The sequence below is a fragment of the Delphinapterus leucas genome, chromosome 13, assembly GCF_059928025.1.
Source record: "Delphinapterus leucas isolate spDelLeu-1000000601 "Yukka" chromosome 13, BTC_Dleu_Yukka2, whole genome shotgun sequence".
Classification (NCBI taxonomy): Eukaryota; Metazoa; Chordata; class Mammalia; order Artiodactyla; family Monodontidae; genus Delphinapterus; species Delphinapterus leucas.
The window spans coordinates 18,600,601-18,672,689 of NC_143141.1; positions in this window are offsets into that span (position 1 = coordinate 18,600,601).

Below are 72,089 nucleotides of genomic sequence, written 5' to 3' on the forward strand. Positions count from 1 at the left end.
TTCTAATCAGACAAAGCCACATTTGAATCCCCTATTATTTACTAGATGTTTGAGCAAGTAGCATAACATATATAAATCTTAATTGTTTTAAACAAATGTAAACAATTGTTGGTAATTTGTAAAATGAAGATAAAATTTTATTGTAAGGCTTAAGCTATATGTGCAGTACTAGATATATAATAGATCAACAAATATGAAGTTAATTCTTTATATCTTTCATGTAATAATTTGGTGAATATATACTTTATTTCCTTGGTTGACCATTTTATTAATGATTCCATTAATCACGTCTGTTCCAAACAGACATGTTTTGGTATTCCAGAGAACATAGCTGTTGTTTTGGTTGTTGTTGTATACTTATTTTGAAATTTTGAATTTGTGGTTATATATACCAGCCTTTCTGTGAGCTGGATACAAGCTAAACTATATGTTCTTTCAGATAAAATTTACAATGAGAAGACCAAGAACATGTAATTTAACAAGACATTGTGAAATTTAAGTTTTCCATTGAAAGGACCTGAGAATTTGACTTTACTATTTATTTATTCTGTGACTTTGAGCATGCTGCTCGCCTTTAGAGATTATTACCTTATTTGTAAAATAAGAGGGGATGGACTAAATGATCTTGAAATTTCAACCAGTTCTTTTATTCTTTGATTTCAGTGAACTACCCTAATAAAATTCTCTGGGTTTTGTTTTGTTTTGTTTTGTTTTTGCGGTATGCGGACCTCTCACTGTTGTGGCCTCTCCCGTTGCGGAGCACAGGTTCCAGACACGCAGGCTCAGCGGCCATGGTTCACAGGCCCAGCCGCTCCGCGGCATGTGGGATCTTCCTGGACGGGGGCACGAACCTGAGTCCCCTGCATTGGCAGGTGGACCCTCAACCACTGTGCCACCAGGGAAGCCCAAATTCTCTGGGTTTTTATATTTTATTTGATTAAATCTAAATGTGTGAATTGTTTCTGCATTGTTTAGAATGAATTTTTCTATTAGGTTAAACCGTACTGAAGCAGCTCTCTTTTTTTGTACATTTATTATTTCAAGACAGCGAAAACATGGAAACAGCACATTCCATTTGTTTACAACATATTTGAATGAGAAATGTAAAGAGAAGAGTGTGCTAATAGAGCCTATCATATTCACATAACTCTTTCTTCTTTGTACTAATAAGAATATCACAATGTCATAATCAGCCTCTGTACAAATATTGCTTTCTTCCCAGGGGGCTATGTAAAGTAATTTATCAGTAACAATGATCTTCTTTTGTAATTATCTATTATTTTTTAAAAAAGTCATTCATCTCATTAAAAAATTCTAAATAACACAAAGGAAATTTTAAACTTTGACTCTATGAAAATTAATGAAAACTAATCCAACATATTCCATAAGGTTTTATTTTCTTTGAAATCAACAAATATTAATTTTATATGTGACATTCTCATTATTACACTGCTTATAATTTTCTCACTGTAGTCTAATTTAGAAATGGTGAGCAATGAGGTACTAATCTAAGTAAACAATGATATTAGTGTCCTCAGTAGATATTATCTCTTCACATTCTTTTGATCTAATAATACTGATGTCACATAAGAGCTTCAGGTCATTTGCTTCAAGCTAATGTTAATATCTAGTGAATTCCCTTTACCAAAATATTGTGTTGATTAACTGGAATAAATAATGTAAAAGCACTTTTTCAACTATACAGTACTATTTAAGATATTAAAGTGAGTTGAAACTAATTTAAATAAACTCTAATATCAGTTTTAGTGATTGAAGAGAAGCTCAGAGGACAAAAAGCTATGAGGTCTTCAAGTAATGGTGAAAAATGATGCATGGATAATTTTGCACAATTTGGATAATTTGGGGACCTTTGAGACGAAGTTTGCTCAGTCTAATTTATTCAGCCAAGATCTTTCTCCCAGCCTTCTCCAGAGACTTATGACCTTTTATGAAGGTAATTGTGTATTAGGGAAAAATAAATAGAACTTTTGGGAACTATTGGACACAGGTCTGAACTGTCACTATCTCAGGAGACTCAAAATGTCACTAGGGTCCACAAGTCAGAATAGAAGCTTATGGAGGCCAGGTGATCAATCAAGTTTTAGCTTAGATCCCTGTCAAAATGGGCCCACTGGATTCCCAATCCCATACTGTGGTTATTTCCCCAGTTCCAAAATGCATGATTAGAATAGATATTCTCAACAGCTGGCAGAATCCTCACATTAGTTAACTGATCTGTGCAGTGAAGGCTAAAAGGATGGAAAAAGTCAAGCGGAAACCACTAGAAATGCATTTACCTAGGAAAATAGTAAACCAAATGCAATAGAAAGTTCTTCAAGTGATTGCAAAATTAGTAGTATCACCATCAAGGACTTGAGTGATGCAGGGGTGGTGATTCCTACCATGCCCCCATGCAACTCACCTATTTGTCCTGTGCAGAAGACAGTTGGATTTTGGATAATGACAGTGGATTATCACAAGTTTAACGAGGTGGTAACTCCAATCACAGTTGCTATACCAGATGTGGTTTTAATGCTTCGGCAAATTAACACATGCCTTAGAACCTGACATGCAGCCACTGATCTGGAAAACTACTTTCTTCTATACCTGTCAGTAAGGTACAACAGAAGCAGTTAGTTTTCATCTGGCAAGACCAGAATGACACCTTCACTGTCTTACCTTAGGGGTATATCAACTCTCCAGCTCTATGTCATAATTTAGTCAGCAGGGATCTTTTGTATTTCCCTTACACAAGATTTCACACTGGTCCATTACATTGATGATATGCTGATTGGACCTAGTAAGCAAGAAACAGCAAACTATGTTGATGTTTTAAAGACATTTAAGTATCAGAGGATGGGAAATAAATCTGACAAAAATTCAGTAGCCTTTTACCTCAGTGAAGTTTCTAGGGTTCTGGTGTGGGATAAGTCAAGATATCTCTTCTAAGGTGAAGGATAAATTGTTGCATATGGCCCCTCCTACAACCAAAAAAGAGACACAATGTCTGTTGGACCCCTTTGGATTTTGGAGGTAACATATTCCTCATTTGAGTGTGTTATTCCAGCCCATAGGGAGTTCCCTATGGTCAGTTGACAAAGGAAGAGAAAACTTGAGTCCAGTTTGTAGATATTCCTATAGATGCAGGCACCACCACAAAGTGGATAGGTGCAGCACTATAGTCCATTTCTGGGACATCCCTGAAGGACAGTAGTGAAGGAAATCCTATCAATGGACAGAACTTCAATGAGTGTACCTGGTTTTTCATTTTTCTTGGGGGGAGAAATGACCAGATGTGTGATCATATACAAACTCATGGACTGTGTGTGATCAATAGTTTGGCTGGTTAGTCAGGGACTTGGAAGGAACATGATTGGGAAATTGGTGACAAGGAAGTTTTGTGAAGAGCTATAAGAATTGACCCCTCTAACTAGGAAAATAACATGAGAATATTTGTATTTCATGTGAATACCCATCAAAGTGTGACCTTAGCAGAGGAGTATTTTAATTATCAATTGCATAGGTTGACCCATTCTGTGAGTACAAGTCAGCCTCTTTTCCTGGTCACCACTGTCCTCGGTGAATGGGATTATAAACAAAGTGCCCATGGTGGCAGGAATGTAGGTTGTGGCAGGAAGGCAGGTTTTGCCTGGGCTGGACAACATGCATTTCAACTCACCAAGGCTGACCTGGTAATAGCTGCTGCTTAAGGTACAGTCTGCCAGCAATAGAGATCAACACTGCATCCTCAGTATCACCACTCCTCAGGGTGATCACCCAGCTACCTGGGGGCAGGTAGACTACATTGAATTGCTTCCATTATGGAAGGAGCAGAATTTTGTTCTTATGAATAGACATTTACTCTGCATAAAAAGTACCGTCCCTCCAGGCCAAAATGTCCATCCATGGATTTCCACAATGCCTTATCTACCATCATGATATTCCACAGGGCATTGCTTCTGATCAAGAAACTCACTTCACAGCAAAGGCAGGACAGCAATAGTCACATTCTCATGGTATCCACTGGTCTTATCAAGTTCCCCATCATCCTGAAGCAGCTGGCTTGACAGAATGGTGGAATGGCCTTTTGAATACTCAATTAAATTGCCAGCTGGGTGACACTGACTCAGTGTCTAATATATGATGCAATTTGTCCCATAGCCAGGATTTACAGGTCCAGGTATCAAGAGGTAAAAATGAGAGTGGTGACATTCACTATTATCCCTAGTGAACCATTAGTGAAAGCTTATCTTCCTGTCCCCATGACTTTATTCTCTGATGGCCTAGCCCATCTTAATTCCAAAGGAAGGGATGCTTCCATCAGAAGGCACAACAGTGAATTCACTGAACTGAAAGTTAAGACTGTCACCCGGAACTTAGGGCTCCTAACGTCTCTGAATTAACAAATAAGAGAGTTACTATGCTGGTTGGGGTGAGTGATCCTGACTACCAAGGAGAAATCCAACTACTATTTCACAGTGGAATTAAGGAAGAGGATGTCTATAATAAAGAGATCCCTTAAAGCATCTCAGTATTGTCCTTTGATTGAAGTCAATGATAAACTACTTAACAACCAAGTGCAGGCAGAACTACTAGTGGCCTAGACCCTTCATAAATAAAGGATTGGATAACCCCACAACATAAAGAACCACAAACAACTGAGATTCTTGATGAAATCAAAGGGAATATAGAAAGGATAGTGAAAAAAAGTAGTTATAAATACCAGCTATACCTCATGACCAGTAGAATTGCAGACTGTAATCATCACCATCATATGTGTTTCCTCCTTATTTTATTATATGTTTGTGTATAAATGTGTGTGTGTAGAATATCTTTGTTCTCTTCCTTCTCTTATCCCTTATCAAGTAACATAAGAAGTATTGATTTTGTATCATGACATTTAAGTTATTGGATATCAAAGAGAAGAGCAAAGACCACTCAAGGACTTTGTATCCTCTTCTGTGGAAAATATTGGTAGGTTTTTGGTTGTACACAGAATAGTTTTATCATGTTAGGTAGAAGTATGTCCTTGTTTTATTTTGTTATTGTTTTTAGTTGTAGATCAAGTATGGTTTAAGGAGATGTGTATGAGTGCTCACATGGCTGGGTCACATGGTACCCAGATATTTGGTCAAACTCTATTCTGGATGTTTCTGTGAGGGTGTTTTGGATGAGATTAACATTTAAATTGGTTGCATTTGAGTAAAGCAGATGCCCTCCATAATGTGGATGGGCCTCACACAATCAACTGAAACCCTGAATAGAACAAAAAGACCCCCTTCTCTCCCCTCACCCAAGCAGGAGGGAATTCTCCAGCACACTGCTTTCAACTTCATCTACAACACTGGCTCTTCCTAGTACTACAGTAGACAGCCTTCAGAGAGAGGACATTAATGTCAAGAGAAGGAAGTTTGTCCTCATTCTTACAGTCAAAATTCTGAGTGCCCTTTTAGCTGAGACTTTACTTCAAAGTGAGAAATTAATGAAGAGATTTTCCTTGCCCTGAAATGTCAGAGACTGAAGACAAGAGGAAAGGCCCAAAGAGAAGTATTCCATGTGGGAAATAAGACTCCAGATTGATTGAGCCTGTTATCACCCTGAATGGGGATCTAGACATCAAAATGTAAATTGCGTTCTCAAGACAAGAAGGTAACTCTTGCTTTGATTTATCTTTGGGATACTAACTAGAAATAAAGGATTAGGGGACATATTTTTTCTCTGCCCTGCACCCTTCTTACCCCTGGAAAGTTGCCCTTTCTCATGGCATGTGGTGGCACTGCCAATCATGTGGCCTCATCTGTTTCCTGGCAATAGGCATCGGTATGGAATACAAAGGGGCTATTTAGAGTCCTTCCATTATACTGAATAATCATTCACTAACTCACAAATAAAAGGAAAAGGGCTTGGGTTGCCAGAGATCATCTTCCCTTCTGTATGGTGGACTAAGCCATCATTAAAAGTGATGTGAGTAAACAAGAGTAAATTGCAAGACCAAGCAGAGTCAAGATACTAAAGGGGCCAGGAAGAATCTCTATGGCATTTTTTGGGACCCTGGATCCATAATGCATATTAGCATCATTTAAACTTGTCTTAAGGTAGGTCATTCATTCTACCTTCAGCAAATAAAATATATCAAGTAATATACAATAACATGTAGTATATAGCCAGGGATTGCTCACAGTGATGCTAGTGCATTAGAGAAAATATGGGAAATGTCCCTACCGATATTAGGCTCACATTCTAACAGAGTGAGGAAACTAAGAGATAAGCTCGAGCTTCTGAGTTGAGTTTCTAATACACCAAATGAAAAATCTTTGTGAATACCATAATCTTCATGCCTTAATTCAAGTAAGGGATATATCGGCAAGGGGTCAGGGAGCCAGAGGGTCAGTTAAGGATTCCCTAGATATTTAGATAGAATGTTTATGGTCACACTGTGAAGTGGTATTCATGTCATTGGCAAGTAGATTTTATTTCAGCAGTCAGATATATTCCAGGAAAAATAGGGTTTTATATAAATCAAGTAGTTGTTCAGCTGTACTATTTTACCAGATATAAAATTTCTGTTCAGAATGCCCCATCTTCATTTTGGATGGATTATATATCATTATAGCTTAGATGTAATTATCTTAGCCTCTCAGCCCTTCACTGCAGCTCTTTTATTTATCTGTGTGTAAATAAACAGTAACAGTGAAGGAAATCATTACATGATGAATCCCAGGTGAGACCTTTGTAAAGTGAAGACTCATTTTATAATGCAATTTACCACCTCTTTATTTACTTATTTTGTAAAATAGGACTTTAATATATGACATTTTCCTAAAAAATAAAATCAGGAGGGATCACTTATAAGTTGTCAAGTAATACTGACCTGAGTCATAATGCTATAATACTAGCAATACATAATATGAGAAATTATTCTCCTGAGTTACAGAATGTAAAGGAGATTTAAAAATCAAAACCTGTTAATACCCAGAGGATGTTTTATATGGAGTTCAGCCTTTGAATTCTTAGTAGCAAAATTATGATAATTAATATTTGGTCATGAGTTAAGCTAACATTAATAGGAGCACAGATTTTTTTTTTCTTTTTCTGAGTGAATGAAAACTTTTAATTCTTTCTAAGTAAGAATAAAAGACTTAAGGACCTTTTATCTCTGAGGGTGTTTCCAGAGGTATTAGAAACACACAAATAATAAAGTCTCTTTATTGTCATAGTCATGCATGACATTTTGCCTGCTTTATTCTTTCTTTATTTTTAACGGGAGAAATACCTTTATTCTTCTGTTTCCAGAAACTACAACTGGAGACAAAGACTGCAAAGTGAATGTCCTGACTTTGCTGGCAGTTTAATTGGATTAGAAGTGTCTTTGATACTGAGAAGATTTTGTGTTTAATCATTAGGCAGGATCCACTGTAGGTGAGACTGTGGACAAGGTCAAGGACTTCTTCAGCAACCATACTCTGGCCCTGCCTAGTGTTCAGGGCTCACAGACTCCTTTCCTGCAATTCAGTGTTCAGGTTTGGGATCTGAGGTCAGAGTTATGTAAGGACTTAATGTGAATGAACCGGCATTCGGTATCAAGATTTTCTTACTCAGTGTGAGTGATTCTCCAATGTACCTTATGGTCTGACAGTCTTATGAGGTAACCCTCTAGTATTTGAAGCTATATTCATTTTCCAATGACTGTCCCATTCCAGACATAAAGTCTATTTTTAGCCTTTGCAAACTCAAAATTTGTCCTGTTCTTCCACAGCCAACTTCATGTCTACTTCTTAACATCTCTTTTCCATATTTCTCCAGGGTACAAGTGATCCACTTCCATTAGCTTACATTCATAGGACATGCTCTATGATCTAGACTCTACTCTTCCATCCCTCAACACACCCAATTCAGCCCCATTTAAAAGGATGGATAAATTACTATGTTTACTGATAATAGCTCACTTCCTTTCCTATCCTATTAGTACTATTTATATGTTAAAGAGGTTGAACTGGAAAAGCTTGTATTCATGTTTCCTTTGATTTAAACCAGAGATTTTGTTTTTCTTTTCACTCTGAGTTTTATGAATCATCTTCTTAGTTGAGATCAATTTAAGACAGGAATTCAAGTTTATCTACTATATAACGAAGCCTATTTTTGGGGGATTAGGAATTTTGGCATCCCTCAGATCCATTCATATGAGTCAACTCTTAAATATTTTCTTTTTAAAAAAGAGAGTAGTTTAAGTATCTTAAAAAAAAAACTTGAAAAAAAGGCCAATTCTTGCTTTAATTAGGAAGCTGTTAATTGATAATGAAACATTAATATTATTTTGGTAAAATGTTAGTGAAATGTTAGCCTTAGAGTGTGAGACAATTTAAAAAGTCACTCTGCTGATAAATTCACCCTTTCCTTTTTAATGGACATCCTTTCTTTTCCATCTTATCTTTTGGAAAATTCTCTGTGTTAGAATCTGATAAAGGAGTCTGGAATTCTGGTTTTGATACTTTCTTGTGCTCTCATTTCTTAATTGGTCCACAACCTTTCTAAGCTTCAGGGCCCTTTAATTTTTGTTGCTTTGTGTTTGCTTCTTTCTTTTTGTTTGATTAATTATACTTGCCAAATGAGAAGAAAATAAGGTATCATTCTGGTTTCAAATATAGTGTCCAGTTTTATATTTAACAGATAAATGTCCTAAATAAATGCTGTTTCCTACTTTCTTAACTTGCATAGCCTTTAAAAAAAAATTACTGCCTTACATCCCTTACTGTACCTTTCTTTCTCTTCTATTTTCTCACACTTATTCTTTCAAATTATTATTATGTTATATCTTTACCATCACTCCCTTTCCCATTGTCAATATCCTTCCTTCCTCTCTTTTTCTTTCCATCTATCTTAGAGGAAGAGCTAACATTTCTGCCTGCAGTGAACTTTCTAGCTCTAAGCTAGTACTAAGAACAGGGCTGGAAACGCTGCCACTAATGAAAAGCAACATGTCAGACCTCCCTGGTTAAATGGGAGAAAGCACAGGTATGATCATCTTAAACTTGCTTCATAAATAACTTAAACTCCTCTTCATGTAGAGAAACTAAGGTGCTTGCTTTTGTAACAATAAATTGAGATAGTGATCAAGTCTGAAAGACTGAGGAAAAGACCAATATTTGGAGAAATGCAATTTAGAAGATTAATAGAAATGTTAACAGAAACTTTTGAGATACTGGCTGGCTTTCAACAGGACAGTGAAAGAAACTTTTCAGCTGCAGAGAGAATTGAGGAAGCCCAGAAGCCCACAGGTATCAGGCTGGTTCATTGACACTCTTAGGAAGGCATCAACTGATATTGAAAAGAAGCAAAAAGGTTTAAAATTACTTGAAGATCAGACTAACAGGAAGGAACTAAACTAAATTTAAGCGCAAAAAATAGCAAAGTGCTTTGGAACAGATGAGTCTGGTTATTTGCAAGGTTTGACTCTTATGTTTCCTTAAAGGCAGGAGTGGGATGGGGCTAGAAAAAGCCTCTCCTCTCTGCTCCAGGTGCCAGGTGCAGGATGGATATTTTAGGTGGTGACTCTTCCCTAGTGTGCAATAATATGATTCATATAAACATAACTTAGAGATATGGCAGGATTGCTTCTAGAGCACTGCAATAATGTGAATATCACAATAAAGTGATTCACCCAAAGGTTTTGGTTTCCCGGTCTATATAAAAGTTATGTTTACACTATACTATAGCTTATTAAGTATGCAACAGCATTATGTTTAAAAAAATGTTCATATCTTAATTTAAAAATACTTTATTACCAAAAAATGCTAACTGAGCCTCCAGTGAGTTATAATTTTTTGCAATAGTAACAGCACAGATCACTGATCACAGATCACCATAACAGATATAATAATAATGAAAAAAGTTTAAAATATTGCAAGAATTACCAAAACGTGAGATAGCAACACAGATGTGAGCAAATGCTGTTGGAAAAATGGTGTCAATAGATTTGCTCAACACAGGGTTTCCGCAAACCTTCAATTTGTTAAAAAAAAAAAAAAAATCACAATATCTGTGAAGCACAATAAAAAGCAAAGCACAATAAAAGGAGGTATGCTTGTATATGACTAGGTCTCTTGATGATGCTGTTGGTTTGATGCTTTTGATCCTGCCTCAAAATATTCTCCTGATTGGCTTTCCATTGTATGTTTTCCTCTTCATTGCTCTCCAGATCTCCACTGGGCCAATGACAAATGGTCAAGCTGGAGAATAATGGAGCCATTGCCTGCAAATGACTCATGTTACTATTAAAATGAGTGTCTTTATGGGAATAATCCTCTTGTGTTTTCTTACCTACCAATTTAGTAGAAAGCAGTAGTTTTCAGTTTCTGTTTAATCAACACTTTTCTTCATTTTAAACCCATGTAATACGGTATACACATCAAAAAGGAATTCAAGGAACATTGCAGAATGGTGGCCTTCTCAACTCCACTTTCCGTCTTTCCCAAAATGGCTTCTATGTAGCATCAGTCCAATCTCTGAGGGTCTGTATATTGTCCATATATACATATCTTATAAAGACTTAGGGATATTGGCTACCTCTGACCTAAATTTGGTCATTTTTCTGTAGATTATTTTTAAAATACTAGCATAGGAGCTTAGGCAAAGTGGGAATGCACAATATAGAACTATTACGTGATCTTAACAGACCACGAGATCTGATTAGAGGCTGAGAAAGATGAAAGTAAAAAATGCAAAAGAAGATAAAATTGATAAGGCCTGTAAACATTCTGTTCGTTTGACCTTTCATGCATGTAGGAACAGAATGATGATGGCCAAATATGTGTGATTCATTGAGAGAGCACAGAAGACTTTTGCTGTTAATAAAGATAAGTCATAATGAGTCAATTAGAGATCATTTATTTTTCTATCAACGTCCTCTCTTTTGCCTTTCTAGCAAAACAAAAACAGTCAAAGAACAGGTCTAAGGTGAGAAAACAGCATGTTGATTTTGAAGAAATAGTCAACAAGTAGAACAGACAGAAGAAAGGCAGACTGAATTTCTATCAGCTTTCTTCTTAAGCCACTCCAAATAAACACACTATCTGAGTAAAATTAGCATGCTTCCCTGAACAGAAAGCTTTAAGAAAAACCTTCCACAGTTCGTTCCTCTTCATCTGCTACTCAGACTGTCATCTCTCTTTACATAAATATCTTCTGTCTGTTTATTCAACAAATGATCTTGGGTGCTATGGTAAGCCAGGCATTGCACTAGGTACCAAGCAGGATTTTCAAGTAAACAATTCAATTTGGCCACTTGTCAGTTTTTTCAGGGGTCTAGAATTATTATCTTATCCCAAAACTGATGGGAAATAATTTGTGTCATTTCTGTGGGAAAATGTAAATTTCTACCTCTCACTGGTTGCCTTATCTAAGAGAACAAAGAAGGTATATATTCTATGCAATCTAGTACCAGTTTGTCAGAATCAAATACGAGAAAGATGGTAGAAGAAGAGGACAGAAAGTATTTTTACCTTTTGCTTTAATGTGTCTTTCTATTCTTCCTCCATAGCTCCTCAGAGGTTAAAAGGAAAGAAATAAAACTCTCATCACTCATCTGTTTCTGCTCAAGCAACCCTGAGGGCTACATCCTGTTTTGCTGTGCGTGAATAATAGTCTGGTGCTGAGGGCAACTGGCTTGTGTTTTATTTTATTGTCCTGCTGTAAAACAATTTTGGTCTCCAACTGAACATTTCACTTCTTCTTTATTAAATTTCACTATTGTTCTTTCACCTCAGGTAGTTAGAGTAGTAGCACTTACATTTTTGGAGAGCACATTTTCTCCAATGTAAATGCTTATCATATAGAACCTGGTGCTTTTCAGTACAAGGAATCCAGGCAAGATAAGATGGAAATGGGTACTTAGACCTTGGAAGGGCAGAGTGCAGGCACTTGTACAATAGAGAGGGAGGAAGGAGGGTAGGAGGGTGAACTGAAATAATGCAGGGCAGATCAATGTGATGCCTAATCAATGTGGCAAAAGGGTCAAACCTTCATGGTTGTGATGTGATTGATAATGGTCTTCATATCTGTGAACATGAATGTGAACTCTGCTGAGGCTACAGGCAAAGGACAAAAGCTACCAGTATAGTCGATTTAAGGCCGAGTTCAAGTGTCACCTTTTCTATCAAGTCCTCTCTGACTCCATCAGCCCTCACTGCTTTCTCTTCAATGAGCTTATATATTGCTTCTTTCACTGCTACACAATTTAACATTTAACCATTTTTTTTATTATTTGTTCTTTTTTTCAACACTTTTGTATATGTAATGCTGTTGGTTTACATGATCATACCTTACTACTTAAGTAGCCTGCAAGGCTTTAGGGGCAACAGTTGTGTCCTCAAAGAGATAACCTGATGTGGCATTTAATATAACCATACTAATTGTATAAGGTAAACACAACAATTATAATATTTAAACACAGAATCTGCATTTTCACAGGTTTATATAATTTGCCTGTGTCAATATTAAAATTTAAACACAGATCTATAAACCCCTACAACTCACATTTACTCTATTGTAAAGAAGCACTAGAATTCTACTCAAAAAATCATAATGCTAGTCTGAACACGATTCCCTTCCAATTGCCCACTGTGGACTTTCGCTGCCTTTTTCTAAGCCTCAGTTTCATCATCTATAACATGAATATAATAGCGCTTGTGAAACTTCTTAATATGGTTGAAATTTCAACAAAATCCTAACAAATACAGAGATGTCTAAATTAAAATGTAATATTCAAATTAAAGAATGATGTCTATATCTTCTTTCATATCCCCTCAGTGCCAAACACAGTGCTGATATATGAAAGCCATTCAACTCTTTTTTTTTTTTTTGAGGTACGCGGGCCTCTCACTGTTGTGGCCTCTCCTGCTGTGGAACACAGGCACACTGACGCGCAGGCTCAGCGGCCATGGCTCACGGGCCCAGCCGCTTCGCGGCATGTGGGATCCTCCCAGACCGGGGCACGAACCCGTGTCCCCTACATCAGCAGGCACACTCTCAACCACTGTGCCATCAGAGAAACCTTCAACTCTTTTCAAATGCCGTAGTTTTTAAAATGATGATGAAATGAGGAAAATAAAATTCTGGGAGCAGTTCTATAAAAAATGTAATCAATTCTAGTAGGCTTTTATGTTGTTTTTAAAATTTAATTTCAGGTGTGTGTGTGTGTTTATTGTATTGAGCAAGATTAGGGTGTGGGGAGAAGAGAAATGGTTTAGTGTCTGGAAATATTCATATTAGCAGAGACTTTACACAGAAAACAAATTAGTTCTGCAAAATTCAGTTGTTAATACATCAGGGAAAAAATTCAAATGAAGTTATTGATTTGGTGTATTCAAGTGGTAATTGGGCCCCAGAAGATAGTTGCTAAACCCAATATTTTTGTTTAAAAAAATTCTGGAACATTGCCTAACCCCTCTTTCCCATGTAACTTCTCCATTACCTAAGGCAAAATAATTTAAATTCAGTTTGTTGGAATCCGATGTTTATTTTGAAATTCTAATTATGAGAGGCTTTTAAATTGGTAGCCCCCACTAAACCATGCCTTCTTATACTCAGGTACTTATGTAATTCTTTCCTACATTTACTCTGGGCTTGGCCACATAGTTTGCTTTGATGGTTGGGACATTAACAAGGCAATGAAAGAAGAGGCTTGAAGAGTAATTGCACATCGGGGCTTGTCATCTTAGAACCCCCTCTCCTGGAAGCCAGCCACCATTCTGTAAAGAAACTCAGACAAAATTACTAAATAATGAGAGATGACACAGAATGAGGGAGACCTTGAAGGCTGAGAGACCATCTTGGAAATTCCAGCACCAATCGAGGTCACATTTGAATAAAGCTGCTTGAGTGACTTCAGAGAAAAATGTGGAGCAGAACCACCCACAGATTTATAATAATGTTACTTAAAGCCACTATGTTTTGCTTACTGTGTTTTGCTTTGACAGATAGTTAAAACACTCATGAAGATTCAAACAGTGTAGATAGAACACAAATTTCATCCTCCACTGTCCTTTAATTGGCTGTCTTCCTCTCAATTATATTAGGATGAATGTAATCAGAAAGCTGAGCTTTAAGTTTCTCTTGAGTTCACTACAGTACCCTCTACCATCTAAAACTCAAGACTATTGTTTAGGAAGATTGATGCTTCTTCTTTATATGCTCTCATAAGGAGACAGTGGAGAAAACTTTGATTTTGCTTAAACCCTGTTTTTCTTCAGCCTCTCAAGAACTATCACACCAGAATTTGCAAATAAGCACAAAGATATTTTTGAGGAATTGGGACTGCATAAAATGTGGAATAACAACTCTGGAAAAATCTTGTGAAATGAGAGTCCAAAGTAATATCTCTGAAGGACTTTACCTTGCCTCAGCATTCTCTCTCATGTAGGGTACCCATTTCCTAGCTTAATATTTATGGCCCATTCCTCAAGAGCCTCAAAACTCTTCTTCAAGTGTCTCTGACTTTCATTCACATTTGAATAATATCCGTTTCTATTTCAAACAGGACTCTTGCTCTCTGAGTCTCTTCTCCTCCTCCTTCTGTCCCTTTCTCTAAATGTTCTCATGTCTCAATTACTCTCTCTAGATGGCACTTCAGGTCTTTGGCAAGATGGTCAATTTTCTTTATTACTTCACAAGTTTCAAAGAATCATGTTGGGGACCTAGAGTAGGAGAATAGAGAGAAAATGTAGAATGACAGTTCTCAAGGGCTCCTCTGTAATATTCTCATTACGTTAAGTTGCAGGCAAGTTTCTTTTTTGTTAAAAATATTGAATCAAAGATGTGAAACTTATTCCAGGGTTAGACATTTATTCTGGAGGTTGTTACAATCTAAACTTATATCAACAGGGAACATATTACCTTACCTGACTCATATTCACTATTACCCCTCTGGAGTTAGTGAGCACCATTGTTCTGCACAGTAGACTTAAATGAACTACATGACACATCATAGACTCCTTTCTACATTACCTCAAGTGAATATCTGAATTGACCATTTTAGTGTTAAAAAAAGCTGTGTATTTTTATTTCACTATTTCTTAAGGATATGGGGGACAGCAAAAAAAGGAAAAATGGGAAAAGATAAATGGCCAATTCTTAAGTTACAGAAATATTTACTTTTTAAAGTAAATGAAAAAATTAAAATAGTCAATTAAACAAAAGCAGTTATTTATGGAGGAGTGGCTCATTTTGTCCCAATTTTTCATTTATTTGAAGACTGTACTGTTGGCCAAGCTTTCCATTAATGTAAAAAAATAAAATCTATCTTGAAAATTTTTCTCTTCATAGCTGATGAAATGTTTTTAACCTAAAGCATATATTGAATGGAGAATCTAGAATGTTTAAATTACTTAAGTAACAAATATTAATTTTATAATGCAATAAATTACACTGGCACTTTCCTCTGACCTTCTCTATCCTTAAGACTCGGGAATTAGGGGAACTCACATGGCAGAATTATCACTTAGAAACACATCATTAGCTAATAGATACTAATAAACTTTTTATTTTAAAGTAGTTTTAGAATAATTTCAAAGATAATACATAAAATTCTCATATACCGCATACCACACTCTTATTATTAGCATCTTAAATAGTATATATGTCACAGTTAATGACCAACGACTGATACATTCTTGTTAAACAAGTCCATACTTCATCTGGATTTTCTTAGTTTATCCCTATTGTCTTTTTTTTTTCTTTTTCTTTTTAACTTCAGGATCCTATCCAGGATATTGCATTATATTTAATCATCATGCCTCCTCAAGCTTCTCTAGACTATGATGGTTTCTTAGACTTCCCTTGTTTTTCGATGACCTTGAGAATTTTGAGGAATTCTGTTCCAGTATTCTATACAATGTCACTTAATTGAGATTTGTCTGATGTTTTTCTTATGGCTAAACTGTGGAATATGTTTTTGGGAGAAAGATCTCAGTGGTGAAGTGCCATTCTTATTGCATCATATCAAGGATACATAATCAGTAAGACTTATTACTGTTGATGTTAATCTTGATCACCTGACTTAAGATTGTATTTCTCCAGTTTCTATACCATAAAATTACTCTTATTCCCCCTTTCTTCCACACTGTATTCTTTGGAAGAAAGTCAGTGTGCCCAGCCCACAGTTAAAGAATGGGGACTTATGCTCCACCACTTTGAAAGGTAAAGTATCTAAAAAAAATATTCGGAGTTCTGCAAGAGATATTTACCTATATTCCCCCATTTATTATTTATTAAATGTGTTATTTATGCCATTATATACTTACAGATATTTGTTTTATACTTTAGGTTAAAATCCAATACAACTTTACATTTTTTGCTCAAATTATCCCTGTGTTTGCCAGTGGAGCTCTTTTGGTTGTCCCTCATATCCATTTGACATACAAACATCATTGTGTCTCTTCTGTTTGGTTTATTAGCTTGATTGTTTGTTTTTAGCACTTTCTTGTTTTTTGGCATTACAAGATGCTTTAGGCTCTTATATATTTATTTCCCAAGTCCTAGAATAAGCTATTTCTCTAAGGAATCCTGTTTTCTATTGGGGAATAGTATTTAAAACCAATAAAATGTGGTATGTATTTACAGTGGAATACTACTCAGCCATTAAAAAAGAATGAAATTTTGCCATTTGCATCACCATGGATGGACTTGGAGGGCATTATGCTAAGTGAAATAAGTCAGACCAAGAAAGACAAATACTGTATGATATCACTTAGACGTGGAATCTAAAAAAATACAACAAAGTAGTGAATATAACAAAAAAGAGGCAGACTCACAGATATAGAGAACAGACTAGTGGTTACCAGTGTAGGGGGAGTGGAACAGTAGAGCAATGGGGGAGCAGGAGGTAGAAACTATTGGGCATAAAACAGTTTCAAGGATGTGTTGTACAACATGGGGAATAGAGCCAATATTTGTAATAACTGCAAATGGAAAGTAACCTTTAAAAATTGTATACAATTTTTTTAAAAAATTAAAAACCAAATATCATGACACTAGATGTGCTCATTGCTACTGGAGCATCATTGCTTCTAGGCACTCCCAGCTAACAGATCAAGGAGATATTTATGTGTAATATTACCAAGGTACTAACACACATATATATTTCTATTTGTAACCATCTTCACATCTATTAAATTAAAAATGAATGCATACTGAAGTCTCCTACTCTAATCCATTACTATATGGATCACTCTATCCTGCTTCTCTGTAGCCTTCCATTCCATAAGTGTGGTAACTGACTTCTACCACTTGATATTCACTTGCTTAATTGCTCAATTCCAATACACAGGTGTAATAGTTTCAGAATTGTCCACCTGTTAGTCCCACGGAGCAGAGAAGAACAACCTTTTTAACTAGAGGGCAGTGCTTTGTACAATTCTGTTTGTCTTTTGTCTTTCAGAACCCACTCATTTCCAAAGTTACTTAAGTCATCACATTATCACATTGTCCCCTTCACATTGTCACACACATTTGCAGTAATATTTAGATTATTTTTCACATTCTGCATTTCGTGGTGGGACTGCCGACCTGTAAAATATTTTTAGTTTGTGTTGTAAACTTCTACTGGTTTTGACTGATTTCCTCACTTTATGTCTCTGTCACATTTTGGTAATTCTCACAATATTTCAAACTTTTTCATTATTATTAAATTGTTATGGTGATCTGTGATCAGTGATCTTTGATGGTATTATTTTAATTTTTGGGGGGCTCCACAAATCACACCCATGCAAGATAGCGAATATAATGGATAAATGCTATGTGTGTTCTTACTGCTCCACCAACCAGCTGTTCTCCCATCTCTCTCCATCTCCTCAGACTTCCCTAGTCCCTGAGAAACAACAATATTGTAATTAGGTCAATTAATAACCCTACAATGGTCTCTAAATGTTCAAATAAAAGGAACAGTTGCATGTCTCTTGCTTTAAAGCAAAAGCTAGAAATGATTAATCTCAGTGAGGAAGGCATGTTGAAAGCCAAGATAAGATAGGCTGAATGCAAGGTCTTTTGCACCAGTTAATCAAGTTATGAATACAAAGGAAAAGTAATACTCCAGTGAACACATGAATGATAAGAAAGAAAAACAGCCTTATTGCTGTTATGGAGAAAACTGATATGGAGTAAATTTTAGTCTGGATAGAAGATCAAACCAGCCACAGCATTCCCTTAAGTCAAAGCTTGATCCGGAGCAAGGCCCTAAATCCCTTCAATTATTTGAAGGCTGAGAGAGGTGAGGAAGCTGCAGAAGAAAAGTTTGAAGCTAGTAGAGGTTGGTTCATGAGGTTTCAGGAAGGAATCCATCTCCATAACATAAAAGTGCAAGGTGAAGCAGCAAGTAATGATGTAGAAACTGTAGCAAATTATCCAGAAGATCTAGCGAAGATAATTATTGAAGGTGGCTACACCAAATATATTTTCACTGCAGACAAAGTAGCTTTCTATTGGAATAAGATGTCATCTAGAACTTTCATAGCTAGAGAGGAGAAATCAATGCCTGGCTTCAAAGCTTCAAAAGGCAGACACTCGTGTTAGGGCCTAATGCAGTTGGTGACTTTAAGTTGAAGCCAATTCTCATTTACCATTCCAAAAATCCTAGGTCCATTAACAGTTATGCTAAATCTACTCTGCCTGTGCTCTATAAATGGAACAACAAAGCCTGGATGACAGCACATCTCTTTACAGCATTGTTTACTAAACATTTTAAGCCCACTGTTGAGGCCTACTGTTCAGGAGAAAAAAACAAAAAAAGATTCCTTTCAAAATATCACTGCTTAGTGACAATGCACCTGTTAACCCAAGAGCTCTGAAGATGTACAATGAGATTGATGTTGTCTTCATGCCTGTTAATACAACATCCACTTTGTAGCCCATGGACCAAAGAGTAATTTGGACTTTCAAGTGCTGTTATTTAAGAAATACATTTCTAAGACTATAGCTGCCATAGATAGTGATTCCTCTGACGGATCTGTGAAAAGTCAATTGAAAATCTTCTGGAAAAGATTCACCATTCCAGATGTCATGAAGAACATTTATGATTCATGAGAAGAGATCACAATATAAACATTAATAGTAGTTTAGAAGAAGTTGATTCCAACCCTAATGATGACTTTGAGGTGTTCAAGACTTCAGTGGAGGAAGTAATTAATATGTGGTGGAAATAGCAAGAGAATTAGAATTAGAAGTGGGGTCTGAAGATGTGACTGAATCCCTGCAATTTCATGATAAAATTTTTAAATAAAGAGGAGTTACTTCTTACGGATGAGCAATTAAACTGATTTTTTGAGACGGAACCTACTTCTGGTGAAGACGCTATGAAGATTGCTGAAATGTCAACACAGATTTTAGAATATTGCTTAGTTGATACAGCAGTGGTAGGGTTTGAAAGATTTGACTCTAACTGAAAGATATTCTACTGTGGGTAAAATGTTATCAAACATTATTGCATGCTCATTCATGAAAGAAAGAGTCAATTGACGGTGCAAACTCTGTTGTTGTCTTATTTAAAGAAATTGCCACATCTGCCCCAGCAACCTAATCAACATGGAGGCAAGAGCCTCCACCAGCAAAAAGATTACAACTTGCTGAAGCCTCAGATTATGGTTAACATTTTTAGCAAAAACATATTATATTTTAAATTAAGATATGTTATTTTTTTAGACAAAATACTATTAAACACTGAGTAGATTACAGTATAGAGTAAACGTAACTTTTATATGAACAGGAAAACTGAAAAAAAATTGTGTGACTCAATTTACTAAGATATTTGCTTTACTATGTTGGTCTGGAACCAAACCCACAATATCTGAGGTATGCTTGTAAGTCCCCTGTGATATACTTATCCAACCCTCCACCTCCTCCAACCTCTGCCAAACCTGTTAGCCACTGATTTATTTACTCTATGATTTTGCCTTTTCCAGAATGTCATATGGTTGGAAACATATGGAGGTTTTCATACTGGATTCTTTCACTTAGCAATATGCGTTTAAGTTCCTCCATATCTTTTTGTGGCTTACTAGCTCACATCTTTTTATTACTGAGTAATACTTCATTGTAAGAATATACTACAGCTTGTGTCCATTCACCCATTGAAGGACATCTTGGTTGCTTTCAGCTATAGCAAGTATGAATGAAGTCACTACAGACATTAATGCACAGGTTTTTGTATGGGCATAACTTTTTAATTCAATTAGGTAAACACCTAGGAGCCTGACAGGTGAATTATATGATAAAACTACATTTAGCTTTGTAAGCAATTGCCAAACAATCTTCCAAAGTCACTGTACCATTTTGCATCCCAACAATAAATGAATAAATCCTTTAGCTCCACATCCATTTCAGCATTCAATAATTGTCAGTGTTTTAAATTTTAGTCATTTTGATAGGTGTGTAGTGGTATCTCATTGTTGTTTTAGTTTCCAATTACCCAGTGGCAAAAGGTGTTGATAATATATTCATATGATTATTTGCCATTCATCTGTTTTACCATTTTCAATTGCCCTGTTCATTTTTCATTCTTGAATTTTAATTTTAAGTGTTGTTTTTAAGAATCAAGTATTGTATATTTTGGATACAAGTTCCTTATCAGACATATGTTTTTTGTTTCTTTTTAATTGTCTTATTGGTATCTTTCATAGAGTAGTTTTTAATTTTAATAACATCCAAGTTATCTTTTTTTTTCTTTTATGAGTCATGCTAGTGGTGTTTTACTTAAAATTTCATCACAAAATCCAATTTCATGTCAATTTTACCACAAGTGTTTTCAATGTCTTATAGATTTGCATTATACTGTTAATTTCTATATTCCATTTTAATCTAATGTCTGTGTAAGATATAAATTCTGTATATAGGTTCATATTTTGCATATGGAGGTCCAATTTTGCCAACACAAATTTGTGGACAAGACTATGCTTACTCCATTAATTTGTCTTCTTCTCTGTCAAAGATCTGTTCACTGTATTTGTGTGAGTCAATTTGTGAGCTCTCTCACCAACACTCCATTGCCTCGAATATTGTAGTTTTATAATGTCTTCAGATTGGTTACTGTGCATCATCCAACTTTGTTTCACTTATTCAGTATTGGGTTAGCTATAATAGGTCTTTCTCCAAAAATTTTAGAATCAATTTGTCAATATTTACAGATAGCTTTCTGGGATTTTGACTGGGGTTGCATTGAATCTATAAATCAAGTTGGGAATAATTGTTACCTTAGCAATATTGGGTCTTCCAATTCATGAACATGTACTATCTCTTCATTTATTTAAAAGATAAAAAGCTATTTTTTCCAATCTAAAATAGTAACCGTTGAGTTATTTGGTGACTACATTAAATTGGTATTGCTGAACACATTGTTTAAATTACTCTGCTTTGAAAGAACATGTTTCTTCTTACTTTAAAAGAGCAATTTCTAGATACATGTTCATTGTAAAATGATTGGAGGACCATTGTGTCTCTCATACTTGGGAGATGGAGAATTACTAGTCTTTGATACTCTATTAGGCTGCTTCAATACATATGTAAACAAATTCAGAAACTATTTAAAATGCATTCATTCATATTCACTTCATTTATTGTGGTTGGTAGTAGGAGCTGAGAAATGTTTGAAGTGTTACTATTTAAAATCTAAAACTTGATAATCAAAGATGTGTGAAAAGGGCTTCCCTGGTGGCGCAGTAGTTGAGAGTCCGCCTGCCGATGCAGGGGACGCGGGTTCGTGTCCCGGTCCGGGAGGACCCCATATGCTGCGGAGCGGCTGGGCCCGTGAGCCATGGCCGCTGAGCCTGCGCGTCCAGAGCCTGTGCTCCGCAACGGAAGAGGCCACAGCAGTGAGAGGCCCGCATACCACAAAAAAAAAAAAAAGATCTGTGAAAAAAGCAGACAATATGTGAAAACAAATTACTTGGTTAATATCATCATCATAGTCAAAGCTATCTGTAAAGTCAACTCAACTCAAAGGATGCGATCATGCTGAATTCTGAGCAGTAGACAGTACCAATAATGGGTGTTTGATTGATTTGGGGCTTCAATCTATTGCTTTTGGCAGAGTTGAAAAAGCTAAATCTAAGCTTATCCTTAGAAATGTAAATGCAGTCTCTTCCTTTTTATTGTAACTGACACATTAGAACAGATTATTTTTCCCTAAGACGATACCATTAAAATTATACCTTTGCATTTCTTACAGACAGTAAAGATTCCTAACATTAATTAATTTCTCCACCATCTTATAGCAGATCTTAGTGTCCCTAAAACATTAATTTAGAGTCTCCACAAAAAAACTTATATACAGGAAAAGTATTTATAACAAGAAAACTTGGTTAGAATGGTTATCAGTAGCAAAGATAATATTTTAAGTTCCAATCAAAATTAAGTTCAAGGTGGGGTGTAATATAATGACATAGTACTGCCATGATTAATGTTTCTCCTGTGTCTTGCCAAATTATTTTTCCCACTTCTGTTAGTTGAAATTAGATACTGAATAATGCAGAAATTTTTTCCCTAGAGAAAATACTGGGAGAAATGTATGAGTTATGACAACTAGAAACAAGTGATAAAGATTTGAAAATTGCTAAAATCAATTAGATCTAAATAGTTAAAATTTTTTCCGCAAGAAAACACTGGGGAATTAAGTTCATTCCTTGAATTTTAAAGTAGAAACTCAAGTTTCCAAAGGGGGGGAAAAAAAAACTATACTGTTGAAACCTGATATCTTCTTAGAATACTATAGTCTTAGATTAGAGAACGAGTTAATAAGAGAGAGAGTTTGAGATCCAAAGTTCATATTTATTTTTAATTTTCATATTTAAATTAAAAATACTCCATATATATTAAAATAAAACTTAAAGTATTTATTTGAGAGTCCCAAAATAGTCCTCAAAGAACTGCATTGAGTCTAATAGAAAAGATACTTTATTTTCTCTTGTATCGACTCTGCTTCTATTTGATCTCCAGAGAAATATGTTTGATGAGTTTGTTATACCTTTATACACTGATATGTTTATTTTACTATACTGGTAAGAATAGGATAAATTCTATATTACTTTGTGTCATGAGAACATAATGATATATGTGTTAATTTTTCTATAATTTGGGGTGGATAATGGCAGAATTAAGGGATTCCACTCAAGAGTAACTCAATTTTCTCAAGGATGCAAAAGGCAAATCCTTGGTTAAAGGTGAAAGTGAATTTAAGATCTAAGGGGAAAAAAAGACGTTTTGAAGAGTTGCTTGGGGAAAAATAATTAAAAACAAGAATTAGCATAACTAAGGATGAATGAAAAAGATTGGCCTAGAGCTTAGATTACAGGCAAGCATTTTTAGTTTGAATTACAAAATCCCTAATAAACATTCTTAAATATTTTCTTTGCAACAGATGAGTTTCCCAGAGGCTACTGAGGAACCAGGATCATAATGCAGACTCAGTGCTCTTTGTAAATGGTTGTCCATTCCTTTATTTACCCAGAGTAAAAACAACAGTAAACAAAAAATAATAATATAGGAAAGAAAGAAAAAGAGACAAAAACTCTTTTATTTTCTTTTTATTGTTCTTGGTTCCAAGATATGTCATATGACAAGTCTGAAGGGCTGTTTGAATCTTACAAGCAGAAGAGAAATTAAGTAAGAGATGATCTGCTCAGAATGTCAATGTGGAAAATAATCAATGAAGTTGTTCCATATTTGGATATTTGAAAGATTAACTCAAAGTTTAATCTCTCAGTTGTGTATGATCTGAAGCACGAAGAGATCTCAGAAAGCTGATGTCTGTTCTCAAACCACAGGTCACTTGACCAGGTTGAGAAACCTATCATATCACCTCTGTCTTTGTGGTCTCCCCACCCATTTTCTTTTATACTAGATTCCCTCTTTTACAAAATATTTTTAAACTTAGTATTAGTGTTGTCTCCTACTACTGAAGGAGCCTGTATTTCAGTCCTAACTTACACAACAAATACAGTTTTCATATACAAAATAACATTTTACAAAATGATACCTCTTCAGTACCCTTAGACAAAAAGTAGAGTTATTATCAAGGGTTATTAGAAGAAATCACTGCTTGTAACAAATTACAACTTGATTTCCAAATATCTCTACATCAAAGTTTAATACAATAAACATACTTTTATTATTTTAATGAAAATTATTATTTATGTAAGGAATAGGGCTGGAAAACTAGTAATTGCATTTTCTTTACTTAAATTCGTAAAGGAAATATAAGAAGAGGGTTAGAATCTCCAGTGCTCATGGAGGCAGTTGAAATGGGAAAGAATTAAATTCAGATTATATGAGGCAAAAATCCGAGTGAGGAAGAAGCTGATAGTGAACGTAAAAATTGTCTTAAGCAGCACAGCTAATGTTGAAAAGAAAAATCATCTTTCATGACTTGAATATTAGTAGAGGTGAGTGCACAGAAAGTTGTGCCTAGGAAATTCAATATTATTCAGTATTATTGTTGAATAAATATTCAACAAATATTTATTAAATGTCTGCTTTATGGTGCCAGGGATACAGTGGAAAACAAAGAGCCCCTGCATTCATTGTGGTTAATTCTATCAGACTAAATAGTTAATAAACAATAAACAAATAAATGCAAAAAGTGTTAAGTGATCATATATTCTGTGAAAATAAGTAAATACAGTCTTGGCTAGACAATGGTAGATTCTGTATTAGAAAGAGTGGTCTGAGACTTCCCTAAGAGGGTAAATGACTGATGCAAGCTGGGAAGTTATGCAAAGGTCTGAGGAAGAAGATTCCAGAAAAAATGAAACACTGTATACAAGGCCCGTAACACAGGAGATGCTTGGTGTGCTTGAGGAATACCACAAAAACCAAATGGCTGGAATGAAGTGAGCAATGGGAAAAGAGGTAGTATATGAAATGAGAGAGGTTGCCAGGGCCAAATTAATGTAAATGTGGCAATAATTTTGGATTTTTTTAAAGATACATGGAAAAATTGCCGGGACTTTAGAGAATAAGTGATATGAAATTTGGCATAGATTTAATGATATCATTCTGTTCAGTGTGTGTAGAAAACTATACTGTTGAGTACAAGGGTAGAATCAGGGAGACCTCTCAGGTGCTAGATAATAAAAGGTTTGCAAGACAGATAGTTTAAGATAGAGATACATTAGGAATGTTTTAAAGAAAAAAAACAACAGAATTTGCTAATATGTATCAATAGATGAGGAATATGAGATAAAGAGATATGTCTATAATATCTCAAAGGTTTTTAGCCTTGGCAATAGGGATGATAGAGTTACCATCTAGTGGGTTAACAAGAAATAAGAAAAGGGAAAAGAAGACTTGAGAAGAAGATGAGGGTTTAAATTTCAGCGTAGTGGCTTTGATTTGTTGACATCTAGACTTTCACATGCAGATGTCAGATAGGAAAATTCATATACCTGGCATCCAAATACAAATGCCATTTAAACTCATAGTTCTGGATGCAATCATTAAGAGAGATAAGATGAGAGTTTCACTGAATGAGTCTGAAGGTTCTCCAAATTTAGATATTGGGAAGGTTCAGCAACCAATGTTTGGTAAAGTAGGGGAAAGAGAGTGGGAGGAAAGGAAGTGTTTCAAGAGAGAGGGCATGATTAGCCATGTCAAATGTAACAAGTTGAGTAAAGTGAGGCCAGAAAAAGTAACACTGGTTGTAGCAACATGAGGGTCATTGCTGTCTCAATGGGTTAATAGCTGTTTTATTAAGGTTGAGAAAATAAAATATGACTGTGGTAAATTCAGGAGAAAATGGGAGGAGGGGGAAACGAAAACAGCATTTTTTTTTACAAAGAGAAACAGGGAAACCAGGTGGTTTCTTCAGAGGGGATTTGATGTCCCAAAAGATTTGATGAGTTTTTAGTATGGGAGATATTATCGCATCGGGGTACAATGATGATGATGGTGATAATCCAGCTAAGCTGGACATGCTGATAATGTAGGGTTGAAACGGGTCCATTGCAGGGGTCACAACTTTGAATAGATGGGATTCAGAGTATAAGTAGAGAAGCTTGCCTAAGAAAGCTGTATGGATCGTTTCACCACCATAGCAGGAGAGAAGGTCAAGTAAGGCAGGGTTCCAGCTAAAACGGTAGATGTGGCTTTGGGGGTGCATAGAAGTTATTTTTGGTTTGCGACTGCTTGTTCAGTGAAACGAGAAGTACGGATATCAATAAAGAGTGAGAATTTGGAGAGTAGACTTGATAGTTTGAGAAGAGTGGAAATTTTTGCTTCTGATACAGGAAAAAAAAACTAGGGAGAAGGAGTAGCTTTCTGGGCAGCAATAAAGCTCATTTGAAATTAATACTTAAAAACTTAAAATGATGTTTGCTATGGCTATTTTTTCTTTTTTTCCAACTGCATTTAGAGGAAGTGGTTCTGGAGTTGTGTAAATAAAAGAAGATGTCTTTCTGGGTTAAATCTATTTACAGTTAAAAAATTCAAATATAAATGTGTTTGGGATATATGAGGATTCCTGAAATACTGTGCTGAAGGTCACTGAAGTATAAAAGCCATTCACATGGACCTTATTACTATTTGCTGCCAAGGGAGCTGACAGAGAAAACATCTAGAAGAAAACTGAAAGGCCCTTGTAAAATATCTTAAAAAACAAAGGGAAATGACTTGAAGTTAGATGATGTTGAAAGAAAAGAGAAGTGAGCAGTTTAACGAGCTGATGTTATGTTCAAAAGGAAAAGCGACATTAAAGTATGGCACTGGAGTATTTTTTCTGAAGGAGTAGTGTTACCGACTCCAAGCTCGCTCTGCTCGCCACCCGACAGGCCAATGAATCGGAGACGAGGTGTCGAGGCAAGGAATACAGCTTTATTCGGAAAGCCGACAGACCAGGAAGATGGCAGAGTAGTTTCTCTGAAAAACCATCTTATGGGGGTCTGGATGCCGGTTTCTTTTACAGAATCCGAGAGGGAGAGGCGATGAGGAAGTAAAGTAAAAGGGCCATCAGTCTTGCAAAACGTCTCCAGTAATGACCATCCTTGGTTGAGGGGATGTGTTAATTTCTTCTTTCTTGCAGCAATTCACAGGTGGGCAGGGTCAGGTTGCCTCCCTGAGAGCTGAACAGGAGAGGGGCTGGGTTCCCTGAGACAGGCCATTATGTATGATTATAATAACAAAAACAATGAAAAGCAAAGGTTAAAGTCAAAGAAACAGATCCAATATGGAGTCTGATTTAGCTCTTCCTTGTTACATTAGTAGCGTGAATGTTACTATCTCTCCCTTCCCTACTATATCAGAATCCATAGGAGCAAGAAAGTGTTTAGATTTATAGAGTCATGTAGAAAAAGAGAGTGACTAGGGAAAAGGTGTGAAAATGGTCAGTTGTTCATAAGTGAAGCTATTTTTGGAAATCACTTTTAAAAGTGTTACAGAGAATGGTAGGAATTAAACTGAGAACATTTGTTTACTCACTGGGCAAAATGTTCTCATAGAGTAAATAAGAAGTGGTGGGAAAGTAAGCAGAAACAATCGCTTTGAAGAGCAATTTTGTATTAGTTAATAGAGTTAAACATGTGCATTCACCGAGATCCATCAATCCAACTTCACAGACTGCGCTCCTGAGAAACCCTCATATATGTGGAAGAAGAAAAGGCCGTGAGATGCTCAGAATCTTCAGGTTGACAGAAAAATGAAAACAACCTAAATGGGAATTATAAATGGTCTGAATAAATAAAGATGTTATAGTATTATAGTTGATAGCAGGTAAAGAAAATAAACTATATTTACACACATCAACATGAATGAATCTAAAATCTCAGGTGGATTAAGACACCAGTTGCAGGAAGGCACACACACAATGATAGTAACCTAGGTAAATTATAAACAGACACAAAATGATATCCAATTTCAAGATTGTTTATGTAGACACATGTGTTTTGAAAATATAACTGCTAAATAGAAAGCATACATAGCAACTTCAAGATGATGGTTATTTCTGAATAAAGAATGAGTACGGGACCAGAACATGGTTCAATGCTTTAATTATATCTCTTAGAATACATTTTATTTCTTAGAATGAAAGAAAGAGAGAAAAAATATAGAAAAAAAGAAACAGAAGAATAGGCTGAATAAAGAGCCTGACATTTGCTACATAATACTGGGAGGGAGCCTTACCCAGGCTCTTTTAAGCTGATGAAGAGTTGTCCAGCTTGAAGAGATTAGACTTGGATAAATCCTTCATGTCTGGCATTGATTTCTTATTTCCACTAGCCTTGCTCCATTTGCTGTGTGCACCAACACGTTGAAAAAAATTTATATTGTTTTAAAATAATTTAATTTTGCCTTTATTTGAGAAGTATTTTGCCTGAAAGTGTCAAGATATTCTCACTCTAATGACAGCTACAATAAAAAGAAAAATAAAATAAAATAAAAGCTAGCACCAATTGGGGAATTTAATGCGATGAAGTTAGTTAATCTGTGCATTCAGTAGAGAGCCAGTGCTAAACTCTGGATTTTTTTTTTTTTTTTTTTTTTTTTATTTAACCTTCCCTATAGGCCTATAACCTCACATACTTTTCTGCATAAGACAAGCACATGATTTGGAGATGGCAGCTTCTTAATTAACTGCCATGGGAATGTTTAGGTGTGAAATTAGTCACCAGAGGGAGCCCATATTATTCCTCAAAAGCAATCTCAAAAGACTAAGGACAAAATGAAAACACATGTAGAGACTGGGGCATAGAAGTTCAAGGAGAGTACAGAATGTTCTTTTACAGTTTCTTAAACTGCAGTTTCCTCTCAATTTCAAGCTTCAGAATCAACTAACTTTGATAGATGCAAAGGCTTTTTTATAGCAAAGGCACAGGAAGAAACAAAATACCTTTTTTTCCCCTCAGTGGCCATTTATCCATTAACCTTCACGTTTACTTAACACGAAAACTACTTTTGTATATTCTCATTCAATTTACCCATGAATAAGACATTTTATTAAGTTTCTGGGCAGATTAACTGTGATCATTTCCAAACAATGCAAGTGTCAATAATTTGCTGGATTCTTTTCAAAATGAAATCAAGATTGCCCATGTATTTAGCAAATCAACTTGTCTACATTTTGGTCTTTTAATCAAGTATTAAAGAAAGCAGAGTTTGAAAGCAGAAAAAACTCCTCACTCCAAAGTACTTCCTATTGTGAAATTTCATAATTTTATGATTCTATGAGATGGAATCTATGAAAAGATTGTTAATCAATCAATTCAAGCTCGCTGAGCAGTGTAGCACTTTTTTTAGAGAAACTCGGAACAAAATTCAAGCAGGCATTTTGGTACTCTACAATTGAATCATTTGTATGCTTGAGTAGACTGAGATGGAACAAAATGCCGTATGCAATATACTGTATGATCTCTATTGGCTTTGTTTACCCAGATATTAAACTCAAAGAACTAGAGCAAGATCATGGATTATTCAGATTTTTTAAAATGTTAAACTCTCATATATCTATCATTGAAAATATGACTGAAACTCTACTGGAACCTGTATAACTTTTCAGTCTGTAACGATGACTTAAGTTGACTGACTTGCCTTTGCATGTTGAATTCTGCAAATACTGTCTTATTATTGAAGTACAGTTGACTAACACACAATGTCATATTAGTTTCAGGTGTACAGTACAGTGATTCAGTTATATCTATATCTATATATCTCACTCTCTATATATATCTTCTTTTTCAAATTCTTTTCCCTTATAGGTTATTACAAAATATTGGGTATAGTTCCCTGTGCTATACAGCAGGTCCTTGTTAGTTATCTATTTTACATACAGTAGTGTGTATATGTTAATCTCATCCTCCAAATTTATCCCTCCTGCCCTTCCCCATTGGAAACCATAAGTTTGTTTTCTATGTCTGTGGGTCTATTTCTGTTTTATAAACAAGTTCATTTGTATCTTTTTTATTTTTTTCAGATTCCACATATAAGCAATATCATATGATATCTGTCTCTCTCTGTCTGGCTTACTTTACTTAGTATGATAATCTCTAGGTCCATCTACATTGCTGCAAATGGAATCATTTCATTCTCTTTTTATGGTTGAGTAATATTCCAGTGTATGTGTGTATGTGTGTGTGTATGTGTGTATTACATCTTCTTTATGCATCCATTTATCGATGGACATGGAAATTTAGGTGGCTCCCTTGTCTTAACTATTGTAGATAGTGCTACAATGAACATTGGGGTGCATGTATCTGTTCAAAGGAAAGATTTCTCCCAATATATGCCCAGGAGTGAGATTGCAGGATCATATGGTAACTCTATTTTTAGTTTTTTAAGGAACCTCCATACTGTTCTCCATAGTGGCTGCACCCATTTACATTCCCACCAATAGTCTAAGAGGGTTCACTTTTCTCCATATCCTTTCAAGCATTTGTTATTTGTAGACTTTTTGATGGTGGCCATTCTGACTGAGTGAGGTGACAACTCCGTCCTAAAATTCTCAGGCAAATGGAGTGAAGCCTGCAGCTACTGTGCAAACACTCAACTTTTGAATCCTAAATGTTCATTTATTTTACTCTACTGCTTCCCACCCATTTAGCAACTCATTTCCCACTGCTGCCTTTCTTATGCCTATTTGGAAGAAAGCCGTAGCTAAAGTAGACCATGCATTTGGCTCCATTTCTGAATCTTTATGTAAAGTGTAGTGTAGTGGTTATTGGATATGTGTTCTGGAGAGAAAAAGGCTTGATTCCTGACCTTGGCTGCAATATTGTCTACCTGTGTGTTCTTGGGGAATTTACTTAAACTTTCTCTTTATTTTCTGATTTTAAAACTGGGTTACTAATAGTTCTTACCTCATACAGTCACTGGCAACATTAAATAAGCCACCTACTTGTTAAGAATATTGTCAAGAACATGGTAAATTCTCAGTAGATGTTATTTGTTGTTATCACTGCTTATCTTTTCATTATCATTGGTAGTGTTGTTGTTATATTCAATGAAGAGCCCAATTATGACCATCCCATAATCTCTACATTTCACTCTCCTCAAGCATACATGCACACACAGACATACGCATAAACACACATATTCATTGTTGATAAAATATTAAATGGATGAGTGTGCAGCAGGAGGCTTGTGTAACTTGATGCCTTTGAAGCCATTATCTACAGAACTGCTGCTTTGGGAGTCATACAACACAACTGTGGTAAGAAGCTTAGATCTCAATCTGTCTGGTGAACACGGATCTGACCTACAAGATGGTGGTTGTGGAGGAGGCGGGGAGAATGATGGAGGCAAAGGGCAATTGTAATGTGATAGGAAGAGATAGAGAGATCAAGAAGGATCTGTACATTTCAAACCATTTTTACCACGTGTCTACTAGAAGATGTCTGATTGACAAAGCTAGCTCATAATGGAAATTTAAAACAACAAAATTACAGTGATAGTTTTCTCAATTCAATTTAGCAATAGAGTAAACATAAACAAATACAATTATATTTTCCTCTGAAATGCTATCCAAGGAATTTCCCCCTGATTTGTAGTTGTCATCTATGACCACAGATGTCACTTCAAAGTATAAAATTCTGTATTCTTCTAATCTTATAAAAATTAAAATAATTACTAGTGGTTCATTGAGAAGACTATTGATACCTTCTGTTTAATTTTTATGCTATAGCATAAAGTTTTTGTACACAGAAAAGAAGCTTTGGGGGTTCATCTTGTATTTATTTATCATTCATGCTTGTGAGGGCTTGGGACGTGAGCTGTCCTTCGAGTTTTTTTTAAAGAATAAGGAGTCATGTATGACACTGAAAGAGTTTTTTAAATTTAATTTAATTAAATTAATTAATTTATTTTTGGCTGCGTTAGGTCTTGTTGCTGCACGCGGGCTTCCTCTAGTTGCGGTGAGCGGGGGCTACTCTTTGTTGTGGTGCATGGGCTTCTCATTGCAGTGGCTTCTCTTGTTGCAGAGCACAGGCTCTAGGCACACAGGCTTCAGTAGTTGTGGCTCATGGGCTCAGTAGTTGTGGCTCGTGGGCGCTAGAGTGCAGGCCCAGTAGTTATGGCTCATGGGTTAGTTGCTCCATGCCAGGCATGTGGGATCTTCCTACACCAAGGTTCAAAACTGTGTCCCCTGCATTGGCAAGTGGACTCTTAACCACTGAGCCATCAGGGAAGCCTTAAACAGTTATGATGGTAACTATATACACAGGCAGTTCTCACTTCTCTGGCAGTGCCGGATAATAAAATACACACACAACTGAAATTGTGTAAAGTGATCTTAATCAATGGGAAAAACTATGATTATTCTGTGACCTTTAAAAATGTTTGCCAATGGGCTTCCCTGGTGGCGCAGTGGTTGAGAGTCTGCCTGCCAATGCAGGGGACACGAGTTCGTGCCCCGGTCCTGGAGAATGCCACATGCCACGGAGCTGCTGGGCCCGTGAGCCATGGCTGCTGAGCCTGCGCGTCCGGAGCCTGTGCTCTGCAATGGAAGAGGCCACAACAGTGAGAGGCCCGCGTACCGCAAAAAAAAAAAAAAAAAAGAAAGAAAAAGAACTGTCTATAGGTATATTGAGACTTATCTTAATCTGTTATCCATTTCCTTGCCACATCTATTGGCCCAGGCAGAGTCTCCACATGCACATCTCAATGCTCATAAAATATCTATAATTTATCTCTAGTATAGCTGAGCAATTATTATACCTATCCTCAAAAACTTCACAGTATCTGTAGAGAGATATGAAAGATATAATATAAACCACCATAATTATTAAACAATCTACTAGGTGATAATTGCTACAGAAAAGAATAGATATTTAAATGAGGAAAAAATAAAAATAGCTGACTAGAATATGGTCAACTTTTAGACACTTTTTTCTGTCTGCTGTTTAGTAATGAGAAAAATTGCTTATGAGTAAATTCTAATGTTTGAAACCAATTTAAATTTGTTTGTTTTTACCAATTCAGGATAACCCTATCAGAACTTTAGGGAGGAAATAATTTCTCCTTTGCATTAAGATCTAGAGAAGATTTATTCAAGACAGGATTTGATGCCATCTCCCATGTTTCAGCCAGTTAGAACTGTCTCATTTTAATCTATCTGCTTTTGAAGAACTGCAGATGAATGATCTCAACATCCTGAAATCTTTAAGTGCAAGCAAATCACTGCTAGGAAAGCTAAATTTCTTCTTAAAGAAAAAAAAAATCTTGCATCTCCCTTCATCTTTTAATTGGAAGGCAATTAGTTTATTCACTGTTTTCACTACTGGTACTTGGAAAGAATCCTTTCTTATCACCTTCTATTTTGGAGGTAGGGTGTGCTTATCCAGGCAGAACTTACTGGCTCTCCATCTACACTGCTATGCGTTCTAACTTGGCCTGGCTTTGTGTGTATTTTTCATACTGTCTGTAATAAAAAATGTATCCATTCCTTAGTATATTCTGTGGATGTATCTCCTTCTGCCATGTGTTAACAGTTTTCTTAGCATGATAAGCACAGAAATTAAGTAAAATGCTTTCATCTCCCAGAAGGACTGTATTTAATATCTCACATTTGATTTCAGATATAATCTGAAGCATTTTAAGAGACTCTATTACTCAGTAAAAAGAAATGATCAGAGGGCTTCCCTGGTGGCACAGTGGTTGAGAGTCTGCCTGCCGATGCAGGGAACACGGGTTCATGCCCTGGTCCGGGAGGATTCCACATGCCACAGAGCGGCTAGGCCCGTGAGCCATGGCCACTGAGTCTGCGCGTCTGGAGCCTGTGCTCCACAACGGGAGAGGCCACAACAGTGAGAGGCCCGCGTACCACAAAAAAAAGAGAAATGATCAGAAATAGTTCCAGCATGCTACTTAAAGTTGGCTAATGGAACACAAATGTTAGTACCAAAAATTGTTATATTTTATATACTCAGATTTCTGAGGATTTAATATACCATTCAGTTGAAATTTTTCTAGTGGATCATATTAAATTCCCAAATGAGATTCTTTTATTTGCAGGGAAGAAAATGAAAACATAAGCTAATAAGCTGGAAAAAAGTACAATGTATATCTGTGGAAATAAAGATATAAATTTGAGCTAATGGCTCTATTCATATGGGACACTAAATAATCATTTAATTATATTCTATTAAATGTGCTAACATTTCCAAAGACCTGCTTTTTACCTGATATTGTGTTAATTTTTTTTAATATAATGATGAATAAACATAGACTCTAATTTCAAGAAGATTATACTTTTCTAGAAAAAAATGTACATGCCAACAAACATTTGAAATGCACATTTGTATTTCAAGAAGTGGTGGGGGAAGTTAACTTTCTGAGTCATGAGAAGTGGGCTGATGCAAGTGCGGGTTCTATCAAAAGTGACAAATTTGCAGAGTTTGGAATGGGGGAAAGATTACATGAATCTTTTACTTAATAGAAATTTCCTTTAGTATAGAATTTTACTTTACAGAATTTTCCTTTTAGTTTGTAGAATTTTTGTAATCAGTTTGGTTTACAGTTGTGGATGTTCCACAAACTTTTATCTTCTCCCTCTCCTCAAACACTACTAAAAATGCTCTACGTGAATTAATAAAAAGAGAACAAAAAGGGAAATTTCAGCAAACAGTCATTTAAGTAATTTTTGGAAGACTGAAATCAGCTAAATTAGAACAATTGACTTAGTACGGTAGAGGAAACTTCACACTAAAATTCTAGGAGATGGAGAAAACCTGAAGACTTGAGGACAAAAGAATTAGGTACTGCAGACCTGATATACATGGCCTCAAACAAAAATATACTCTGAGCCTTAACTCCCAAAAATGAGGCAGGAGGAAAAAAATAAGTTTATTCTCAAGGGAATCCGAACTGGAAATGCTCTGAACTCAGGTGTCTCAGCCCAGCAATGAACAAAGATGAGCCTGAAAGCTAGAAGCATGTCGTGGGTACAGGAGAGTCTGAAAGCTGACCAGGCTTCTTCCCATTGTCTGCTTTTAGAATTAGGCAACCACAGAAACCCTTAGAAAGGAGACTGGGAGATTCTTCTGTGGAAGATTAAATTGCTCCAGAAAAAGATTTTGTAATACAAGTATTTAAGGGCTCTTTAATGCAAGCTATTTTTAACACGGGCTTTCCACAGGATGTCCACAATCAATAAGGTCTGCTTAAACATTTGGCTCTCCCAAAACTGTTTTTAAGACAAAATATCACATGTTAGAGGAAAAAAATCAAAATGTACTATGTAGATGGGAGGGAAACTGTGGTTTATAGAGGTAGATATAAGAGATAAGTCTCTTCTACTATAAAAGAAAGCAAATAAGTAAGTGTCTGTATTTGATAAAACAAGGAATAGCAACATATGTGTACTATAATATTTATAAACATGCAGGTACAAACCAGAAGAAACAGCTACACATAGTGGTCTGCTAATTTTTATTTTAGATCATATTTTAAATATATATGATATTAATTTGATAAAATAAAATTGTTTAAAGCATTTTCTACACTGTCATATAAATAGGCTATTTTTTCAATGAATTAATTTCTCTCTCTTTGCTGTTCATTTATACTTTTAATCAATCTGGATTTTATTTTAGGATAAAATTAATAGCTTAAGGATCTAACTTTGTCTTTTCGGTTCCAAAGAGTATGTTAGTCACATAAACTCCATTTTAAAACCATCACATTCTTTTCCCAACAATTTGAAGGCCTACCTTCATCACATACTAAATTTTTTTACATGTTCTTGGTCTTGTTGTAGACTGTGAATTCTGTGCCAATTATCTTCTTGAATAATTCCATGATAAGCCCTCATTATTTGAATCACTGTAAGAACATATTGCTTTTTGATATACCCATTTATTTGTTGTGCTGTAGTGGTCAGAAAATCCTCATGTAAAATAAAATGAATGCCAAAGGCCCTTGCCCTGGTTTGGAGTTAGGGTAGTTTAGAAAGGTGACTTGGTTAATACTTGAGCATGTGATGAATCTGGCAGCAGAAATAAGAAGACAAAATATCATTTAAAATGATCCTCCTTGAGTTTCATGGACAAAAAAGGGACCTTTAGAAGGCTGCTACCTCCTTACCGTGAGCACATTTATCCACTGACTTCTTTACCTCTAACTACATCTTCCAGTCTTGAACTATGGATACTTTCAAGGGTTAACTTCTCCATCTGTTCATGACACCCTCTCCCCACTCACCTAACAAGGACATTGTCCCAATTACCCTCATTTTCCTTTCCACTGGATCACACCCATCAGCAGGCAAACTTTGTGTAATTTCTCCATCCTAAATAAATATTTAATTAAATAAATTAAGTAATAAAGAGCAAACAACTAAAATAAAAGCTCTTTGGACTCCCTGTCTCTTTCTATTTACTATCCCATCTCTCTTCACTGTAGCAAAATGATTTGCTTCTCATGATTTGTCTATCCTCACTGACCCTGGATGTTAGATTCTTATCTTCTATTAAACTCTCCCCGATAATACTATGGCTTTAATCACTCTACTAAAGTGTACTTTGCCAAGATCACTGCTGACAACTCTGTTTCCACATCTACTAGTCAATTCTCAAGTCTTTCATCTGGTTTGACTTATCAGCAGTGATCATTCTCACTATCCTGAAACGCTGTTTTCAGGTAGCTTCTTAAGGACATCACACTCTCCTGATTTTCCTACTTCCTCAATTGTTACTTTCCTTACCTCCCAATCTCTATAATTTGGCCTGTGCAGAACTCTGCCTTTAAACCTCTTCTCTAACTCTGCTCACTCCCATGTGATTTCATCTAGCTCCATTGATTTAAAAGTCATATACTCTCCAGTACTTCCCAAATGGCACACCCTTCCTTCCTAGATCTTCTTGAATTCATGAACTAAATTATCAATTGCCAAAATTACCTGTATTTTAATAGGCCTCTCCAATTTGAGCCTTGTTATTATGTCCTTGACTTATGATGCATTGCTGGACTTTCTCAAGTCTTTTTGCCCTGTAATTATTCTGTCCCTCCAACTTTCCCATTGTTTAAACCAAATATCTTGCAGTCACCTTTTATCCTTCTCTTTATCTTACAACCTTCATCCATTTGTTTAGTAAATCTTGTTGGTTATTAGTGAAATATTCAAATTGGTACCACTTTTCATACATCCAGTGTTTTCTTCCTGGTCCAAGTAATCATAGTCTCTCACCCAGACAACCATGGTAGTCTACTAAATGGATTCTTTGTTTTTAACTTCTTTCTACTCTCAATATAGCAACCTGAGTGAAGTGATTGTGTTTATTATTTCACAATGTACATATATATATATATATAAATCAAGTTATATACCTTAAATATATACAATTTTAATTTATCAGTTATACTTCAGTAAAGCTGGGGGAAAACAATCTCTTGGTTCAAGCTACTTCTCTTTTCAAGTATTGTAAATGGCTTCTGACCCCAGTCAAAGTGAAAGCCAATGCCTTCCCATCATGGCATAGCCTTCTGTTACTGCCTCTCCCCATTGTTTCACACTTTCCCTCAGTCACTACACTCTAGTCTTCACCTTATTCTTTAACAAGGCAAACCCCCTCCAATATGAAGGCCTTTACACATGCTCTTTGTTTTGCCTAGAAATAACTTTCTCCACAATTCTAGTTCTCCCCTTTCATGCTGCTGCACTGCATCAAATAACTAATTAAGTGCTACTTATCAATCAGGTCATTCCTGATTATTTTTTTCAAAAAGCCAACATCCCCAAGTTTTGTTTATAGAGGAAAAGTAGAAACAACTTGGAGGTACAGAAAGTAAAAAAGAGTAAAAGTCTACACCAAACACACAGAGTTTCCTTTTATAAGGAATGACTGTATTAGTGAGTAAGTGCTCCCAAGTTTTCTCATGAGTAAAGCCTTTGCAAAATATTCTTTCCTAAAAATTCCATCTATTCCCCTTTTTTCTCCTATCTGAGAAAAATCATTTTAAAGGCATCGTGTCTTCCACATAACTGTCCTTCAGGTATTTGTAAGAAATTATTTTTGTCACCTCTTTATCTTCTCTTCTCCAAAATAAGTACCCTGTTTTTGACTGCTTTCTATTTCTATAAACTTAGAAATAAAATATGTTGTCATATTTGACTTTTTTTCTCCATCACCTCTAAATAGAAATAGTATTCTCAGCTTCCCATCTTTAAATTAATTTAGCAATCTGTGAACTTTTGTCTGAATCGCTGTACAAAAATCAAGTTGGAATTTTCCTATAATATTCAAATTACCTAGAATTTAAATGTACTATTTATCATATTTTTCTACCATTTTGAACTTTCAGTATATTCTTGCAAGAGAAGATTAAAACAAGGTTTGAGTTCACTCATTCTATCTTCTCATTTTATTCTATTTATGCTGTATTGCTGAATTTTTTTCCATACAACAGACCTATCCCTCCTACTTTTTATTAATCAAAACAAAACAAACAAAAGCAGACAAACAAATAAAACTTCTATGAATTATGTTTGTAATATTTTATAAACTTCATTTCATTCTGGCTCTGGTTTTAATCCAGGCTCTGGTTTTCTTTATCTACACCTCCTTCCATGAATAAAATCCATCTCATAATTTTCAGGGATGCTGGGTGTTTGATGTGTGCTTTGGCCAATTTTTTCCTGGGATAATTTGCTACTATATGGTTTAAACTTCTTTCTTTAATGTTTTTAATATCTCTTAGTCAATCTTCCACATGAGAGCCTCATTCACTGTCACAATACAAATATCAGGGTTTTCAATATGGATCTGTGTCCAATTCCCAGCTCTGATGTATGTAAACCTGGACATTCCCCACAATCTTTGTGAATTTTATATTCTTGAACTACAAAATGATGAAAAAAACTTACATCCTGTGATTTTTAGTGTTTTTGTTTACACTAGTATTTTAAAAATATCTTGTACAAACTAGATGTTCGATAAACAACATGATATATCCATGAGATTATATATTTTATGATTTTAATTTTTAATAATAAAGCACATGTGAACTATGTTTTAATTATCTCTGTTTATTTTTATTACTATGTTATTTTGTATTTTGCTGCTGAGAACTTCAAAGTGGCTATCTTAGTCAGTTCAGGTTGCTATAACAAACTAGACTGAGTGGTTTAAACAACAGAAACTTTTTCTCACAGTTCTAGAGGGTGGAAAGTCCAAGATCAAGGTTCCAGCTAATCCAGTGTCTGGTAAAAGCATGTTTCCTGGTTTGCAGATGACCGTCTTCTCTTGTGTCCTCATGTGGTAAAGAGCAGAGAGCAATCAACTCTCTCCTGTCTCTTCTCATAAGGGCACTAATCCCATTCGTGGGAGCTCTGCCTTCATGAGCCAATTTCCTCCAAAAGGCCCCCCCCTCCAATACCATTACATTAGGGATAGGGATTTGGGCTTCAGTATATCAACTTGGGAGAGGGGCCCACGTATTAAGTCCATAACATTGGCATAATAATCTTTCACCATTCCTGGTATTTATTCTCATTAATATAAACTAGATCCAAACTAGCAATCTCCCTATTCTCTTATTCTGAGAGATGAATTTGCCAACAGTGTTAGCCGGGATGCTCTGACAAATGGGATTTCCAAAATAGTGGAGTTCTTTCACTACCACAAGTCTAGTTTCTATGTGGATGTTGTATTCCATTTTAGAGAAGCGTGCCTAGGATGCCAGCTGACTTTTAAAATGCTTCCACATAAATACTGCCTTTGTTGGATTATATCATAAAGACATAGGCAAAACAAGGTCTTTCTTTTGGAAAAGAAAGACTCATGGCACTTCTGAGTCCTTCATCCATGTAATAGAGGAAAACAATTTCTATCATCATACTTAGAGATCTAAGTGGAAAATATTAAAACTTGAAACAAAAAGAAGTAAAAATACCACCTGTGCCCCAGTGTTCTGTAGTTCTCTATCTAGAATTTCAGAGTTGACTTGGAATTCCTAGTTTTTTAACTCTATAATTTCTCTATTCCAGTATCAGCAGAAGCAGTTTTTATTCTTGTCAAAGGTGAGCCATCCTAAATGTGACACATAGGGCTAGTGAGCACAGAGGTGAGGCAGGAAGTAGGCTGCGTGACCTAATAGGTGTGATTCCAGGATTCTCTTTCACACATAGTAGCTCCCACTGACTGCTGCTTGAAACTTCTCTATTGGGTTTTTATACCATGACCATTAGCTACTTGCTAAAAATGCACAATTCTTCCAGAAAAAATTTGTACTTGAATGTTGCCTGTCACTATAAATCACTTGGGTGGAAACCATCAGGAAAAATATTAAGATAACCTATTTTTGCATTTTTTCTGCCATGTACTGTCTGTATAAGGTGAGTAAACTTGCATTCTCCATTAACCTTACTTTTGTCATTTGTAAAGTGACATATTGTACAATAGATCACTTAGATTTCTTGCAGGAATCAACTAAGACAATTTTATAAAAACATTTTATAAATTATAGGTTGAATTACACATGCTTTTAGAGGGAAAAGTAAAGCATAGCCTGCTATTTTGAAAAGACTGGGGGCTTTGCATTTAAACAGACTTGCCCTAAGTGCTGGATTCTGCTGCATGCTGGTCGTGTAATCTTGTCCAAGCAACTTTCCCTCTCTAAAGCTCAGTTTCCTCACCTGTGAAGGGTATGACATCATCCATATGTATGAAAGTATTATAGTAATTACTTTTGAAAGTAATTATCATTGACCTATTATAAGGGCCTGCCACTTATGGTGCTGAAAAGTACTAATTCTTCACCTGGTTTTCTCGCTTTGATGTGCAGAAGGACGTTAGAGAAAGTTTTCATGAGGAAAGGAAGAGAGCAAGAGATGAATCTGAATATCTGAGGGACAGAAATTGCCAGGATGGGCTGGGTCCACACTGAATAATAATAACTAATACATAAGGGTTTACTATATGCCTGACACCTTTCTAAGCCCTTTACATATATTAACTCATTTCATCCTGACAACAATCCTAGGAGGGGGGTGCCATTATCGACTCTAGATTAAACATGAGGAAAATGAGGTACAGAGAATTTAAATATCTTCCCAATTTTATACAGCTAGAAAGTGATGGAGCTGAGATTTGAACCCACACAGAATGTGTCCTATGCCTGTACTCTGGGCTATTACACTAAAACATATCACTGTCAAAAGGAACCAGACCTCAGATTTTCACTCTTCTTAACTGAAAGTCCTCTCTGAAACTAGTACATCAACAGATAGATAGACAAAATTGGAATAGTGGCCATTCCACACCCTAAAATTGCCCTGCATTGATCTTTCTGTGCCAGAGAGAAATCATTGTGCCTGAAATTTGTTTCTCTGTTCTCAGCTCAGCAGTTTTATTTTGAATCCTCTCTACTTTGGCAAGTAGACAAGGTCACAAAATACACAATTGCCTGAAGTTTTTTAAGCTAGCCTCCTGACCACAGAGTCAGTGACATTTGCAGCTTTTTAATTATATACACATGCCCCTTTCATCTTACATAATGCTGAGAAATAATCTCAAACACACATTCTTTCCTCTGGGAGGGTATTTGGAACATAAAGCATTTGTATTATGTGTTAATCAGCACATCTATGTTTTGGTGGGATATATATGGACACAAGTTGCAGGAGTTCGCTTACTCCATTATAATGAATTTATAGTCTTACGGAACTCACAAAGGGTTAGAAAATGTTAGCTATTGTGCTCTTTTAGGAAAATATATTGCCTGAGGATGCAGAAGTGCTGACGATTGAGGAACCAAAGTGGATTTAAAGGAAGCACATAGCATGATGTAAAGTTACCTTGAGAAAACCATAATTCAAAAAGAATCATGTACCACAATGTTCATTGCAGCTCTATTTACAATAGCCAGGACATGGAATCAACCTAAGTGTCCATCAACAGATGAATGGATAAAGAAGATGTGGCACATATATACAATGGAATATTACTCAGCCATAAAAAGAAATGAAATTTAGTTATTTGTAGTGAGGTGGATGGACCTAGAGACTGTCATACAGAGTGAAGTAAGTCAGAAAGAAAAAAAACAAATGCCATATGCTAACACATATATATGGAATCTAAAAAAAAAAAAAAAAAGGTTCTGAAGAACCTAGGAGCAGTACAGGTATAAAGACGCAGACGTAGAGAAGGGACTTGAGGACTCGGGGAGGGGAAAGGTTAAGCTGGGATGAAGTGAGAGAGTAACACTGACATATACATACTACCAAATGTAAAATAGATAGCTAATAGGAAGCAGCTGCATAGCACAGGGAGCTCAACTCAGTGCTTTGTGACCACCTAGAGGGGTGGGATAGGGAGGATGGGAGGGAGATGCAAGAGGGAGGGGATATGGGGATATATGTATATGTATAGATGATTCACTTTGTTATAAAGCAGAAGCTAACACACCATTGTAAAGAAATTATACTCCAATAAAGATGTTAAAAAAAAAAAAGAATGTAACCAGGAGACATAGAAGCCAAGAAACAAGGAAGATGAGGGCACCATTACTTGCAAATAAGTGCTTCTTGGCAAGATTCAGAGATAAGTTGGCTCTGGGAGGGAAACAAATTAAATAAAAATTCAATTATCACTTGGTGTTAGAACACAACCAGCAAATGGAATTCAAGGAGCAGGTTGGCATGTCTGACATCATAATCTGAGAAGCATAATTATTGTGTCATTTGGCTATCTACCTTTCCTTGTGTCTTCGTTTTTTGCTTCAGTACATTCTCTGACATCCTCCCAAAGAAACACTTCTTTAAGAAATTATTTTCAGATAAATAAACAAGTAAGTCCTTTCCAGAAGACAAAAGCTTCTGAGCATTTAGAGTCTGTTTCATAAATTCTAAATTTACCTATGTTCCAAGCTATTTTAAATGCAAACACTTTATTTCAAGCCAAACTCTATTTAATTAGCTGAATGAGAAAGTTCACATGTAGTACTATGCAAAAAACTCAGTTCATAGTATGTGCTCAATAAATACATCAGTGTTTTTAATTCAAACTCATTTTGTCTACAGGGTAAGCTGTTTTGTTTTTTTTTCTTTTACTTGAACTCTTTATTTTTTTAATAATTTATTTGAGAGTGCTTATGAAAACTTTTCTAGACCCTGTGATGGAAAATAAAGAGAAATGTGGGTTAGTAATACCTCTCCAAAACAAAAAGTTTGAAGTCTAGTTGAGGGCATAAGCTTAAATAAATGAGAGAAAATAACAGATCCAAGCAATATGGAGTAAATTCCAAGTGACTAGCAAATAACAAAAGCTCTAAATGTTGAGAGAAGGGAAAATCAATGGAGTTATTATGAGCAATGAGAGCTTTATGATGAAGGGTCTATTATTAATTGAGTCTCAAAACAGGGTGGGCATTTGCATTGGTATAAAGAGAGCACTATTTTATAATCAATACATATATTAGACATTTTTATAAATGAAGATGAGGATAATCTAGGCTTTTCAAGGTATTTAAAAAGTTAAAAATGGTGTGAATACACAAGGCTTTTTTTTTTTTTTTTTTTGCGGTATGCAGGCCTCTCACTGTTGTGACCTCTCCCGTTGCGGAGCACAGGCTCCAGACACGCAGGCTCAGCGGCCATGGCTCACGGGCCCAGCCGCTCCGCGGCACGTGGGATCTTCCCAGACTGGGGCACGAACCCGCGTCCCCCGCATCGGCAGGTGGACTATCAACCACTGCGCCACCAGAGAAGCCCACGCAAGGCATTTTGACCATTCTGGATTAGAAACTTCCTTTTCAAACTAGTGGAAACATAATGTTTCAAAACAGGAACAGTTTCAAAACAGGAACAGTTATTGAATCATCTTTAATATTAGACTAGAACTTGTGACCTTGATCATCTTGGCACTGGGGAATTCATTTGAGAATGGAGAGTAATATAACAGAAAGAGGGTTTTGAGAGGATATTCGAGAAGTTATGCATGTAGATATGATATAACAAATGTGGTACTAAGGAGATGCAGTTATAAGGCAATTCATTGCAATAGAACATTTCAAAAATTAGGTAATGAGAATCGGGGCTGCTGTAGTGATTGAGTAGATTTCTGTGTGTGTGTGTTTATATGAAAGATCACCATTTGTAGCAGGCTACTCATGTATTTTGGCTTACAAATTGAGAGGTTTGAATAAGACAGTGTGTCTGTACAGTCCCTGGCAACTTTTAAATGCTATACTCTTATGCCTACACAAAGGAAAATTATTCAGTAATGTTATACAGTAAATATTTCACATAGCAGCTGAATCTTAAATGTCATTCGAATAAATGTTTTGTAAGATTTTTTTTTAATTTCAATGAAGAAGTAGGAGGGCATTTAGAATCAGAGGGATAGATTTTTCAAAAGTTTGGGGCCATTAAATGTTGTATTATGAATTCCATTTTTAAAGTGTAGATATTCTTTCCTTGAAGATACTGGTTGCATTTCAATGTGAAAGTTGAGCATAAACTTGATATATGTTTTTTTTCTCTTTATGTGATATTTCATACCTCCTTTAGCACTAATGAGGAAATCACTGTCCATGCCTTAATATACTTGCTTCTCTATAGGGTGGATAGAAAAGTTCCATGAATGGCGATATTGCACTTACAATGAGGCAGATACCAGAAAATTCAAAGAAGCATAATAATACATTTATAATATGGAGAAAAAAGAATGCAATACCAAAGACAAAAATAACAACTGCCATAGCAATAATAATACTGTGGTAATTTCAGTCATCCAATATGTTAAGATAAAACAGATAATTTTAAAGCTTTGAGATATATAAAATACTAGATAACATTGTAATATTTTGGCCATTTCTATAGCACATGTCAGAACCAGGAAGCTTAACAAGTTCAATATATTTGCTTCTCAGCAATTAAATAGACTGGAATATAGTCGATAAAAACTGTGAAGTCATTAACAGTAAAAACATCTGTTTAAAATTCCCGGTACAATCCTTTAAATATGTTCAAATTAAATTTAAAAATTATAAGCTGCAAAGCTCAGCAGTAAAATCATTTATGATTTTGTAAAAAATCATTGGTTGTCATATATCTGAATTAGGACATAACTTATATAGTTTTTTTTTTTTTTTGCAGTATGCGAGCCTCTCACTGCTGTGGCCTCTCCCATTGCAGAGCACAGGCTCCGGATGCGCAGGCCCAGCGACCATGGCTCATGGGCCCAGCCGCTCCGGGCATGTGGGATCCTCCCGTACCAGGGCACGAACCTGTGTCCCCTGCATCGGCAGGCGGACTCTCAACCACTGCGCCACCAGGGAAGCTCTTATATAGATTCTTGAATCAATAAAAGTTAGTTGAGAATAAGAGACCTGAGATCTGAGGTCAGGAGGGAGAAAGAAAGGATTTCCAGTCATCAGCTGTGGTGAAACAGGTCCTGTCAACTCCATAGCTTAAACCCTGATACTCAAACTTTGTGGTTCAGGCAGAGCTTCTCTGAGCAATTTTCAAAGAGGAAGCAGTGTGATTGTATCAGATGAGTAAAATTAAAACTAAAGTTTTGGTGGTGAGGATGCTGTAGTGTACACAGAAGTAGAAATATAATGGTGTACACATGAATCTTATATAATAGTATAAACCAATGTTACTTCAATTAAAAAAAAAAAGAATAGCAAGGCTAAGGCTCTAGAGCCCAGCCTCTTATTGGGCTTCTATTAGGTTTCAAAATATGGATTTTGCCAGCCTGTATGGAGGGGATAAGGCTGGGGAGGAGGTAAACATCCTGCTCCACAATGTCTGTCCTTATAGCATCAGTCCCTGGTGACCCCTGAGTGAGATGTTGGTGGGATCACTAAAAAAAAAAAAAAAAAAAAAGGGGTTTCAGTGATCTATGCTGCATAACAAATTACACCAATATTCCAACATCTACTAACTTAAAGCAACAACCATTTTATTATTTTTCATAAGTCCTCATAATTCTTTAATCTGAACTGTACTCAGCTGGGTAGCTCTTCTGTTTCTTGTGGTGTACGTCAGGGATAGAAGGTCCCTAGTGTTCTTCCTCACTCACATGCTTTTGTTTCTCACCTGGGGTAACTCAAACAGCTAGGAGTTGGCTGGGCATTTCTCTGTACCCAGTAGCCTCTAACATGGCTATTTGGAGCTGTCTAAAAGAATGATGTTTTCAGGGTAATAAGATTTCTTATATGACAACTAGCTTCCAAAAGGGAGCTTCAAAAAAGTGCAAAAGCTGAAACTTGTGATTCTTTTAGACCTTGGTATTAGACATGAGAGAGTCCCTTCTAGCATACTGTCTTGCTTATGGGCAGCTATAGGGCCCATCTACACTCTAGGAGATGAGAAATGGACTCCAGCTATTGATGGGAGAAGTGAAAATGTATTTGAGGCCTTTATTACAGGAACCAAGATTCTTTTAAACTTATGATTATCTGAAGGATTGGTGTCCATTCCTAACATAATCTCTTGATCTAAGATAACCTGCATTTGCACTTAACCAGAAGGTGAAATGAAAAGGGAAAAGAGTAAACCACCTCCCTTTGGAGGCAAATACTGAAAATTACTCTCACTACTTCTGTTTTCATTTCCTTAGCAGAACTTAGTTTCACGACCACATCCAGCTCGAAGGGAGGCTGGAAAATGTAATCTTCAGGCGGACATGTACCCAGCTGTCAAATCTGGGGTTCTTTTTCCACAGAAGGAGAGAAGATATTGTGAGGTCCAGAAGTCTCTGGAGGAAAATTTAGTGTTTAGTGTTTCAACTATATATTTTCCCTAACATTCACAGGTAGGAGCTGTGTCTACTTTATTCCTCCCTACCCTGTAGGATATTCTTCAGAAAGCACAATGTGGAACACTGCGAGATAGTTGTGGGAAGGAATGCAGCTTTACTGGAGGGTATTTTCCTTTAATGGAATTTCCTATGAGAACAGTTTTTTTTTTTTTTTTTAGAACCCTAGTTCTTTGATTGCTAGCTCCCATCCTCCTTACCTAGGAGCTGTAGGCATTTTCCTAATGATGTGGCATCCTTGGATAGATATGAATACAGCCAATTGGGTGTCTGAGTGCAAAATTCAGCTGAGCTACCAGGAAAAAAAACTGTACCAAGTGTGTCTCTTCACTGCTTAACTCTCATCTTAATAAATCTCAGCAATGTTTGCTTCTTATTCAATACCCACCATCCCTCGTCCTCACACAGAAATGACTAACTATAGGCATTTTATTTAGGCAGAACAGGATGGTGTCTGTCTGAATAAGAACAAAGTAATTTCCCTCAGAGCATTTGCCAAACACATTAGGAACACACACTCCATCACTGTCCAATATGTACTTCAGTGCTCATTCACTAAGCTCATCGAGATCGCATACTTGTCTGAAAAAAGGCAAAATAGTCCTGAATTCAGGTCGTTGTTTTTTTTTCAATAATGTAAAATAAAGATGAAAAGGGAAAAGCGAACCAGAAATCACTAAATATTATAATTTACAATGTTATCCTAATGCTTAATATTTTCTATATCTGCACTTTACCTTTAAAATATATTTGATACCCCCTCCTTTTTGGTAATATCTCACACAATTTTTACCACTTTACCTTCTTAATCTTACTTCTTAAAGTTCTCTCATAATATTGTACCCACATGAACCACCTGTTTAAGTGACTCCTTATCATCCAAGTGAATCCTCTGCCTACTTGCTTTGTTTTTGTGTACCTGGCTGGGCTTTTGTACCTTTGGTATTTGAGCTATGTTGACTTGGTTTAGTTTAGTTTCCCAGAATCACATTCTCTGGAAGTTTCTGGGATAGAGTTTTCCAAAAGAAGAATTTGCAGGACATTTGGAGGGTGGCACTCAGGCAGAAGCCATTATTCTCTGATGGGCACCAAGGTCAGACACTGTGACAGGCAGATGCAGAGGTGCCAGTGGGTTCCAGCCCCAGCTCTCCTCTACTCTGTGTCCAGACCTTCCCAGATGCTGATCCTGTCAGCCAACAGCAGCTCCGGGCCTTCCAGAAGAAGCTTGGCAGTGGACCCACAGAGAAAGTAACACACAGAAATGGGATTTTCCATAGACCACCCCATGAGCTGTTTCTCTGCAGTACCATTTTAGCCACTCAACATGCCTGGCTTCTCAGATTGGTTGGTCAGAGATAAATTTTATCATCCCTCAACACTCTCCTTGACTTTTGCTTCCCAGCTCTTTCCAAAATTATTCAATATCTAATTTCTATTATATATCCCTTGATAAAAACTGCTAGTGTTTCCTCTTCCCTGATTGAACCCTGATCAGTAAAGTCCCTAAAGTGGAAAAGAGTCATACCAGCAATTGGAATCCTTACCTCCAGGTGACAAAAAAAATACTTTTTTTGTTTTTAGTTAAACCACTGTTCATTTAGTGTTTTCTATTATTAACAGATAAATTAATCAGAACAAATATACAGGCTCTCTCTTCACTTGTCCTAAAGAATAGAACTGCCCTCAATACTAAAATTATCCATATCTTATCCAGGTTAATGGGAAGAAAATCAGATTCATCTTCTCAGAACTGACTACAAACTCTATATGCAAGAAAAACATAATAGTATCTATTTTTCTTACTGCTATATCCCCAACATATAACAACAAAAAGATATATAGACAAAAAATAAATACTTATTGAATAGTGAAATGAATACAAAGCGATTTATGGACCAAAAAAATGGATAATTTAGGAAACTATGGTCCATATTTTACACCTCTAGGGTAACATTTAGCTGCTGAAAAGGTAATTCATTCTATGAATCATTTAAGCATTAAAGTGATAGTTTTCAATTGCACTTCCATAGACCAGGGATTAAGAATTAATTCAGATGATAAGTCCCATTGAAATTCCAAATTGGAAATCATATTCCTTAAGTCATGGTTTCTACTCTAAAGTCCATAGTCTCCTGGGGAGAGTCATAAATTGCAAGGAGTTCATGAATCCATGCATGTATTAGACATTATCAGAACATTAACAATATGTATGTATTACATATTTGAATTGCTATTTTAAAATGCATATAAATTCTCTATTTTGATTATATTTCATACATATTTTAGTTACTAAAAGCATACTGTCATTTTTTTTCTATATTTTCTATTAATCAGTAGACACTGTTATCAGAAATATGTCATCTGTGTCTCTACAGATAAAATCTTTGAAAAAAAAATGACATAGGTATCCAACCTAGTCTTCCGCCCTCAAAAATTCCCATTGAAATGTCAAAAGCAGTATATAAATAAATAGAGGATTCTGTAACAGCACTGAGAAACAGGAAAGGGCACCATCCACCAACCAAAAACTGTAGACAAGCCTTATAAAAATATAGTGCGAATGAGACCAAATTAAAAGAAAGACAGAATGGCCTAATTGAATCATGGCAACACTGAATGTGGTTGAAAAATTATGTATCCTGTTGATAATAACTAGGTGGATAATGCTTTAAAAATCCACCAAGATTTCCAACGGTGTCAGAGTGGAGGCGATGAAATTCCATAGCTGTTGGCAATAAGCAAATTTCAACCTTAAGAATGAATGTTCAAACCTCATTTTAGCACAACAAAGCAGGGAGCTATTATGAGCCTTCTAACACGATACAATGTGAAATATATAGAAAATACTGACAGATATTTTCACCAAATACGTTGAACTTGAATCTCTTTTGGCCTTTAAATCTAGCTTGAGGTTTAAAGGAACTACAATGACTACCTCAAAATCATGAAACATTAGAACAAACCCATAAAGTGTGATTTTCTGCAGGAAGGTGGACTCAAAACTTTTTAACAAATCAATTTCTTGAAAAAAAAAAAGTCAGTGTAATGAATGCTTAAGTGACATTAGAACAACCAAATGCAGTGAGCAGACCTTGATTGGATCCTGATTGTAAAAAAAGAAAGAAAGAAACAGCAACCCTTGTTGGGCATGATTCTGGTATTGTGGTTATATAACAAAATGTTCTTAGTCTTTAGAAATGAATCATTGATGGATGATTTCTAAGTGTGGTGGGTAGAATAATGGCCCCTCAAAGATGTCCACACCATAAACCTTGGAACCTGTAATATAGTATGTTATACTACAAAAGAGGAATTAAGGTAGTAGATAAAATTAAAGTTGATAAGTAGGTGACCTTAAAATAAGGAACTTTTCCTGTATTGTTTGGATGGGCCCAACATAATCACAAGGTTGCTTTAAATGTAAAAGATAGCAGTAGAACATTCAGTTTCAGTGATGTGATGTGAGAAAGATCCAGAAGTCATAGCTGGCTTTGAAAATGGAATGGGACCAGAAGCCAAGGAATGGGAGCAGCTTATAGAAACAGGAAAAAGCAAGAAAATAAAATCTCTCTAGAGCATTCAGAAGTGTATAGCATTCTGCCAATACCTTGATTTTATCTCAGTGAGACTCAGTTTGGACTTCTGACCTCCAGAACTATAAGGTTATAAATCTGTGTTATTTCAAGCCTCTAAATTTCTGGTAATTTGTTACAGCACCAAATGGAAATCACCATACTATGATTTGAATTCAATATATCAGCAAAATGATTAAAAAACAATTAAAGCAAATGTAAATAACTATTAATTTAAGAGGGTCCATTTTACTCTTCTATATTTTTAGGTATGTTTGAAATTCTTATAATGATTTTTTTGGTTATCATTTATACCAAATATTTAAAAAAAATAAAAACTGAATAATGTGAAGTGTTGGTGAGCTGTGACAAAATAAATATCCTCATTTACATTTCACGGAAGGTAGGTCAGGGCAGACAATCTGGGGATGGGCATATATACTATGTCCCTGAAATTCACCCTGGCTATATATCAAAAAGAAAAGCTCACATATATCCATTAAAGGAAATACATGTCTATGATAACTGTGGCATTATTTGTGATTTTGGGGAGTTTTAAATACCCTGGTTGTACATGATTAGGAGAGTGAAGATGTAAAATGAGCTGGATGTACATCATGTAGAGTTAGGCAGCAGTTAGAGGCAGCAAAACACAATGCAATAAGTAACACGATGCTATGTACATAAAATAAAAATGTACACCCACAAGCAATACACTTTTTAAAGAAATCATGGTGAATCTGGAGATACAGACAAAATGCACAGAAAATTCAGGGATAACTCACTAGGGATACACAGAAAAAACAAACAAAAGTGATCATAACATTTTCTTTAAAATGGGTGGATTTCAAGTTGACAAACAGAAATAGTAAAAACCTCCCATTTGTAAATAGTGGTAGAGTTTAGTATCCTAAATTTTCTTCCTATATCCAATCTTGCCCAACCTCTCCAAACCATCCTTCCCGCTGAAGAAAACAGATGTATTTGAAATCGAAAATAATTTAAATAGTATCATGGTGTTCCTTGCTTAAAATCCTTCCTTTGCTCTTAGGAAATAACTCAGAATCTTCAGTACTCTGTCCTCCAGACAGAGGACCAGCCTTGTGTTCCTCATGTCTCTCTCTTCTCTTCACTCCAACCCTAGTTATTTCCTTTCACTTGCAGCTTCCTGCTCCTTCCTTACTCAACACCTTCACACATTTGCTTTTCCCCTGCCTGTAATTCTCATTCTGCTACCACTTCCTCCCCAGAACACACACTCACTAGGAAACCATATATTAAATAACATCTAAAATAGAAACGCAAGGGGAAGAGGTCCTGGCTTTTCAGATAGAATAAAATTCCCTTAATGCATATCTGTAGTATCTTATCCTTTTTAGTACTAATTCAGCGGAATTGAAATCATTTTTTTGCTTTTGTTTTACATTGTTTAGGTTTCCATAAAATATTTCCCATCATGAGGGTTTCATGAGAGCAGGGACTCTCTCTTTTTTTTATCAGGTAGAGTTTAGGGCCTCCTGAAACATACGGTGAATGGATTTTTAAAATGATTTATGTATGTAGACCTCTGTTATTAAAATAAGTTTACTCAGAAAATTAAGACAATGTCATCTACCTTTGAGAGATGAATTAAGCAAAATTTAAGTAAGGATAAAAGGAATATAATACATATAATGAATATATAAATCTAACTTTATACATCACTGAAAATTCATACTGAAAATGAAAATTCTTTTCAAATTCCTCAGTTGTTTTCAAAAAAAGATCACATTTTTTTTTTGCAGGGTTACAAATTATCCACACATTTTCTGAATTCAGTGCAAAATATGTCAGATTAATAACAAAAGAACAAAAGAGCCAAAACAAAACAAAAAAAATCAAACCATCTGAAGTAACCAGAAAGATAAAAGCTCTTCTAAATATCTCTTGGGTCAAAGAGGAAGTGATTATGGTAATTTTAGTCTATTTAGAAAAGTACAAGTATGTGTTCCAAGAAAGAGGTGGAAAAGCACTTTAGCATATTTCACTATACTGAAATGAATAACTTGAACACAAGTAAAAATTTAAAGGGGAGGGGGTACTTTCTCTAATTTGAAATCAGTAAATTAAAAAAAATCCAAACAATCATCCAGATACAGTATTATTTGGACCAAATCTAAAAGGTCATAAGAAATTAACAGACAGCAGATGTCTACAAACATTTTTCTAAAAAGGATTAGTTTAAGATTTCAAGGCCATATGCTCTGCATCAGAGCAACTCAACTCAACTCAACTCAATGCCAAAACATTCACAGACAGTAAGTAAACAAATGTATGAGGCTTTGTTCTGATAAAACTTTTTATGGATACTAAAATTTGAATTTTGTAAAATTTATATATCAAAAATATATTTCTTATTTTGCCTTTTTTCAACTGTTAAAAAATGTAAGCATGTCAAAACCCTTCATAGCTCTTCAACTATACAGAAAGGTAGAGGGAAATGCACTGCAGCTTGACAATCCATGACCAAATTTTCCATCTATCAAATACAAATAGTAAAGACAACAACCAGGGCCTGGGAGCCATGGGAAAAATAGGAAATAAATTGCAATTACATGTCAAGAAATAGTTGAATTTAGACATTCCTGTATTTTATTTTTTTATCACTCATTGTGATATAATAGACATATATATATATATATATATATATACACACACACACACACACACACACACATATATAGCAAAAAGATTACCACAATAAGGTTAGTTAACAGGTCCATCCCCTCACATGGTTAAAATTGTGTGTGTGTGTGTGTGTGTGTGTGTGTGTGTGTGTTGAGAATGTTTTGAATCTACTCTCTTAGCAACTTTCAAATATACAATACAGTATTGCTAAATACAGTAACCATGCAGGATGTTACATACCCAGAAATCACTTGCCTTATAACTGGAAATTTGTACCCTTTGACCCCTTCACCCATTCTCCCCACAGCCCCCCACCTCCATCCTCACCCTGGCAACTACCAATCCACTACTCTCCTTCTGAATTTGTTTTTTTAGATTCCACATGTAAGTGAGATCATACAGTATTTGTCTTTCTCTGTCTGACTTAGATCAATTAGCATAATGCCCTCAGGGTACATCTATGTTATCATAAATGGGAGATTGCCTTTTTTAATGGCTGAATTATATATATATATATATATATATATATGTATAACATTACATACCACATTTTTACATGTATTACATATATATACATATCACTTTCTATTTATCCATTCATCAGTGGATAGACACTTAGGTTGTTTCCATGGCTTGACTATTGTGAATAATGCTGCAGTGAAAATGGAAATGCAGATATGCAGATATATCTTTGAGATCCTGTTTTAATTTCCACTGGATATATATCCAGAAATGGGATTATTTTATCATGTGGTCCTTCTATTTTTAATTTTTTAAGGAATCTCCACACTGTTTTCCACAGTGGCTGTACCCATTTATATTCCCACCAATAGTGTATGAGTTCCCTTTTCTCTACAACCTTAGCACTTGTTATCTCTTGTCTTTCTGAAAAGAGCCATTCTCTTGTCTTTCTGATAAGACAAGAGAATGGCTCTTTTGCAATTCATTGTGGTTTTGAATTGCACTTCCCTGATGAAGTGTGATGTTGAGCACATTTTCATGTATCTGTTGGCCATCTGAATGGCAACTTTGGAAAAAATGTCTTTTCAATTATTTTGCTTATTTTTTAAACTGGATTGTTTTACTGCTATTGAATTGGATGACTTCCATATATATTTTGGATGCTAACCCCTTGTCGGATATGTGATTTGCAAATATATTCTCCCAGTACAACCATTTCCGTATATTGCTTTTTCATATTGCTTATTCATCCTTTTGCTGTGTAGAAGCTTTTTAGTTTGACGTAGGCCGGCTTAATTTGTTGCTGGTGCCTTTGGTGTCAATTAAAAAAAAATCACTGTCAAAACCAGTGTCAAGGAGGCTTTACTCTGTTTTCTTCTAGAACTTCTATGGTTCCATGTCTTATATTTGTCTTTAATCCATTTTGAGTTAATCTTTGTGAGTGGTATAAGGGGTCTAGATTCATTCCGTTGCATTGAATATTCAAATTTTCCAGCAACATTCATTGAAGAGACTATCTTTTCGCCACTGATTACTCTTGGTTCCCTTGTCTAATATTAGTTGACCATATATGCATGGGTTTACTTCTAGGCTATCTGTTCTGTTCCATGACTATGTGTGTAGTTATTGTAGTACCATATTATTTTGATTACTATAGCTTTGCAATAATGGTTGAAGTAAGGAAGTGTGATGCCTCCAGTTTAGTTCTTCTGTCCCAGGATTGCTTTGGCTATTCAAGGTCTTTTGCAATTCCATATAAATTTTAAGATTTTTTTCTACTTCTATAAAAAATGTCATTGGTATCTTAATAGAGATTGCACTGAATCTACAGATGGCTTTGGGTAGCATAGAAATTATATATTAATATTAATTCTTCCAATCCATGAGCATTGAATATCTTTCCATTTATTTTTGTCTTCTTCAATTTCTTTCATCAATATCATAAAGTTTTCAGTGTACAGATTTTTCACCTTTTTGGTTAGATATATTGCTAATTATTTTATTGTTTTTGAAGCTATTGTAAATGAGATCATCTTCCATATTTCCTCTTCAGACAATTTGTTGTTAGTGTATAGAAATGCAACTGATTATTACATACTGCATTTGTATCCTGAAACTTTACTTAATTTCTTTTCTTGTTCTAACCAAATTTTGGTGCACCTGTAGGATTTTCTATATATAAAATCATGTAATCTCAAACAGAGACAATTTTATTTCTTCTTTCCCTGTCTAGGTGCCCTTTAATTCTTCTTCTTGCCTGATTGCTCTGGCTAGGACTCCTAGTACCATCCTGAATAGGAGTGGTGAGAATAGTACTCATCTTGTTTCTGATCTTAGAAAAACAGTTTTCAACCTTTCACCATTTAGTATAATCTTAGCTCTGGGCTTGTCATATATGGCCTTTTATATGAGGAGGTATGCTCCTTTTATACCCAATTTGTTAAAAGTTTTACCATGAATGGAAGTTGAATTTTGTCAGTTTTTTTTTCTGCATCCATTGAGATGATCATGTATTTTTTCCTCCATTCTATGAATGAGGTTTATCACAATTACTGATTGTATTAGATGAACCATCCTTGCATGTGAAGAAAAAAATCATACTTGATGATTGTGTATGATCCTTTTAATTTGTTTAAACTGGTTTTGCTCTATTGAATTTGGTTTTCTAGTATTTTGCCGACAATTTTTGCTTCTATATTCATCAGGGATATTGGCCTGTAGTTTTCTTTTCTCGTGTCCTTTTCTGGCTTTGATATCTGAGTAATGATGGCCTTGTAAAACAACTTTGGAAGTGTTTTCTCCTTTCCATTATTTGGAAGAGATATAAAAGGATTAGCATTCTTCTTTAGATTTTTTTCTTTTATAGAAATCACCAGTGAAACTATTCAGTCCTGGGCTTTTCTTTGTTGACAGGTTTGCAATTACTGTTTCAGTCTCCTTATTCATTGTTGATCTGCTCAGATTTCTATTTCTTCATGAGTCAATGTTGGTAAATTACATGTTTCTGGAAATTGGTCTATTTATTCCAGATTGTTTTTCAGATTGTCAAATTTGTTGGCATATATTTTTTCATAGTAGTCTCTTATTATTCTTTGTATTTCTGTGGTCTCCTTTCTTATATAGTCTCCCTTTTCATTTGTAATTTTATTTTTTTGGCCTTCTCTCTTTTTGCCCTGGCTAATCTAGCTAAAGGCTTAATTGTGTGTATTTTTTCAAAGAACAAATCCTCAGTTCTTTTTAATCTTTCATTTTGCTCAACCTCTTTGGGATTCTTTGGGTCTCATGAATCTGGATGCCCATATCTCTTCCCAGGTTGGAACATTTTCAGCCATTATTATGTTACATAGGCTTTCTTTCTTTTTCTGTTTCCTTCCTTTGAATCTCAAAATAATACATTGTTTCTTTTGCTAGTGCACCATAGTCCCATAGGTTTCTTCTTTTTCATTTTTTTCCTTTTTGCTCCTCTGTTTGAATAATTTCAAATATCCTACCTCCTAGATCATTGATTCTTTCTTCTGTCTTGTGGAGTCTGATACTGAAGCTCTCTACTGAATTCTTCAGTTTAGTCATCATACTCTTAAGCCCTTAAATTTTGCCTTTTATTTTTTTTTGAAGGTTTCTATTTCTTTGTTGAAATTCTCACTTTTTCATGCATTATTTTCTTAATTTTGTTTAGTTTTATGTGTATTCTGAACTTCTTTAAGAGGATTCTTCTAAATTCTTTGGCAGTCAGTTCACAGATCTCCATATGTTTAGAGTCAGTTGTTGGACCTTTATTAGTTTCCTTGGGTTGTGTAATGTTTATCTTGTTTTTCATAACCCTTGATTCCTTGCATTGATTCCTTGCATTGATTCATTTGCTTAAGTGCTTCATTTGCTTAAGTGGTCTCTTCTTCTGAACTTTACAGGTATGCTTCATCAGGGAAAGACACCCACCAGTCAGTTCAGCTTGGGATACTGAACAGGTCAGCTGGTAGTGTCTGTGGCCAAGTGTGGCTTGCCATTCAAGGTCTCAGGTGCCCCATTACCAACTGGTTGGGAATGGGGTCTCAAGTTGGTTGAGGCCATGGCCCATGCTCTGAGTTCAGGGTATGTGCCAGTAGCTGGGCTACACTACTAGGTAGACCCGGTGGATGGAATCCACTTTCAAATGGGATTACTGAGTGAGATCTCTGGTCAGGCTGGGCTGCTGTCTGTACTCCACATTCTGGTGGGGCCACTAGTTGGACTGTGCAATCACCTCTGGTCAGTCAAGGCTGCGGCCTATCTTCCCTGGCAGGGTGGTGCCAGTGGTTGTTGCCAAATCTACTGTTGGGGAGGGATAAAGCTTGGCTCTGACATTGCTCCTGGTTATATGGGTCTCAGGTGCTCCATTACCAACTGGTGTCACTACCTGGACTCCATGTTCAGATGGGGCTAGAAGTTCTATCTTGAAGTTGGAAGTTGGAGTGCAAGCAGGGCTTTGTAATCAGAAAGGTCGCTGGCTTTCCTCTGTTATTATGCAAGGTTGCTGGCCAGGCTCTCTGGTTGGGAATGGTCTCTAATTATATACTGCATTTGGGTGGGTATAGAGACTGCTCTATGATTAGTTAAGGTCACTTGCTGGGATTCCTCTTGGATGAGGCCACAGGCTGTGTTCAGCAATCAGTCAAGGTTGTACATGGGGCTTCACTGCTGGGTAACATAGTAGGCTGGGCTGTGTGGCTGGGCAGAGCTATAGGGAGGGCTTCAAGTCTGCCCAGAGTCATTGTTCAGGCTCAGTGGTTATGTGTGACCACAGCCAGTGCTTTACAGTTGGGAAAGTCTGCTGGTTTGGCTCCCTGCCTGAGTGAGGCTATAGGAGGGGCTCTGAAGTGGCCCAGGTCCTCTGGCCAAGCTTCCTGAACGAGTGGAAGTAAAAGCTATGCTCAGCAGTTTGCCAGGGCTGAAAATTTGCTGCCCTGTCCAGGTAGAATGGGCTCCAGCTGGTATAGTCCATTGACTAGAGCCCCAAATCAGATAGAACTGCCAAAAGAGCTCCCTGGCCAGACAGGGCCACCAGTTCAGCTCTGGAAATGGGCCCAGCTGCTGGCTGGAATCTCTGCTTGTGTAACACTGCAAGCAGGTACACTATCTACCAATGTCTGAGCACTGGTTGCTCTAAGCCCCACACCCTCTCTGTCTCTTGCTGATCCCCAGTGGTCAAGCCCCACAGATTCCCCCAGTGATTGCCATAAGGAAAGACCTGAGTGGGTCTCCCAGGAAGCGTCCTGCAACACTGGAGGAGCTGTATGTCTTAGTTAGGCTCTCTTTTCCCCCTGGAGAAACCATAAGACCAAGGGGGCCCTCTCTGTGACACTCTGTGTTGACCTAGTGGAGGGGCGATGTGCTCAGTGTGTAGCCACTCTTTTACCCTTCTAATGTGGCCCTTCTTGATCTCTATAGTCCAGGGGTATACTTCAGCCTCAGCCCCCAGGTTCTGGCATTTTCACACTGGTTATTTGTCTAAGGATAGTTGGTCTTCTTATGAGGGGGACTGAAGTCTGAATGACTTATGTTGCTATCTTGATAGCATCATTATTAGCAATTGATGTTCCTGTAATTTATTCAAATATATTCTCTGACCAAGCACAGCAAAAACACAATTTTCTTTTTATTTATTTTTTTGTTTGTGTGTTTTCTCTTTTTATGGACTAACTTTTCTAACTGGAAGGAGTAAATCCTGAAGATGGAAGTGGGCTGGAAGAAAAATATGATCTGTATTTCATTGATTTTAAGATGCACATTCTCTCACAAGAGGCACACACAAAATTGATTTTTATCTCATTATCGGTAGTGTTTTATAATCTCTGTCAGCCAGTTGGGAGTCTTGAAATAGTTGTCAGTCCCTGCACATACACAAGCTTGGTCATTCCTATTTTATTTTTCAATGCAGTTGTTTAATGTGCTTCATTGTTACTACATGTGTTGAGTTTAATTGCCATTTAAAATGGCATTACAAAGATTACACTATGAGTCGTTCTTAAAATGAAATGTCTCTGTGATTACGCAGAAGGGTTCAGAAAAAGAGCAGCCAAACATTCAGTTTAAATGAATGAAACAAATCTTTGTTGTTGGAGGAATGATACTGATTCCACATTTTGTTGTAAAACAACTTTCAAGTATTATGTGGAACCTAAGAAAAGGCAATACCCACAAGTAGATGAAACAGAATTAAATTCTATTTCTGAGATACATGCATAGAATTGCTAACACATTATTACCATACACAAATAGCAATGCAACTAAATGTAGGTGAAATTGCCAACTAGCCTACAATAGACTGAAGACATTTCAAAGCAAAAGGACACTTGTGTGATATATCTTTAAGGCACTGAGTTATAGTTAAACTTTTTTCTTCATTCTTAATGAAGGGTCTTATAATCAATTGAGTAGTAGAGTTGATAAAATATGATAATACATCAAAAGGCAACTTTGAAGGGGCTGGCTAATATTGACTTAGGGAAAATAAAACTTGCAGTATAAACTTGAATGTGCAGATCGTCTTTTCCTTTTTCCCAGATATTACTCAAAAGCAACCACTTTGAAAAAAATGTCCCCATTTTTGGTTCCTTATCTCATCTATATTTATTCTAAACTGGTTAATGTTTCTCTAGCATTATATCCAGTGGTACATTCCATCACAGAATCTTTTTTCTTTTTCTCAGTTTTACTTTTTGTATGAATTTGTAAATCTTCTATTTCATTTATCCACTTTAAAAAATGATCTTTCTGAGAACTAACAATTGTTCATAGTTACTATGTTCATTTTCCTTTTTTCTCATCTTTACTTACTGTTTTGCCTTTATTATATCTTTACCTTACTTTTCCCATCAATAAATCTATCACCCTATAATGGGTGCCCTCACCAGTTTCTGATGGAAATATTTGCCAGAGTTCATATCCTGAGGCAACAACCAGACCTCTCTGGGAGATTCACATTGATTCCCTCACTTGTTCACTTTGGAAAGAACCAGCCGAGAAGTTCTCATTGTCTTATTGTCCAGTCCACAGTCAGCTATTATTCTCGCAAGTATTTGTGTATATACACATTCCTAATCGGCTGATCGATATTAAAGAAATAATGTGTTATATAAGTTATGAATATACAAATTGTCATTCAATCAGGATGCCTTAGAGAGTAATAGAATGAATATTTTAAAACAAATAAAAAATTGCTTCATGAGGATACAGAAAATGGAGGAGCCTAAGTAAATGTGATACAAGAAAAGAGGGCTGTTTATAGAGAAAATGGCAAATGTTGAGATTTTATTTATATAGATGTACTATATTCATTTGTCAAAGAATATTTTACTAGCTAGATGTGAAGAATTTGTGAATGACTATGGCTGTGTGTTTAAAGGAATATAATGCTGACTACCTGTCCAATAAGAGCAACTGAAGTTTAAAATGAGGAGCTAGATGAACAACAGAGAGACCAGCTTTCCTAGTGTCATGGAGATTGTCACTGTCCTGTCAAACGATTATACATGTGAAGGTTGCTGAGGAAATAGGCTGTGAAGGCTGGGTAAGCTTAATCTGATGGATGGAACTGTAAGATTCTAATATAAGAGTCAATCAAAAGCTACTCTTTTTTCTTTTTCATTTATAAGATTTTGCCATACACTTCCCTGCATCCCAATACTGTGCCCCTAATTTGTCATTTTATCAGAATGTTTGGGAAAGTTATTCCAATAGTTGGGATGATGTCAGCTGAGTTACTTTAACTAAATTGCCTTGGTCAAGTCACTTTGTCCCTCTGGGCCGTAGTGTATCTAATTGTAAAATGAGAGATGTTGCCCAGGAAAACACTAATGGTTATTGTTATTTGTCACACTTGTGAGTCTTTATTCTGGATACAGTCTGGAAAAGGCTAGTTATTGCTTCTAAGACTTTTCTTGCCCCATCTGTGGCCATCATTGGATCTTCCCACTGTTCTATTATAATTACCAAGTACTTATGGAGTCTTTATAAAACAGCAAGATCTTCAAGAAGTGAGCAAATATAGAAGAAGCTCAAATAAAAACAAAAATAGCCTTTTGGAATGGAATTATAAAGTGAGGTGGTAAAAATGCCTTCAGTAATTGGGTTTGATAAAATAGACTTAACATTTAGAAAATAAATTAAATTGGATTGTTTATTCCTTAAAACAATGTAAAATAAAGTAAAAATGTATTACAAGTACTTTGCAAAAATATTTTTATAATCTTAGAGTTACTATGTTTTTTTTTTTTAAGTATGTCATGAAAGCCAAAAAGCATCAAGGAAAATATCAAATTCACATGTCCAAAATAGAAACAAAATCAAAAGACAAATAAAAAAATCAAAGAATAGATATTTCCATTATATGTAAAATGTTGCTCTAAAAATATATGAAGTGCTTGTACAAAACAAAGAATGGTTTGTATCCATAGATAAATAAGCCAAGACAACATCTGGAAAATTTCAACTAAAGATATAAAATCTCTAATAATCATATGAAAATAGCGTAACTATCAAAATTAACAACAAAACTGTTGACTATCCATTTAAGAATTAAAAATGTTTAAAAAAATCCAGATTTGGTGAAATTATGTGAAAACAGACCTTTTACTACACTTTTGTCGAAAAAAATCAATCTAGTGTCTGCAATTATCACAGCTTCTACTCTTCTTTTAAGTGGGAATTGTAGGTTAAGCCAAGGTCCAACCCAGGCATAGATAGATGCCATACTATGTTCCTACCTCTCTCAAACAAAGTTTTCTCTCTGACCTTTATTCAAGAAAAACAAAAAAAGAAAAAATAAAAGCTTTTATAATGTTTTATTTAAGTTATGAAGGTCTTGCCCTCAAAAATCAGCAGGTTTGGCCCTATAGGTTTGAATCTCATATTAAATTCAAGGTTATTAAAGTTTCTTTTCTCCTATTAATCTGTTTTGTGTCAACTTTATTATTAGTCCAGCCACAATAATTCAACAGAGGTGGGGGGGGATTTCCCCCTCCCAAACAGACCTCTGGGAGGTAATTAGGCTTAGATGAGGTCATGATGGAGGAGCCCCATGATGGGATTAGAGCTCTTACAAGAAGCGGAAGAGATACCAGACTTTCCTCTCTCTGCCATTTGAGGACAGAGTGAGAAGGGTGACTGTTTTCAGGCTAAGAAGAGAATCCTCAACAAAAACTGAATCTGCCAGCCCTCTGATTTGGATTTCTTTCTTCTGAAAGAACTGTGAGAAATAAAGTCTGTTAAGTCACACAGCACATGGTATTTTATTGCAGCAGCTGAACTAAGACAATTACCATTGTTTCCCTGAATTGTTTTCCTATTTTAATCTGTCTTCTACAGAATTACTGGAATGGTTTGTTAAATCGTAAATACCATCTTTCACAGTTTTCTGCTTAAAACACTTCAGCAATTCACCATAGCCTTCAGGACAAACCCAACCCCACCCCCCAAATTGACCTATAAGATCCTTCCTGAACCCCAGACACCTCAGCCTCATCTCTGGCTTTCAGTCTAAATATACATATTTTTTCTGCAGTCATTCAAAACTATATAGGATCACACAATCACTCCTTTGAGTCTCTGCCATTTTGTGTGTGTGTGTGTTTGAAGTGTCCTTCCTTCTTTTTGCCTTTTAAGGTACCAAATCTATCCTTTGGTACTGAATTCAAATTCATCAGCATCAATCCCCTCTCTTACCACTAGATTGTTTTTAATACTGAATTCTAGTTAATATGTTTATTGTACCCACTCTGAGCTAAGCATTGTGTAGGCATTGATTATACAAGGTTGAATAAAGGAGGCACTGATTCTTGCCTTCCTGGAGCTTAAAATGACCCTCCACTTTATTCTGGTAGCAATACGCGATCTCCATTTTCACACTTCTTGTAAGTTTCTCTCTTATACCACTATGGCAGTCATAATGTTTTACTTCCCTTCTTGTCCACAGCATATAAGTGGTAGCTGGTACCTAGTAAAAGGCTCAATGAAGCTTTTATTGCATGAATAACTTATGATTCTGTGAATTAAATTGTTAAGAAAGTCTATATGAAAGATACTGAATTTAGGATGTGCTGAAATAGTTAATTTGGAGAGTTAGGAGAAGGAAAGACATTGCATAATGGGGACACTTATTTAAGGTTTGTGTGGTATTAAGTAATAAATTAATCTCTCTGTATCTCAATTCCGTCGACTGTAAAATTAGGATAATACTATCTACCTTATAGGGTGTTTGTAAATATTAACTGCACAAGCTGAGGTAAAGGGCCTAGCATAATTCTAGGTGCATAGTGAATAAACAATAAAGAATCATCCTCATTGCTATTATAAAAGGTATATCCGTTCTTTGGAAGGTTTTAAAAGGAATGAGCTGAAGTTTTCAAATGATTGCTGTGAAAAATGGCACTGTTCCAGATGTGGATAACTGCTATTGTTTTAGCTCAATCTGTAAAATTTCACAAAGTAACAATTTTCTAACAAAATGTAGAAGTGAGCAATTGATATTTATGTCCATTTTAATTACTGTTTATAAGTTATACAGTTAATAGATCTTAAAATTGAGTGCATTATATTGAACAAAGCTTAAGTGTAAGAACATGCTACAGAAAGTTAAGTAATTTCTGATAAATTGTTAACTCTAAAGGCTTAAAAGACGCTTTGATTATTGAAGATAAATATCATAGTTAAAAAACAGGAAAAACTAGAGTAGGTTTTTTTTAATTCAAAGGCTATTATACACCAGACGCACATTGCCTCAAGTCCTTTATGTGTATTGTTGCATATATATTTAAGAACCTATTTACAAAACAGAAACAGACTCACAGAGTTAGATAATGAACTTATGGTTACCAGGGGGAAGGATGGGAGGAAGGGATAGTCAGGGAGTTTGGGATCGACATGTACACATGGCTATATTTAAAATGGATAACCAATAAGACCTACTGTATAGCACAGGGAACTCTACTCAATATTATGTGGCAACCTGTATGGGAGGGGAGTTTGGAAGAGAATAGATACATGCATATGTATGGCTGAGTCCCTTTGCTGTGCCCTTGAAACTATCACAACATTATTAATTGGCTATACTCCAATATTATAAAAAGTAAGCTATAATCTAAAGAAGACGTACAAATGCCCAATAAATATGTGAAAAGGTGCTCAATAATATAATCCATTTTGGAAATGAGATAATACTTCACACACACTAGAATAGCTACATTCATTGGAATCCTCTTACACTGCTAGTAGGGATACAAAATGGTACGGCTGTTTTGGAAAACAGTCTGGCAGTTCCTCAAAAGATTAAACAAAGTATTACCATATGAACTGGCAAATCTATACCTTATTATCTAACTAAGAGAATTGAAACTATATTTTCACACACACAGACACACACACACAAACCCTTGTACAGAAATGTTAATAATGGCATTATTCATAATAGCCAAAGAGTAGGTACAACCCAAATATCCATCAAGTGACAAACAGATGAAAAATAATGTGATATATTCAATCAATGAGATATTGTTTATCCAAAATGGAATGAAGTACTGATACATGTTGTAACATGGAGGAACCTTTTAAACATGCTAAGTGAAAGCAGCTACTCAAAAAAGGCCACATATAATATGACACCATTTAGATGAAATGTCCAGAATATGCAAATCTTTAGCTATAGAAAGTAGATTAGTGGTCACCTAGGGCTGAAGGGCTGGGGAAAAATAAAGAATGATTGCTAATGGGTAGTGTGTTTCTTTTTGGGATAATCAAATGTTCTGCAAGATTGATTGTGATAATGGTTACAGATGATTGTAACTTTGCGCAAATTCTTAGTGCAGATTCACGGCCTTCTTTCTCAGCCCATGACTCTCAATTTTGTCCTCATTCCCAACCAAACACAAATCCTAAAAGAATTGTGACTGCCCAAAGCCCTGTAAATATTAGGAGAGCATAGGGTTCAAAGCCAACTAAACCCAGGTTTGAATTCAAGCCCTGCCCTTACTAGCTGAGTATATGTTTGCTCTTCAAATTTTAGTTTCTCTCATCTTTGAAATGTTGATAATGACCATGATCCCAAAGGGCTTTTGTGAAGTAATGTGTGTATGTGTGTGTGTGTATATATATACATATATAGTCTACAACATGCCCCAGAAATGCTCATTTTTTTTTCACATTTTAATGACCTCACTTCCACAACTGAAACACTGACTCCAATAATACTTTGATCTGTTCTCAAGCACTCAGCCATCTCCCTGATGGACTAACCTAGCTTTGACAAATGCAGGGCCCTTGTGTTGTGCTCATAACTCTGGAGACCAAAGCAGGCCTCTAACAATTCTCATTCTAATTACAATGTGTGGAGGAGTTTTTCCCGCATCACCCAATTCTCAGACACTAACTGGATATAATGTATAACTCCATTCAATTCTGACACTATCTGTGCAGAGATAGTATCGGATTCCACAGGTTAAGGGCTCAGTTCCAGAAGATTGCTAATTGCAAGTCTAAATTGTCACCTGTGCTTCTGCCTGATTGGCTACAAATTGGAGGTTCCAATGACCCTCTCACGGGGTTCAATTAATTTGCTAGAGAGGATCACAACATTCAGAGAAATATTTTATTTACTAGTTTGCTAGTTTATTGTAAAATGGTATAACTCAGGAACAGCCAGCTGGAAGAGATGAATAGGGCAAGGATGTGGGAAAAGGGCTCAGATTTTCCATGCCCTCTGTGAGCACACCATTCTCTAGGAATCTCAACGTTTTCACCAACCCAGCAGCACTCTAAACCTGTCCTTTTGGAATTTTAATGGAGACTTCATTACATAGGCATGCTTGATTAAGTAATCGGCCATTGGTGCTTAAACTGAACCTCTAGCCCCTCACTGCTTTCCAGAGGTCGGGGATGGGACTGAAAGTTCCAACCTTTTTATCATCACATGTTTAGTTCTCTTGGCAATCAGCCCACACCCTCAGGTGCATCCCCCAGATCACCTGATTAATCTAACAAAAGACACATTTATTGCTCTCATCACGTAGGAAATTCCAAGGGTTTGAGCTCTGTGCCAGAAATGGGACAAAGACCAAATATTTATGTCTCATTATAAAATCACAATATCACAACCTCACTAATCAATTGTTGTACTCCTTCCTGCTGAGTATAGATAGATGTGGTCCAATTTGACATAAGAGTTAAAGCATATTTGCAACCCTCTATTAGATTCTCATGAGAGAGGCTTGAATTCATACCAATGGCAATGAAGATATGCTAGTTACATCTACAGTCACTTCAGGAGACAAAGCATATTCTTTTATTTTATAATGCATGTTTGATCTTTTTATTTTAGTTATCAATAAGGAGTTCAAAATCTTAAAACAACAAAAAAGGCACACAAAAACAGAATGCGGTATTATAATATGTACATATATGTATATATATGCTTATACACAGTCACAAACACACACTAATTGTGTGGTAAATGCAATTTTATGCTAAGATGACAAAAGAGAGTAAAGTACTAATTGATTTTCATTTCCAAGTAATCTAAATATGAAAGGTTAATGTGAGCTTTAATCAAGTTGGAAGGACTCAGAAAATGCAGGGCTTGAGTTAGACGGGCCTTTCATGGTTTTAATATTTGGATATATATATTTTTAAAAAGACATCGATATTCTAAGTTATGATACTTGCATGAGCAACTAAGAATCCTAATTAGGGTAAAGGTGAGACCACAGTGAACTGAGACCCTAAGGAAATAATGGAGCTATCAAAATCCTTACTATATCCATATATATATATATATATATATATATATATATATATATATATATGTATATCACATATATTTGCAGTACAAACCAAGACTAATACTGAAGATAAATCATGATTTATCTTCATTTAAATTGTGAATATAAAGTCCTGTTTATATGACTTATGGAGTCTGAGAAATGCACATTTCCTTTTGGAGCGTTAACAAATGAGTGAGCACTCAGATCAAGAGAACCATTAATTTAGGAAGAAGATACACTTGATCTTGTACTTAATCAAGAAACACATTTCCCTAGACTAAAAAAAAGAATCCAAGGGAATTAGGAATGCAAGGTCGTCTCCCATGCAGAAAGGTCGGAGCAAACCCAAGGCAATTTATAAAATTGGCAAGCTTGGCAGAGCGGTATGCAAGGACTACTATTTCCACAGCAGAGCTGGATGGCTTGGGAAAGACAGGGAGAGGAGGATCTTACCACATTACTCTCTTGTTTTAAAGTCTGCAATGATAACTGTTATCTAAAGCAAAGGTTTTAAACATTTTCAAGCATCTAAGACAGAATTTCTCAGCTTTGGCACTATAAGTATCCTGGGCTGGATAGATCCGTGCTGTGATGGCCTGTCCTGTGTATTGTAGGATGGTTAGAAGCATTCTTGGCCTCTACCCACTAAATGCCAAAAATATCCCTACCCCTAGTCATGAAATGTCTCCAAACATTGGCATTTTTCCTCGGTGTAGAGGTGGGGATGTGCAAAATCACCAACAGTTGAGAATCACTGTTCTAAGACCTATTGTCTCCCTCCCCATCTCAGAAACATATTTTATGTACAGCAGAATAAAAGTAGATCAGATCTTAGGTCATTGCCACACACACTCTCCTTTCACCACTTAAATGCCTTAAGAAAAGTATACTCTCTACTTCTTCACCTTTATGAGTCTATTATAACTCAGCTCAGATCCTAATTCCTCCTGAAGCCTTTCCTGATGATACTAGTTTCAATTAGCTGCCTCTGTTCTTTTTTCTCACTCATAATTTTACCAATCATAGAATTTGCCATGCTGCATTGCAATTCTTTGCTAACTTACCTGTCTCTTTTCCTAGCAGGGTTTAAGGTCAAAGAATCTTTCTTGTCCATCTCTTAATACATGAAGCCTTACATAAAAGTGTTGTGAAAAAAAAAAAAAAAAACTACTGAGTGAAGGAATGGATGAATGTGAGATTTATATCTCTGCTATGATGCATAACTTAAAGAAATTGGAAGATGAGATATGGACATCGAATAATCAAAGAACCAAAGTAAACCATCTGATATTCAGAAGGAAAAGGAAATAAAGACTTCAGGAGGGAGAAACATAAAGTTTGGACAGATTTGTACTGTGAGCAGTGCACCGAAATATAATCACCACCTCTGGGTTCTCTTCTTTGGAAAGTGGATTACTTTGCATGAATCTCTCTAATAGTGGGAAGCCAGGGACCTAGGCAAAGTCATCATGTTGTCAAAGCTTAGGAATGGAAACTGTTAGAGTTGGAATGAGCCACCACACATTTCTAGTCTCTTAAGATTGTTTTTCAATCTCTTTATCGAATTATTATTTTAGTAGCTTAGGATTGTGTCTACTTTATGTTGCAAAAGATGATCATTCAGATACCTGAAGATACTTTGCCCATGCCAAACCTTCTCTTTTCTATGTTAAACATTTCTAGTACCTTTAACTATTCTTCCTGTGCCCTGGTTTCTGGACTCCTCATCAAGCTATATTCAAATGAGGAAAACTTGGAGTAAATTGTTGCAGTTTTAGATTCAGTTCAATTATTCATCGTAGGAAATAGTAAATTTCACCTAGGCTTTATAATATTCTCCTTCCTCATCCATAAATTTGAAGTAATTTTTTCTTCCTTAGGTTCTTGTGAGGAAAACTCAAAATAATCTAAAAGTTTTTTCAACTTTTGATTGGCACTTAGCAACTGCTTCATAAATGTCAGTCTCCATGTTTCATATCCACCCCGTGTTCCTCTTTCTCTTACACTCTCCTTTGATTTTTTATGGTAAGTTACCTATGAATAATACCCTTAAGAGAATTACTGCCTACTCTTTTTTTTTTTCATCATTTTGCCTTCTTTTCAGAATTGTCCTCACCACTCTTACATCAAAACAATCAGAGAGAGCTTCCCTGGTGGCGCAGTGGTTGAGAGTCCGCCTGCAGATTCAGGCGGACGCAGGTTCATGCCCCGGTCCGGGAAGATTCCACATGCCGTGGAGCAGCTGGGCCCGTGAGCCATGGCCGCTGGGCCTGGGCGTCCTGTGCTCCGCAGCAACGGGAGAGGTCACAGCAGTAAGAGGCCCGCGTACCGCCAAAAAAAAAACAACAAACAAACAAACAACAAAAAAAAAACAATCAGAGAGATTTCTTTAAGTACTACTATCACTAATTAATTAATAATAATAGAGGCCCTAAAGTGCTTCTTCCAACTCTGTCTTTTGAGGAAATGGTCTATGTTCAAGGCCATCTCCACTTCAAAGCATGCTTATTTGACTATGGCTTGATACCAGAAAAATCATTCACACTGCTGCATACATATGCCTACACACAGGGATATAGGGGACATATACTGGGTAAAATTAGGTAAAAAGAGAAGTAAAAGAAATTGGAACTCCATACAAAGACTATAATACAGTGAGTATAAAATTATAATTGTCTCCAAATACAATCTGCTGGAGAACAAGGACGACAGCTATGTCGTCTTTGTGTTCGGGAGTCAAATGGTAAAAATTCACAGATAGAAATAAGGGCTGAGATGTTGCAATGTGTAGAGTAGAAACTTGAATAATATTTATAAAGCATTATGTAAATAGCTATAATATAATGGCTAGATATGTTTTAGAACAAATGATTAGGCCATATGGGAAAATATTTAAAAGGTCTCATCTCGTTTCCTTAGAAATTACTTTGCTTACTGAGCAAGTAGTAAACAGACATACATGCAAAGATAAATGCTTTTCTCAGACTCCTGTTTTTTTTTTTTTACTTTTTTAACCACGAAAAATAGGAAATATGAGTTATCTATTGGTACATAACAGATTATCCCCAAATGTAGTGGCTTAAAACAACATGCATTTATTATCTTACAGTTTCTTGGGATCAGCAGCTTGAGAGTGGTTTAGATGGGAGTTTCTGGCTTGGGGTCTCTCACAGGGTTTCAGACAACCTGTCTGCTGGGCTGCAGTCATCTGAAGACTTGATTGAGGTTTGAGGTTCCACTTCCCAAAGGGCTTACTCACCTGGCTGCTGGCTTGGGGGGTCTCAATTCCTAGTTACATAGGTCTCTCCTCAGGGCTGACAGTGCCCTCAAGGTATGGAAGCTGGTTTTCCCGAGGGAGAGAGAGAGAGAGAGAGGAGAAATCAAGACAGATGACACAATACCCCTTTATAGCCTAGTTTCTGTGTCATACACTGTCAATTACCGTATTCATTAGAAATGAGTCATTAAGTCCAGCCCACACTCAAGGGGAAGGGAAAAACATTCATATGTTATAATAGACATAAATACAAACAAAAAAAAAAAGATGATGGAGAGGGAGAGAGGGAGGGAGGAAAGAAGGAAGGCAAGGAGGGAGAGAGGAAGGAAAGAAGGAGAAAGAAAGGGTAAGGGAGAAAGAGATTGCAACTAAGTTTATAGCAATAGGGTCTAGGGATAGTTCACTGTGCATGTGGTTGGGGAGGGAATCACATTCGTATTCTTAGACTAATATTGGAGGCAGACAATCTAGATTAATATCAAACTTTTGGGACTCCCTTTGATAAGATCCATTTAAGTCATTTTTTCCCTAAAATCCTCAGTTTCCTCATCTGTAAAACAAGGTAGAATACAATGATGATATTTTTCCCACTCTACTATTCTCAGGGTGGAGGTGTGAGAAAACAAGGGGACAATTTAGGATGAGTACATTTAGGTCAAAACATTATTTCTTCAAGGACATTAATAATATCTATTAGGCTTATGTGTTTGAGCCATCTAATGCTGCAGAACAAAATACATCCAAAATGTAATGTCTCAAAAATATATCTTATTCTCTTTCATGGCTCTCTTTGGTACTGGGTTCAGCTGAGGTCTGCAATGTGATTGGAGTCAAATGGTAGCTGTGTCCAGAGTGAGCTGAAGGTTTGCCTGTGCAGCACATACAACACGGCTGACTCACAGCTGATGTCGCTGTTGCTGGTTGGAACTCAGGAGCAGCTGGCAACAGAGCACCTGCACATGGCCTTTGCATGTGGTCTGGGGTTTTCACAGCATTGCTGCTAGTTTTTCAAAAGGCAAGAAACAGAAGTTTCCAGGCCAGTTAAGGGCTGTTTATATGTTGGAATGCCAAAGCATCACTTCCTCCCTATTCTATTGTTCAAAACACTTAGATTCTAGGGAGTAAAGTTATAAGCTTCACCTCCTGATACTGGGAAAGTTATAAGGTCACAACTGCAAAAGGAAGAGGAGGAGGGGAAATGTTTCTGCAACCATTTTTAGAAAATACAGTGTGCCACAATGTGATTATGTGACAGATATAAGGACCTTGAACGCAGAGACTCTGAAAATATTTGCATTTATAAAAAGTCCTGAGTCAGTTGTGAATTCTACAGATGTCTGTAATTATTCATTGCTGTCTGCTGATTCATGGTCACAAGAGCTGCCTGACTTAGCAGGGCATGCTCATCTCTCAGGTTGCAAATTTAACAGTTAAAATGTGGTCAACACAATTAGGATAACAATGTGGTTGATTAAAAATATATTTGGGGTTCATATCATCCTTTACTTTAGAAATTTCCTGTGAATGTGTATATGTGCGTGTGTTTCTGTGAACATGTCCATTTAGTTTCTGAATATTTAATTGCTTGTCACATACAGATTTAGCAAAATGAGTGAAATACACAAATTGACTTTTGATTTCTTGATATTGTTATTTAAATCAGCATTCACAGTCGTCAGTCCACCAACAGTATAGACATAATGTTACACTGAGTTTATAGAGGATGTTAATTACACACCAGGTTTCCATAATTTCCCCTTATATCTTGGCCATCTAACAAGTAATAATTATAGATTTATAATTATAGATTTTTATTTGATATGATAAATTAGAACCAACCTCACCATTTCACCATAGTTCTGTTTAAAACATTCTGTATTAAGTTTAAAATGTTTTAAGAAATGTGATGGCTTTGTCAAAAGTCAGTTTTTAGCTTCTAGGAGAAAAGAACTAAATTTATAAGAAGACCATGCAAAGTGATAGTTCTCTGATTTGACAAGAAATTAACAGTAGAACAATTTTAAAAAATGACGCTTTGGAAAATGTATTCTTTCTTTTTTATATTGTTATGTTTTTGCCACACTTTGAAATGGAAGATTTAAAATCA